Source organism: Choloepus didactylus (genome assembly GCF_015220235.1).
Source record: "Choloepus didactylus isolate mChoDid1 chromosome 25 unlocalized genomic scaffold, mChoDid1.pri SUPER_25_unloc2, whole genome shotgun sequence".
Classification (NCBI taxonomy): domain Eukaryota; kingdom Metazoa; phylum Chordata; class Mammalia; order Pilosa; family Megalonychidae; genus Choloepus; species Choloepus didactylus.
The window spans coordinates 2,468,257-2,540,345 of record NW_023637607.1 but is presented as its reverse complement, the minus strand read 5'-3'; the positions used below and the strand labels follow the sequence as shown (position 1 = coordinate 2,540,345).

The following is a 72,089-nucleotide window of genomic DNA, read 5'->3' as shown; positions in this document are numbered from 1 at the left end:
TTTAACATTCTTTCATCAACAGTAACAAATGTACTATACCAAAACTATGAATCAATAATGGAGGGAGTGTGGTTAGAGGGTATGGAAGGATTGGATTTTCCTTTTTTTGTCTTTATTTCTTTTCTGGAGTAATGAGAATGTTCTAAAAATTGAAAAAAAATTACTTGTGATGGATGCACAGCTGTATGATGGTACCATGGGCAACTGATTGTACACTTTGGATCTGTGGATAGTTGTATGGTATGTGAAAAATCTCAATAAAAAATAAAAGCAAAACTATAAAAACACTTAGAAAAATTGGAATAGAAAGAAACTTCCTTAATTACTTTATAAATGGCATATATGGAAAACCTACAGCTAATATGATACTTAATGGTGAAAGATTTAAAGCTTTCCTTCTAAGATCTTGAACAAGAAAAGGATGCCCACAACCACCACTGTCATTCAACATTGTACTGGAAGTTCTAGCCAGAGCAGTTAGGCAAGAAAGGAAAAAAAAATAAAATAAAACATCAAAATTTGGAAAGGAAAAGTTAAAACTTCCACCAGTTGTAGATGACATCATCCTATATGTATAATGTCCTGAAAAACTTATGTTACCAGAGTTAATAAATGAACTCAGTGAAATAGCAGGGTATAGATCAATTTCCAAAAATCAGTAATGTTTCTGTACACTAGCAATGAGCAATCTCAGGAGGAAATTAAGAAAAATTCCATTTACAATAACAATTAAAGGAATCAAATATCTGAAATGAACTTAGCCAAGGATGTGTAGGATTTATACAGAGATAAGTACACATTTCTAAAAGAAATCAAAGAAGATCTGAACAAATAGGACATTCCATGCTATTGGGTCAGTAGATCACATATCATTAGAATATCAATTCTACACAAAATGATATATGGATTCAATGAAATTCCAAATTCCAATAGTCTATTTTGCAGAAATGGAAAAGCCAATTATCAAATTTATTTGGAAGGTTAAGGTGCTCTGAATATCCAAAACATCTTGAAAAAGAAGAATGTGCTTGGAAGACTCATACTTCCTCACATGAAAGCTTATTATAAAGCTACAGTGGACAAAACAGAATGGCTTTGGCCAGAATAGATACATAGACAAATGGAATTGAATTCAGAATTCAGAAATAGACACTCACACCTATGGCCAATTGATTTTTGACAAGTCTGCAATGTCCATTCAATTGGGAAATAATAGTCTCTTTAACATATGATGCTAGGAGATCTGGATATCCATATGCAAAAGAACCCGTATCTCACACTATATACAACAATTAACTTAAAATTGATCAAAGACCTAAATATAAGAACTAGAATTATCAAACTCAGAAAAACATAGGGAAGCAGCTTTAGGACCCTGTGTTAGACAATGGTTTCTTAGACTTTACACCCAAAGCACAAGCAATAGGGAATAAAAATGGATAAATCAGACCTTACCAAAATTAAAAATTTTTGTGCATTAAGACTTTTCACAAATGTGAAACGACAATCTACTCAACTGGAGAAAAAGTTTGGAAACTATATATCTAATAAAGGTTTGCTATCAGAATATATACACATTCTAAACTCAACAACAAAAAGACCCCATTAAATTACAAATGTTGAAGAGGATGTGAGAAGTAGGAATGCTCATTCATTGCTGTTGGCAATGCAAAATGGTGCAGGCACTATGGAAGGCACTTTGGCAGTTCCTCAGAAAGCTATGTACAGAATTACCTTATGAGCCCACAATCCTGCCACTAGGCATATACCCAAAAGAATTGAAAGCAGGCACTCAGTTATTTGAACACTGATGTTCATAGTAGCATTATATACAATTTCCAAAAGATGGAAGCAATCCCAATGTGCACCAGAGTTGAATGGATAAACACAATGTGGTATACACATACAATGGAATATTACCCAGCTAGAAAAAGGAATGACATCCTGAAATATGCCACAATGTACATGAACCTTGAAGATGTTATGCTGAGTGAAATAAGGCATATACAAAAGGACAAAGAGAGTATGATTTCACTGATTTGAAATAATTAAAATAAGCAAACTCACAGAGATAGGGTCTAGAATATAGATTACCAGGAATGGTTGGGGGTAGGGAAAGGGTAGTTAATGCTTAATTTGTACAGAATTTCTATTCAGATGGTAAAGTTTTGGAAATGGTTGGTGGTGATGGTACCACAATATTGGGAATGATTTTAATAGCACTGAATTATATATGTGAATGTGGTTAAGTCGGGAAATTTTAGGTCATGTATTCTAGAAAAATTAAAAGATAAAACAGGACTCCATAATACAGTGAAACTTACTGTAAATGACAGACTAAAGTTAACAGTACAATTATAAAAATGATCTTTCTTGAATTATAAAAAATGTACCACTAATAACTTAATAATAGTTTGGTATAGGGGGGAAAATACACTATAAGGTAATCTAAGAACTGTAGTTAACAGTACACTTTTAATATTCTTTCAATATTCTTTCATCAATTTTAACAAAGGTATCTTACAAATGCAAAGTGTTAACAATAGTGGTGGGGTTATATGGGAATGCTGTATTTTTTGCATGCATTTTCTGTAAACCTACAACTTCTCTAATAATTTTTTAACAATGTATGTATGTATTTCCTGACACAGCAATTCCAGTCCAGGGAATATAAACTATAGAAATGCATGCACTTGTGCACTAGCAAAAATATTAAAGAATGCTCATGGCAGCTTACTTACAATAATTTCAAACTGAAAATGGTTAAACACAAAATGGTTAAATAAGTTACAGAATATTCAAACAAATGTACTAGCTAGAGACAATCAAAACAGTGTAGATTCCACAAAACATTGAATAAAAGAAGCCAGAAAATGTACACTATATGATTCCATTCGTACACGGCTCAAAAACAAACAAACAAAAAGCAAATTATGTTGTCATTCAGAATATCAGTAAACTCCGGAGAGGAAGGAAAAGTTATTGGAGAAAGCAAGAGGGAGCCATATAGAATGCTGGAAATACATATACATATTTTTATTTGGCAGCTACATGGAAGTGTTGAGAAAATCGTAACTGTTCTATACTTAGGAATTAAGCATTTTCTGTGTGTATGCCACATTTCAATAAAACCCATTTTAAATGGTAAAATACACAAACTGTACAAAAGACACTGACACTATGTTGGGAAGTAGAATATGCACAGCCCCCAAAATAAAGAAAATCCACACTCCTCAAGAAACCCACACCAACACTCCAGAAGGCATGCATCAAAATTCTTCTAACATCATTGCTTATAACTGGATGGAATGGGGAGAAAACACAATGTCGAGTCAACAGTAAAGGATAAATTGTGAGATGATTACAAATGATCACCATGAGGCAGTAAAATGGATACTACAGCTATATGTATCAATGTGACTCTCAAAGTATACATACAGTGTAAGTCAATTATAATACTCAAAAACCAACAAGATTAGAATCTTGTTTGTTTTAGAGATATAAACATACCTCTGGTAAACAAGAAAAGGGACAATAATGAAGATATAAGAATTCAAGTTACTGGTTCTCTTCTCTGAACAAGAAAGGAGATGCAATCAGGAAGAGTTGCAAAGGGTACATTTAAACCATGAAATGAAAATAGATATTGTACAGTACAAAAAATAAAAGTGCAAAATAAGAGTAGAAATAAGCCCAAAACATAACATGTGTGTACATACATGTATAAATATATATCATTCAATATTAAAAGACAAACTTAAAGTTTAAGAGGCAGAAATGTCAGATTGGATATTTTCTTTCAGCTTATTTCAGGATATTTACTAAAGTTGTTTACAGGACCAGGACATAACCGAATTAATAGATACACAGAGATAGCAGAAGTAAAATGGGGAGAAAAAGGAGTAAAATAGAAAGACATGTTAAGGCAACAAAAAATATTTAAGAGAATTTCAGCAAGAAGGAAGAGTGAAAAACTCCGAGTTTTCATCCACCAACAGCAACAAAAGGGGAGGAAAGCATTGTGGCTCCTATGCAGACCCTTTCCCAACCCTCTCCCAGGCTGAGTATGGAACCAGCACACCCTCCATGTGTAGTTCCCTGGTCCCAGGTTCTGAAAGGAGTAGAGTAAGCCTCATGTGCATATTAGGGTACATGTATATCTATAAAATCCCTACAGTGGCAACCTGAAGAAATGATCCAGGATGCCCATATCTGTTTTGCTGGTCCCAGAACTTGCCCTAGATGAATTGGCTAGAAGGACCAATAAAATGCATTAACAAAGCTTCCCAGGACAAAGGATTACTGGTTGAGACAGAATATAGGGCCCTAGAATGTGGAAAAGACAGCAAATTTCCTGGAGGAAACCAGGCTCATTCAGGGTATCCTTGAATAAGAGGAAATTAACAAGGCCACATGCACATACCCAGGAAAAGAAGAATGCTCAGAAAAGACCTGACAGGAACCTATCCTTTTGCCTGAGCTGTTCTTTATGTTTCCTGCAAGGCTAGATACTGGACAGAGCCAAACTGAAAATAACTGGGCTAGGTGTTTTCTTTTGCAATTTTCTTTTCAGCTCTTTGCATTCGAAGAAATCTATATGGTATCATCAGCCAAAAACAACCTTAAGGAAAAGAAACCTCAGTAAATAGACCACTACAGTCACAAACAAAATGGAGAAAAAAACTAACCCTCAGAAAGGGGTAGAATCTCATTTTGAGAATTAACAAATTAAAACATTCAAATGTCTGGATTTCAACAAGAAACACAAGGCATACAAAGAAAAAAGGAAAGATAGCCTATTCAAAGGAACAACAGAAAATATCAGAAAACACAAATGAGGAATACCACTCATTGGATTTAACAGAAATGCTTTTAAAAAGCTGTTTTAAATATGTTGAAAGAGCTAAAGAAAATAAAGGACAATGAACTAAAGGAAATCAGGAAAATGATACATGAACAAAATGAGACTTTCAATAAACAGACAGAAATTATAAAAAGGAATAAAACAAATGCTGGAGTTAAAATGTACACTAACTGAAAGAAGAATTTCCCTAGAGTGCATAAACAACAGATTGGAGCCAGGAGATGAGAGAATCAGTGAATGTGAAGATAGGACAATTCAAATTACCCAATCTGAGGAACAGAGAGAAGAAAAGAATGAGAAAACTTAATATAGCTTAAGAAAACTATAGGACATGAACAAGCATTCCAACATACACATTATGAATAACGAAGAAAGAGGCAGAAAGAATATTTGAAGAAATAAATGGTTGAAAACTTCCCAAATTAAACAAATGACACCACTACACATCTGAGAAGAAGCTCAAAGGACTCCAAATAGGATAAACTCAGAGACCCACACTGAAAAATATTAAAATTAAACTGTTGACTGTCAAAGACAAAGACAAAATCCTAACATCATGTAAAATGAGTACCGATTTCTCAACAGAAATCATGGAGGCAGAGTGATGGCATACTGAAAGTGCTGAAAGAAAAAAAGTCAGCCAAGAATTCTGTATCTGACAAAACAGTCCTTCAAAAGTGATGGGGGTAGGAACTAAGATGGTGGCAGAGAGAGAGGAGTGGAAGCCAGTTACTTCCCCTGGAACAATTCATAAATGACAGAAAAATTAGTAAATAATCTGGAATAATTGTGGGGAGGCAAATATGACTGTCCACTCATCACACACCAACCTGAATTGGGAGGAATGCCTGAGATTGCAGCATAAAATCTGTAAGTTAAACTGTGGACCCACGCCAAGAACTGAGAGCCCCTCCCTCACAGAAGCCTTGTGGTGCTAGAGAATGGAACTCTCTCAATGAGTGAGAGTACCTCAGCCCAGCCCCAAATGGGGTTTTAATGTTTACTCAATACTGACAACAAATCTTCAACAAGCAGAGACTTTTGGTGATGACTGACCTTGGGAGAATCAGGGGATATATCTGTCTCAGAACAGGGAGCCCAGAGGATTGGGTGCCATCACTGGCCAATGGGTGAATCTGGGGGCTTTCTGTCTCTTTCTCTGTCAACCTGGGTGGCTCAGTGGAGAAAGGCTCAGCCATTTTCAGCTCCCAGTACTTTGCAGTAGAGAAAGCCTCGGACATTTTAAAATCACAGCACTCTGACTCAGACAAGTGTGGAGATAGCAGAGTCAGAGAAACAAAGACTCTATTTATATGCAAATGACCTCTCTCTAGAGGGCACAGCTTCCCAAGAAGAGGAGGGGCCCAGCTCTACTACCTGCCTTACATTCAGAACCAGACCCCAGAGCCTGGGGGAAGAGAGTCACAGGCCACACCCCTTTACACCAGCCCATGACAGGCTGACAGGTGCCACCTGCTGGGCAGAAAAGCACAGAGTGTGTCAATCCTCTAAGACACACCATCAGGGAAACCAAATACGGAATATTTCCTTCTTCTGTGACCTGAGCTTGTTCTCATCTGGGAAAACCTGATAGGGGTGCCCTAGGAGGTCAGATGCCTAGACAACAGAAAACTACAACCTACACTAAGAAAAAATGAACTTATGGCCTAGTCAAAGAAACAAACCTACAATTCAACTGAGATACAGGAATTTAAACAACTAATGCTAAATCAATTCAAAAAGTTTAGAGAAGATATGGCAAAAGAGATAAAGGCTATAAAGAAAACACTGGGCATACATAAGGCAGAAATCAAAAGTTCAAAAAAAAAATGGCAGCATCTATGGAAATGAACGGCACAACACAAGAGATCAAAGACACAATGGAAACATGCAACAGCAGATCTAAAGAAGCAGAAGAAAACATTCAGAAACTAGAGAACAAAACACCTGAAAGCCTACATGCAAAGAAGCAGATGGAGAAGAAAATGGAAAAATAAGGGCAACATCTCCAGGAACTTAAGGACGAAACAAAATACAAGAATGTACGTATCATTGGTGTCTCAGGAGTAGAGAAGGGAAAAGGGGCATAAGCAATAATAGAGGAAATAATCAATGAAAATTTCCCATCTCTTATGAAAGACATAAAATTACAAATCCAAGAAGTGCAGCATACTCCTAACAGAATAGATCTGAATAGTCCTATGCCAAGACACTTAATCAGATTATCAAACTTCACAGAGAGAATCCTGAAAGCAGCAAGAGAAAAGTGATCCATCACATACAAAGGAAGCTTAATAAGACTATGTGTGGATTTCTCAGCAGAAACCATGGAGGCAAGAAGGAAGTGGTGTGATATATTTAAGATAATGAAAGAGAAAAATCACCAAGAATCCTATATCCAGCAAAACTGTCCTTCAAATATGAGGGAGAGTTCAAAATATTCTCTGACAGACAATGAGAGACTTTGTGAACAAGACACCTGCCCTACAGGAAATACTAAAGGGAGCACTACAGAGTGATAGGAGAATACAGGAGAGATTTGGAACACAATTTTGGGTGATGGTAGGGCAGCAATGTAAGTACACTGAACAAAGATAATTATGAATATGGTTGAGAGGGGAAGGTTAGGGGTATGTGGGACACCAGAAGAAAGGAGGAAAGATAAAGAATGGGACTGTGTAACTCGGTGAACCCTAGAGTGTTCAACAATTGTGATAAAATGTATAAATACATTCTTTCAAGAGGGAAAACAAGTGAATGTCAACCTTGCAAGGTGTTAAAAATGGGGAGGCATGGGGGGAGGGATGCAATCAATGTAAACTAAAGACTATAATTAACAGACTCATTGTATTATGCTCCCTTTAATGTAACAAATGTAATATACCAAGGTAAATGCAGATAAGAGGGGGGGATAGGAGAGTGGTGTGGGACACTTGACATTGATGGTGTTGTCTGACTCTTTATTCTACCTTGATATAAGGTTATATTTCCTTTTGCTGCTTCCTAGCTGTTATGTGTTTTGTTTTGCTTTTTTTCCCTCTTCCTTTTTCTTTTTCTTTTGCCTAACTTCTTTGACTCTTCTCCTGCTTTGTGGAAGAAATGTAGATGCCCATATTGAGATAGTGATGAGGGTGGTGAACACATAAATATGTGACTACACAGGGAACCATCGATTGTTTACTTAGGATGGAATGCATGGCATGTGAACAAAACCATCTTTAAAAATGGGTTGATGATTAAACATTGAGGGCAAAACACTGAGTGAAATAAGGCAGACACATAAGAATATTGCAGGGTCTCACTGATAGGAACTGTTCTAGTTTGCTAATGCTGCAGAATGCAAAACACCAGAGACGGATCGGCTTTTATAAAAAGGGAGTTTATTTGGCTACACAGTTACAGTCTTAAGGCCATAAAGTGTCCAAGGTAACACATCAGTAATCGGGTACCTTCACTGGAGAATGGCCAATGGCATCTGGAAAACCTCTGTTAGCTGGGAAGGCACGTGTCTGGCATCTGCTCCAAAGTTCTGGTTTCAAAATGGCTTCCTACCAGGACATTCCTCTCTAGCAAGCTTGCTCCTCTACAAAACGTCACTCACAGCTGCACTGAGTTCCTTCTCTTTGAGTCAGCTAATTTATATGGCTCCACTGATCAAGGCCCACCCTGAATGGGTGGGGCCATGCCTCCATGGGAATATCTCATCAGAGTCATCACCCACAGCTGGGTGGGGCACATTCCAAGCAAATCTAATCAGCACCAAAATGTCTGCCCCACAAGACTACATCAAAGATAATGGCGTTTGGGGGACACAATACATTCAAACTGGCACAGGAACTAATTATATGTAAACTCATAGACATGAAATATGAGTTACCAAGATACAGAATAAGGCTAAAGAATGGGAAGCAGTTGCTTAGTATGAGCAGAATGTTCAACTAGGATGAACTTACACGTTTGGAAATGAATAGAGGTGATGGTAGCACATGGTGAGAATAACTAACAGTGCTGAATGGTGTGTGAATGAGGTGGAAAGGGGAAGCTCAGAGTCATATATGTCACCAGAAGGAAAGCTGGAAGTCAAAAGATGGGAATGTATAAAACTGATTCCTATGATGGGCACTGTCTGTGATTAACTGTACAAATATTAGAAATCTCTTCTATGAACCAGAACAAATGTATGACAATACAACTAGAATAATAGAGGGGCATATAGGGAAAAAATATATATCTGTTGCAAACTATATATTACAGTTAGTAGTATTTCAACATTCTTTAGTAAGCAGTAACAAATGTACTATACCAATACTATGAGTCAACAATGGAAGGGGGATGGTTAGGGATATGGCAGGATTTGAGTTTCCATTTTTCCCCCACTTCTCTCTTATCTGGAGTAATGAAAATGTTCTAAAAATTGAACAAAAAATAATTGATGGATGCACACCTATATGAGCGTACCATGGGCAACTGATTGTACACTTTGGATCTTTGGATAGTTGTATGGTATGTGAACAATCTCAATAAAAATTAAAATAAAAAAAAAAAGTGAGGGGATAATGTCATCAACTTGGAGAAGTAAACAGCTACTGAAAACTCTCCAGAGATTCAATGAAAAAAAGTACAATTCTGAATTGTTTGAAATTCTGGAGGAGGATATAGACTAGAGAAAGACCCTACAAATGCAGAACTGAAGAAAGAGAAGAAATATCAGGTAGGAATTTTCCATCCCAGACCTGCTGGTCATCTCCTCCCCACCCCCTACTCAGTCTCCATACGGGAAACACACAGAATCAGCAGATGGGACCCCTCCCACCAGGGACAGAGATTTTAAAATCTCACATCAGTGAAAAATACCCTCACTGTTTGAAGACCGGGTGGACAGGGGAGGACATTTCAAGGCCAGTGACAGACAAAGAAACTGAGAAAACATGGTGAGATGCATTTCCAGCCCTGGGTCTGAAAGCCCTTCCCCAAACCTTGAGGGTAGCAGCACTAGTGGTCATTTCCTTGCCTTGTAGATAGCTGGAGTTCTGGGTCAACTGAGGGAGAACTTTGCCACAAGTAGAGCCCCACGCTGAGCCCGATTTTGGCCAGCAAAGAGGGCATAGGAATCCTGCACAGGATTCTGGGTCATACAAAGCCTGGGCATGGAGACAAAGCAGCCTCTAAGGACAATTAAGTTACCATACAGCGCCATCTGCTGGACAGTCTAGAAAGTAAAAGGGATAACAATTTTAAAAGAGGCCTCAGATCCTTCCTTAGGACCACAGAAGCTGGTCTACATGCCCTGTAGGGAAACTCAGTCCTGTTTTGGCTGAGAAATAGGGAAGACCCAATAGTTAAAGCTGGGCCCCAAAACAAATCAAGGTCTTGCTAGCAGGTGGAAAATAGAGCACCACTGAAAGCCAGCAGACTTGTATTACCACACACAGTGAACTTCCTGGGGTTCCCAGTGCCTACCTCCCATCCCTGTGGCAGGCAATGGTGGATAAATGATTTTGAGGGGAATACTGGGAGGCAGAGCCAATGTGACAACTGGCCACAGAGAGAAAAAAGAAAAGATAGAGATGAGAGTTAACAAATAAGAAAACCTTAGGCGAAAGAAAGAAAATAACTTCCAGAATAAACCAACCAAAAAAATCAGATGCCTAGACACCAGGAAAAAATCATGGGTCACATCAAGAAAGGGGAAAATATGGCCCAGTCAAAGGAAGAAACATTTCAATTGAGATTCAAGTGTTGAAACAACTAATTATAGATGTTCTTAAATTAGTGAGGTGAGAGAGAATATGACAACAGACATGAAAGATATAAAGAAGACACTGGATGACCATAAGGAAGAATTCATAAGCTTGAAAAAACAAATGGCGGAATGAAAGGCACAATAAAAGAGATGAAATACAAAATGAAGACATACAACAGGGGACTTGGAGAGGCAGAAGAAAGGATCAGTGAGATGAAGGACAGGACAACTGAAATCCTGCACATAAAAGAACAGATAGGGAAAAGAATGGAAAAACATGAGCAGGGTCTCAGGGAACTGAATGGCAACATGAAGGAAACATGCATGTTACAGGTGTCCCAGAAGGAGAAGAGAAGGGAAAAGCGGCAGAAAAAATAGAAGAAATAATGAAAATTTCCCAACTCTTATGAAAGACAAAAAATTACAGGTCCAAGAAGCCTAGTGTGCCCCAAACAGAACTGATCCAAATAGTCCTACTCCAAGACACTTACTAATCAGATTTTCAAATGTCAAAGACAAAGAGAGAATTCTGGAAGCAGCAAGAGAAAAGCAATCCATTACATACAAGGGATGCTCAATAAAACTAAGTGTGGCTCTCTCAGCAATACCATGGAGGTGAGAAGGCAGTGGTATGACACATTCAAGGTACTGAAAGAGAAAAACTGCCAACCAAGAATCCTATATCCAGTAAAACTGTACTTTAAATATGAGGGAGAATTCAAAATATTTACAGGTAAACAGACACGGAGAGAGTTCATGAACAGGAGACCTTCTCTACGGAAATACTGAATGGAGTGCTACAGACAGAAAGGAAAAGACAGGAGAGAGGTTTGGAAGAGTGTAGAAGTAAATATATAAGGATATAGAAAGAGGGTAGACATCAGGCATTTGATGTTGAAGGAGCATAGAATGTTCTAGAGGACTGAATGTGTAGACTGAGAAATGGATAGCACAATACTGTGTGATGGTAGCACAATACTGTAAGCAGACTGAAAAAAGATGACTGTGAATACAGTTAAAAGAGCAAGGTTAGGGGTCTGTACAACACCAGAAGATCAAGAGTGGGATGTACAACTTAGTGAAATCTAGAGTGGTCAATGAGTGTGATTTAATGTACAAATATAAAGAATGTTTTTGCATGAGGGAGCAGCGGAAAGGAATGAAGTTGTAAGGTATGCAATGAAATGAAAAGACCATGAGGAGAGCAGGTTTAATGACATTAGCCAGAAATGAAAAGACAAACATTATAATGCCTCACTAATATAGACTAAAATAATGTGTAAACTCTGAGAATCTGGAAGCATGAGTTAAAAGGGTAAGGCTTATGTAAAGTTTCCTAGATTGCAAGCTCTTACAGCAGTCACATTTATTCATCAATCATGACAGTTATTTCTAAATTTTGAGATTCTAAACTGTGTGACGTGGTTGGTTCCTGGAGCTTCAGGTGTCTGTGTGGCACCTGGGATTCAGAGCCAGAGTGTTGGCACTGCCCCATGAATCAACTGTTAAAGAGGTTGAAAAGGAGATCAGACTTCAATTAGAGATGAACAAAATGGACTTGGTTGACATTGGGGTAGGTCACACCAAAGGGCAGAGGATGATATTAACTGTGTTTTAAAACTTTGGCTTCTATGTGGGACCAAAGAGATGGTTATATGGTGTAAAATCTGTCTTTTCCATAGCACACTATATAATTTTAACTTGTACTCTCAGTTTACTCAATGCCATAATTACATGGACACTTGACTAGGGAGTGAGACCTTGTAGGTTTGTACAGGTTAGCAGGAAGTCCCGATACAACCAGAGTGATTTGGGCAGAGAATAAAAAGTATTTGCAAAGTCCCCTTAAAGGACTGGGGGAAAATGTGGATATATTAAACTTCCCCAGCTGGGGAATTCCTGATATTCTCACAAGCATTGTAGATTGCCAGCTTAGTAGTCCGAGCTCTTGATCTTGGGGCTGGCCCTTATGAAGCTTGTTACTGCAAAGGAGAGACTAAGCCTACTCATAATTGTGCCTAAGAGTAACCCCCCGAGGGCCTCTTTTGTTGCACAGATGTGGCCTCTCTCTCTAAACCTACTCAGCAGATAAACTCACTGTCCTCCTCCCTAAATGGGACATGACTCCCAGGGGTTTAACTCTCCCTGGCATTGTGGAACATGATTCCTGGGGATGAGCCTGGACCCTGCATTTTGTGAATGAGAGATTTCTGGACCAAAAGGAGGAAGAGAATTGAAATGAAATAGTTTCCGTGGCTGAGAGATTTGAAATGGAGTTGAGAGGTCATTCTGGAGGTAACTCTGTGTTATATAGATACCCTTTTAGTTTTTAGTTTAGTGGAATAGTTGGAAATATCTGAAATTGTTGAACTACAACCCAGTATCCTTGATTCTCGAAAGCAATCATGTAACTATATAGTTTATATTGTGTGTGACTGTGGAAACCTTATGGCTCACTCCTTTTGCCCAGTGTATGGACAAATAAGTGGAATGATGGGGACAAGAAGTAAATGAATAATATGGAGGAGGAGGGTATGGGGCATTTTGGGTGTTCTTTTTACTTTTATTTTATCCTTTTTATTTTTTGGAGTGATGGTGTTCAAAGGTTGATTGTGGTGATGAATGCACAGCTATGTGATGATACTATGAACCACTTACACTTTGGATGACTATAGTATGTGAATATATTTCAATTTAAAAAATTTTAAAAGTAAATGAAGGGGGAGGTGCATGTAATGTTTTGAGTGTTCTCTTTTACTTTTATTTTTATTCTTATTTTCATTTTTATTTTCTGGGGTAATGAAAATGTTCAAAAATTGATGGTGGTGTTGAATGCACAACTATATGAAACTGGACAATTGTACACTTCGGAAGATTGCATGGTATGTGATTATATTTCAATAAAATTACATTTTTTTAAAAAAAGTTAGGGGGGAGATTAAGACATTCCCAGATAAAACCTAAGGGAGTTTGTCACCCTTAGACCTGCTCTACAAGAAATCATGAAGTGAGTTCTTCAGGTTGAAAAGAAATGACACAGGAAGGTCCCTCAACACCACATAAGGAAATAAAGATCTGTAAAGATAACTACATGGGTAAATATAAATGCCAGTACAATTGTACCTTTTGATTTTAACTCCACTTTTTACTGCTCACTAGAACTAAAATACAAATGAATAAAAAGTAACCATAATACTATGGTGTTGGACACTCAATATATATAGACGTAATTTGTGATGAAATAAGATACAGGGAATAGGGGTATAGGAACATAGGAACATAGTTTGTATCTGCTGTTGAAGCTAAGTTGGCATCAACTCAAATGAGATTGTCATGTAGATTTAGAATGCTAAATTAAAGCCTCACAGAATTCCCTGAGAAAACATCTAAAATATAATACATTATAGGAAATCAGAAGAGATTTTAAATGGTTTATTATAAATGATCAATAGTAGGCAATAATACGAAAAATGAAAGGCAAAATAGGCATAAAGATTACAAAAACCAAACAGCAGAAAGCAGAACCAAGTCCCACATTATCAATAATTATTTTAAATGTACAAGGATTAAATGCTCCAAATAGCAGAAATTGGAAAAATGGATAAAAAACATGAGCCAACTATGTGCTGTTTACAAGAGACTCAATTTAAATTCAAAGACCCAAATACACTGAAACTAAAAGGATGGCAAAATACTCCATGTAAAACAGTAAGCAAAAAAGAGCTGGAGTAGCTATATAAGATAAAGTAGACTTCAAGTCAAAAACTGTAAGGAGAGACATCGATATTGATAAAAGGACTGATTCATCAAGACACAAAATTTATACATACATACACCTAACAACAGACCATGGAAATAAATGAAACATTGACTTCAAATAAAGAAAAGATGGTTCACTATAAATAAGAGACATTGATACATGACTTTCAATAATGTATATAAAAAAAAAATCGACGAGTGATGTCATCAACATGGAAATGTAAGATATCCTCTGAAAAAGCCTCCACAGGGATTTAGTTAACAAAAGGTCAAATCCCACTTGCTTAGAATTCTGAAGGATGGTGGGGAGTGGAGGAGTCCACAAATGCTAAATCAAAGAAACAAACATGTCAGGTAGAATTCCATCTTGGACCACCAGTTGGTTCCCTTTCCCCTCCCCCTCACTCTGCCTGCATATTGGGAGTCACAGAGGCAGCATAGCACAGGTCCCTCCCACTGTGGACAGAGATCTGCACACATATTGAGGCACAGGGCCTAAGTTCACAGAGACCCAGGGCTAGTGACTAAGGACACAAGCAAAGGGGGTAGGGGAGGGCACCATAGAAAGGCTGGTAAGAACTGTTCTGCCCTCACAACCCAATTTCAGATGGCTGAATTTCTTAAAGGCAAAACAGTTTTCTGAAGTGACTCACCTTTCTAGATTTATCCTATCCTGCTTCCCAGGACAGGATACCCTAGCAGGTCAGACACTGGAGGCAGAAAAGCCTCAGAGGAAACACACACACACACACACACACACACACACACACACACACAATAACGGGGTGGGGGCGCTTAACTGAGCTGCTGTCAAGTTCTTAACTGAACTGACTGGGAGGGTGCTAGAACTGAAGAATGTAAGGAAAATAAGGCACTGAGTGAGGGAGAAAAGTAAAATCATAGGAGCTGGGAGAAAATTCTGCACAAAAACAGAACAGATCAAGACTGACAGAGAGTAAATACAGGAAATGATGCTCTCTCCTGGAGATGAAACAACTGCAGAAAAAGTGCAAACTTAAAAACTGCATCACACACTCAGGGCAAGAATCAGTTGAAGAGGTGAGAAAATCTGAATAATTAAACATGGTGTATTCCTAAGGTCTACAGTAAGTTAGACCAAGCATCAAAAAGAGCCTTAACCCAAAACCAATCAAGAACAAAACCCTAGACAACAGGGAGAAGTGGACTTTCAGAGTAAACTCATCAAGATAATTGGATGCCTATATATCAGCAAAATCTTACAAGCCATTCTAAGAAACAAGAAGTTCAGCCAGGGAACATAAAAATTCACAGAAGATCCTGTACAAAAAACTTGATCCTATACATAAAAATTTCAGAAGAATCTAGAAGGCTACTAGACCTAATGAATGCAGCTAATTCTGGTATACAAGATCAATACTAAAAATCCAGTGATGGTTATATACACCAGTAATGAACAATAAGAGAATGAAATCACAAGAACAATTCCATTTCCAAAACCAATTAAAATACTAAAATGTATCTCTGAATAAATTTAACCAAGTGTGCTGATTTGGATGTATTATGTCCCCCCAAAATGCCATTATCTTTGATGCAATCTTGTGTGAGCAGACGTATTACTGTGGATTAGACTGTAATTCTCAGAGTGTTTCCAAGGAGATGTGTCCCACCCAACTGTAGGTGATAACTCCAATTAATTTACATGGAGGAGAAGCCCCGCCCACTTGGCCTGGGCCTTGATTAGTTTCCTGGAGCATTATATAAGCTCAGATGGGAGTGAGCTTGTGACAGCGAAGGCGGACACACTGAAGAATGCACAGGAGCTGAGAGGAGTTTCAGCTTACAGAAACATTTTGGAGATGGCCTTTGAAAGCAGACTTTTGCTCCACAGAAGCTAAGAGAGGACAAACGCCCCAAGAGCAACTAAGAGTGACATTTTTGAAGAGCTGAAGCCTGCGGAGGAACATCCTGGGAGAAAACCATTTTGAAACCAGAAATCTGGAGCAGATGCAAGCCATGTGCCTTCCTAGCTAACAGAGATTTTCCAGATGGCATTGGCCAACCTCCAGTGAAGGTACCCGATTGCTGATGTGCTACCTTGGATGCTTTATGGCCTTAAGACTGTGTAACCAAATAAACCCCCTTTTATAAAAGCCAATGCATCTCTGGTATTTTGCATCCTGGCGGCATTAGCAAACCAGAACAGATTTTGGTACCAGAATTGGGATGCTGGTGCTGCTGAGTTTGCAAATACCAAACACGTTGGAAAAGCTTTCTAAACAGATAAGGGGAAGATTCTGGAAGAACTGACAGCAGCTTGACAGGAAAGGCCTAGACTGCTTTGAAGAGACTGTGGAAATATGGACTCTACACATACTTTTGATGAGGCCTTGAGCAGAAATGATGTGTTGTGAATTGGAAGCAAGGTGATCCTTGTTTTAAAGTGGCAGAGAATTTGGCAAAATTGAGTCCTAGTGTCGGATGGAAGGAAGAATTTAAAGAGCAACGAGCTGGGATACTTGGCTGATGAGATTTCTAAACTAGAAGTTATGAATATAGCACAGCTTCTCCTTGCAGCTTATAGTAAAATCCAAATAGAGAGATAAAACTTAGAAATGAACTCGGGTTCAAAGAAACCAGAAACTGATGGTTCGGGAAATTCTGGGCTTCCAGGGGGTGCAACCCCAGATACTACAACTCAATGTGAGGATTTAACCAAACATGGAACCCAGCTGCCATTTCACTACAAGCCAGGATTGGATATAGAGTTATCCAGAAAGGATTTGTGGCTTTGACCCATGTGCTTCAGGTGAAGACAACAGAATTTTGGTGAAATCTTTATATACAGAGCCACTGCCAGTCTGGACTGGAGGAGACAGACAAGGAACAAATTGAAGGAAAAATTTCTTCAAAGACAGAGCCATGGAGGTTGAGGTCTGGAGTCAAGAGGTCTCAGGCTGGGAGGGCGGAATGGCCCACAGGCATGGAAAGGGTGAGTTTGCCTTGGAGGTCAAGGGTGGGCCTTCCTCCTTGATGCTTAGGAAGAGTTCTGCCACCCCAGGCCCCAAAGAGGGTGAAGCACATTCCCAAGGGAATGGGAAGACCCTGGCTGCCACCCCACTGTTCTGAAGGCGTTGGGCATGTGCCCCAGAGATGGAAGAGAACCCAGGTGCTGCCCCAATGTCTGAGGAGGGTGGGGCTAAGAAGGTGGTCTCCAGTGTGGGTATGTTGGAGCACTCGCCCCAGCATCTGGAGAGAAAATAGCTGCCGCAAGGCCCTTAGGAAGGGTTAGACTCCCACTTCCTCAAACCCCAAGGATAAATGACTTTGACTTTGAAATCTAATGAAGTTTGCCCTGCATGTTTTAAGAACTGTTTTGTTCCTGTTAACCCTGTTTTCCTTTCAGTTTCTCCTTATGCCTATCAGAATGTTTACCCTGACTGTCCCTCCTTTGTATATTGGATGTACATAACTTGTTCTAAGTTTCACAGGTCCACAGCTAGAGGGTAATTTTGCTTTTGGACAGAGCACATTTGTAACTGATTTTGATGGGATCTTGTAATTAATTATTACTGAAATGATTTAAGTTTCTGTGATATTGCAATGGGATTTATTTACATTGTATATAGAAAGATCATGTCATCTGGGGGTCCAGGGGGTAGAATGTGCTGGTTTGGATGTATTATGTCCCCCAAAATGCCATTACCTTTGATGCAATCTTGTGTGAGCAGACATATTAGTGTTCACTAGGTTGTAATTCTTTGATTGTCTCAGTGGAGATGCACCCCACCCAACTGTAGGTGATTAGATAATTTCCATGGAAGAGTAGCCCCACCCACTCAGTGTGGGCCTTGATTAGTTTGCTGGGGCACTACATAAGCTCAGATGGAGTGAGCCTGCGACAGCCAAGCGGGACAGATGAAGAACACATAGGAGCTGAGAGAGGACTTTCAGCTTACAGACATTTTGGAGATGTCCTTTGAAAGCAGACTTTTGCTCTGGAGAAGCTAAGAGAGGACAAATGCCCCAAGAGCAACTAAGAATGACATCTTTGAAGAGCTGAAGCCTGGGGAGGAACATCCTGGGAGAAAGCCATTTTGAAACCAGAACTCCAGAGCAGATGCAAGCCACATGCCTTCTCAGCTAACAGGTTTTCCGGACGCCACTGGCCATCCTCCAGTGAAGGTACCCGATTGTTGATGCATTACCTTGGACACTTCATGAACTTAAGACTGTAACTGTGTAACCAAATAAACCCACTTTTATAAAAGCCAATCCATTTCTGGTATTTTGCATCCCAGCGGCATTAGCAAACTAAAACACCAAGGATGTAAAAGACCTCTATGTAGAAAACTACACATCAATACTGGAAGAAATTAAAGAAAACAAATGGAAAGACATCCAGGTTTACAGACTGGAACACTTAATATTGATATGTCAATACAACCCATAGTGATTCAGATTCCAAGTAATCCCAATCAAAATTCCATAGTTGTGGTGGTTTGAAGAATTTAAGAGTAAGTTTTACAACAGAAAAACTTACTCTTAAATTTTACCAATTCATGTGAGTGTAAATCCATTGTTAAGTAGGACCTTTTGATGTTTACTTCAATTAAGGAGTGTCTCACCTCAATCAGGATGGGTCTTAATTCTATTACTGGAGTATTTTACAAGTGGAATGAATACAGGGAGAAAAAAAAGCCAGAGAAGCAGCTGAAATCAAGAAAACCTGATAGAGAAGCAAGAGACCAGCAGATGCCACCAGGTGTCTTGCCTTGCAAGACATTAAGGACCAAGGATCACCAGTAGCCAGCCTCAGAATGCCACAGTCTTGGAGAGAAAGTATGTCAATGATGCCTTGGTTTGGACGTTTTCCTGGCCTCAAAACTGTAAGCTACTTGTTCTAGTTTGCTAATGCTGCTGGACTGCAAAACACCAGAGATGGATTGGCTTTTACAAAAGGGGGTTTATTTGGTCACACAGTTACAGTCTTAAGGCCATAAAGTGTCCAAGGTAACACATCAGCAATCAGGTACCTTCACTGGAGAATGGCCAGTGGTGTCTGGAAAACCTCTGTTAGCTAGCAAGGCACGTGGCTGGCGTCTGCTCCAAAGTTCTGGTTTCAAAATGGCTTTCTCCCAGAACGTTCCTCTCTAGGCTGCAGTTCCTCAAAAATGTCACTCTTAGTTGCACTTGGGATATTTGTCCTCTCTCAGCTTCTCCGGAGCAAGTCTGCTTTCAACGGCTGTCTTCAAGGTGTCTCTCATCTGCAGCTCCTGTGCTTTCCTCAAAGTGTCCCTCTTGTCTGTAGCTTCTCTTCAAAACATCACTCACAGCTGCACTGAGTTCCTTCTGTCATGTCAGCTCATTTATATGGCTCCATTGATCAACTTAAACCCACCCTGGATGGGTGGAGCAACACCTCCATGGAAATTATCCAATCAGAGTCTTCACCCACAGCTGGGTGGGGCGCATTCCAAAGAAACACTCAAAGAATTACAATCTGATCAACCCTGATAATGTCTGCCCATACAAGATTACATCAAAGATAATGGTGTTTGGGGGACATAATACATTCAAACTGGCACACTAATAAATTCCCATTGTTTAAGCCAACCCATTTCATGGTTTTTGCTTTTAGCAGTCTAGGAAACTGGAACAATGGCCTTCTTTATAGAAATGGAAAACCCATCATCAAATTCATTTGGAAGGTCAAGGGCCCACAAATACCAAAAATTATCTTGAAAAAGAACAAAGTCAGAGGACTCACACTTCCCAATATCAAAAATTACAAACCTAATCAAAACCGTATAGTACTGGCACAAGTACAGATATACAGACCAATGAAATAGAATTGAGAGTGCACAAATAAGCACACACGTTTGAACTGGTTCAAACATGCTTGAACAATTGGGAGTCAAGTCTACTCACTGATGAAATAGCAGTATTTAGAAACTGCTGGGGAAAAAAAATGGATATACATATGCAAAAGAATGGAAGTGGACCCCTACCTAATACAATATACAAAAATTAACTAAAAATAGATTAATTACCTAAATATGAGGTAAAGCTAAACAACTTTTTGAGAAAAACAAAGAAATATCCACAGTACCTCATATTAGTCAATAATGCATAGAATTTACACCAAAAGCACAAACAAAAGAAAAATTAAACTAGACTTCACCAAAATTAGAAATCATGTATCTAGTGACATTTTCAAGAAACCAAAAAGATAGCTGCCAGTTTGGATGTATTATGACCCCCAAAACCCCATGTTCTTTGATACAATCTTGGGGGGGGGGCAGATGCATTAGTGTTAATTAGGTTGAATCCTCTGTTTGCATGGAGATGTGACAATCAACTGTGGGCGAGACCTTTGGATAATTTCCATGGAGGTGTTAAGCCACCCATTCAGGGTGGGACTTAACTGAGTCACTGGAGCCATATGAAAGAGCTGATAAACAGCTGCAGCTGAGACATTTTGAAGACGGCCATTGAAAGTAGACTTTTGCTGACACTTTGCTCTGGAGAAGCTGAGAGGACGAAACACTCCAAGAGCAACATTTTGAACAATGCATAGGAGTTGAGTGGGGAGTTAGAACATAACCCAGCATCAGCAGACTCCAGCCACGTGCATTCCCATCTAACAGAGGTTTTCTGGACACCAAAGGCCTTTCTCTGGTAAAGGTACCCTATTGTTGATGCCTTACCTTGGACACTTTATGACCTTAAGACTGTAACTTTGTAACCAAATAAACCCCCTTTATAAAAGCCAATCCATTTCTGGTATTTCTGTATAACGGCAGCATTAGCAAACAAGAATAATAACCAACAGAATGGGAGAAAATATTTGCAAAACACGTCTGATAAGGGTTTACTACCCAGCATATATAAAGAACTCTCAACAACAAAAAGAAAAACTTTGGTAGTTTGGAGCTTTATGTACCCCCAGAAAAACAAGTTCTTAAACTTAATCCATTCCTGTGGGTGTGAATCCAGTTTAAGTAGGACTTTTTGATGGATTACCTTAGTTAAGGTGTAGCCCACTTCAATGAAGATGGGTTTTAATCCTGTTACTGGAGCCCTTTATAACCAGAATGAAATTCAGAGAGAAAACTAAAGAGGGTGCAGCCAGAAGCTGAACATCAGTGGTGAAGTGGATCCCCTCCCCATAATCTGTAACCTGTGGGTCCCCCTCCCCCTTCAGTCTGTAAAGTAAAAATGTTGTGTAAGCAGCATTGAGCCACAAGGAGGAGGGAGTGAAACTGTACTGTTTAAAGGAAGTGAAACTGCGGTTGCATGCATCAGCCAAGCATAATCGTTATAGCAATCAACAATTGAACCGTTTCCAAGTAAAACTTTTTGTAACCAAGTGAAACTTTTTGTAAGATTTCTAAATGCCAACCTTGCTAAATTGTCTTTTGTAACCAATAGCTAACTGCCAACTCTGCTTCTGTTTAAACAGCTTGCTTGCGTTTCCAGGATGTGGTTTCTGTCTATATAAGGCACCAGCACACACAGGTCGGGGCTGCTCACTGATTTCCCGTGTGGAGTGACTGTGAGCAGTCGCCGGCTGGCTAATAAAGGCTCTTTAAATTCTGTTTAGCTGTCTTGTACTTTAGCTCATGGGCACCGTAACAAATGGGACCTGGAAGAGAAGGGAGAGACCAGAAGACACTGCCATATGCCTTGCCATGTAACAAGCTCAGAACCAAGAACTAAGAGCAGCCAGTCCCAGAACACCACAGTCTTCAAGAAAGTATCTCCTTGATGATGGCTTGATTTGGATTTTTTTTTTAGCCTCACAACCATGAGCTAATAAACTGTCATGTTTAACCCAACCCATTTCACGGTATTTGCTTGAGCAGCCAAGAAAGCTGAAACAACAATCCAAATATAATATGGACAAAGGACTTGAGTAGACATTTCTCCAGAGAAGATTCACTGATAAACATGATCCTATACATAGAAAACCTCAGAGTTCAAATGAAAGCAACTTGCATGGTACAAGATTAACAAAAAATCAGTGGTTTTTCTATAGACCAGTAATGAACAATCTGAAAAAGAAATCAAGAAAGCAATTCCATTTACAATAGCATCTAAAAGAATCATGTATCTAGTAATATATTTAACCAAGGTTACATAAGACTTGTACACTGAAAACTACAAAACACTGCTGAAAGAAATTGAAGACTGAAGAACTAAATAATTGAAAAGACATCCTAAATTAATGGATTGGAAGGATTACTATTAAGATCTCAATACTATCCAACGTGTTTACATATTCAATGTAATACTGATCAAAATTCTAGCAGCATTTTCTGCACACAGGGAAAAGCAACTCATCAAATTCCTGTGGAATGGCCAGTGGCCCCAAATAGCCAAAACTCTCCTGAAAAAGAACCAAGGGGGAGGACTCACCCTTCCCGATATCAAAACTTATTGCAAACCCCTAATCAAAACAGTATGGTCCTGGCATAATGAAAGACAAACAGATAAATGTAACAGAACTGACAGTTCAGAAATAAACCTACACATATATGACCAACTGATTTTTTTTAAGAAAGCATTTTTATAGGTTTAGTGGTCCATCACTTTAAGTTAATTGAGGTAAAGAAACCTTAAATTTACAAACTGGTAAGTTATCAAGCAATACAAATCTTTTTTTTTTTTTTTTTTTGACCAACTGATTTTTGACAAGGGTGTCAAGTATACCCAAAGGGGAAAAAACAGGCTTCAAAAAATGATGCCGGAAAAACTGGGTATCTACATGCAAAAGAATGAAACTGGACTCATACCTCACACCATAAACAAAAGTTAACTCAAAATGCAACACTGAAACAATTTAAGAGCTAAAACCTTACCAAAAAAAAAAAAAAAAAAAAAAACCTCAGAAAAAAACTTACTGGAAAATCTTCAGGGCCTTGTATTAGGCAATGGATTCTTAGATATGACAACAAAATCACGAGCAACACATTAAAAAATAGATAAATTAGCTGTTAGCAAAATTAAAAAGTTTTGTATATAAAAGTACATTTTCCAGAAAGTGAAGACACTATCTACAGAATGGGAGAAAAGAAAATATTTGTAAATCATACACTTTACAAAAGGCTTAATATCCAGAATATATAAAGAACTCCTACAACTCAACAACAAAAATCCAAAAACCAAAATTTTGAAATGGACCAAAGACTTGATTAGATATCTCCAAAGAAGATATATAAAAAATAAATAAATAAAAATTAAATTAAATTAAAACAAAAAAACCATGAAAAGATATTCAACATCATTAGCTATACAGGAAATGCAAATGAAAAACTAGGAGACACCATTTCACAGGCACTAGGATGACTACTATTTTAAAACCAGAAAATAATAATTGTGGGTGGAGATGCAAAGATATAGGAACCCTCAAACATTGTTTGTTACAATGTAAAACAGTACAGCCACTTTGGAAAAAAGTTCGGTGCTTCCTCAGAAAATTAATCAGAGAATTAGCATTATGACCCAACAATTCCACATCTAGGTATATACTCAAAAAAAGTGCAAGTAGAGACTTAGATATTTGTAAACCAATGTTCATAGTTGTATTGTTCACAACAGCTACTAGGTGGAAGCAACCCAGTGCCCATTGACAAAAAATGAACTGATAATCAAAATGAGATATATACATGTCATGGAATGTTATTCAGCCATAAAAAGGAATGAAGTTCTGATAACATGCTTCAACATGGATGAACTTCCAAGGTATCATGTTGAGTGAAATAAGCCAGACAGAAGGAAAAATGTATGACTTCATTTATATGAAATACCTAGAATAAGCAAATTCACAGACAGAAAAGTAGATTACAGGTTACCAAGGGCTGGGAAAGCATGGGAAGGAATGGGTCATTATTGCTTAATGAATATACAGCTTCTGTTTAGAGTAAGGAAAAAGCTCTGGTAATGATGGTAGTGATGTCACACTACTATGTATGTAATTGGTATCTCTTATTTGTACACATAGAAGTGTTTGAAATGGGAAATTTGGGGTTGTATTTGACACCACAATAACAACCTCAAAAATAAACAAATCTGGTTAGATATTTGTATTAATATTGGCTAAAATACAACCTATATCACATAGGAGTATTATTTCCCTTCCTGGCTCCCATTTTTCTCCTGAAGCCACTCCAATCAAGTTTTCACCTCCACACCACAGAATGAGTTTAAACTGATTCCTCACTGCCCTCTGCTACTGAGTCCAAGTATGAGATCAAACCTCATCCTGTTCACCATTTCAAGATTTAATGTAGGTGACCATACATTTCTCCTCAAATCAAATCTTGACTTCCTAGGTACCATTCTCCCTGATTACTAGCCTCCTCATGGCTGCTACTTCGCAGTGTGGTTTTTTTCTCCTTATCTACTCATCCCCATTAGTCTGAAAAACATCAGACTTCTCTTCTTCCCTAGGCACTCACTCTCTCAAGTCTCATGGCTAAGTTATATTTAGATAGCCAATATTCTCAATTTTAAATCTTCAATCAACAATGAATTTCAAGCTCAAAACTGCAAACTCAACATTCTCCATTTGAGTAAATGTATTTACAGGCATTTTAACATTTTAAAAACAATACACGATGGTAGTACAACATTGTGAACATAATGAACAGCACTGAATTATATATTTGAATGTAGTTAAAAGGAGAGATTTTAGGTTGTATATGTTACTAGAATAAAAATTTTTTAAAAAACTAAAACAAGACTATACAACACAGTGAACCATATTGTACATGATGGACTATTAGTAGTGCAATCATAAAAATATGCTTTCATTAATTGTAACAAATGTACCACACTAATGCAAAGTGTTAATAATAGGGTGGTGTATGAGAATCCTGTATTTTATGCATTTTTCTGTACACCTACAACTTCTTTAAAAAAAAAAAAAAAACACCTGATCCTCCAACCTCATTCCAATTATCTTCCCCTAGAGTCATCCTTGATGGTGTTTATCTCCAATATGCCATATTAAACCCTTCAAATTATTGAGTTCTATATTGCAAATATATCCATAACTTGAATATTTGTCACCACCTCTAACACTAATAATTTGGCTGCCAGGATATCTAACAAATTCTGTAACAGCTCTCTGATCTGTTCCTATTTTGTTCCTCTGTACCCTTATCAACCCAGAAGCCAGTGACTCCTTTAAAGGTTGGATCATGTCACTCCTGTGTTCAAAACCCTCTAATGCCTTCCTACTACACCAAGATTAAAAGGCAAAGTCCTTCCAAGAATCTACAAGACAACTCAAAATCTGAACCCTGATAATAGCTCCCATATCATCTTCTACCACCATCATCCAAGCTTGCTCTACTTGTTACACTGGCCCCCTTGCTGTTGCACAACCATGGCAATTCTTTAAGACCTCTTAACTGTCAATGCTGTTCTTCCCCTAGACTCCCATATGCCCCCACTCCCATGCATCTCTGCTCAAAGGCCCTTGTAACCAAGCTTTCCTTATTCACCCAATAGCTCCTCTCAAATACATTATCACCACCACCACCACATGTAATTTTTCTCCATTGCAATTACCATTATCTCATATGCAACATGTATTCATTTAACAGGTACCCCATCCCCCAAAAGAATGTAAACACCATGACAAATCCTTTTTCACTGCTTGAGACCTGGGGCATAGAGAAGAGCCTGGCACAAAGGAGGTTTGGACTTGAACCAGACACCATTTATTAACAGATTGACCTTAGGTAAACAACCTAAACTTTCTTGCTTCAGATCCCTTGTATGTGAATGGAGATACCAATCTATGCTTCCAAGGGCTTTTGTGAGAGGTAATACTCTTTGATCAGAATGCTACAGGTCAAGAAAATAAAAAAATCTTTAAGTATATTAAAATGTGTGATACACAATTTAAAAGTTTGATCTATAGGACTGTTTAAAAACCTGTATACAGTAATGAAAACATAAGCAGTTTATACCCACAAATGGGGCTGTTATAACACTTACCAATGGCTGTTAAACACTCACCAATAACCCAGTATATGTGTTAGTTACATGCATCCAGCTGGCTGTAACAGAAACCCCTCAATAAATAATCAAATAGAAAAATAAAATATCCACAGCAGCTTAAACCAATATTTATTTTTTCTCATTTAACAAGAAGTCCAGGGTTTGAGCAGTCAAAGCCACTGGGGAGACCAGGGTAATTGTGACTTTTCTACAATGTCCACCTTAGACTGTGGCTTTCATCCTCAGTCATGAGATGGATCCTTTAACACAAGGTACTGGATCTCCTTTCAAGGTTGGAAGTAGGGAGGGGAGAGAAAAGAATAAAACATATAGAGAAAAATGCAAATAAGATGCACTCTTTCTCAAGAGCTTTTCCAGAAGCCTACACAGTGACTTCTGCTTAACTATCAATGGCCAGGGCTGTGTGACATGGATACTGTTAGCTGAAATAAAACCTAGAAGATGAGAAATTTAAAAAAATAGCAGATTTTACTAATCTGACAAAACAGATTCTCTAGATATGGAAGAAGCTGAGTGTGACTATTAGAGAAACAACTAGAAGTATAATTCATCCTTGGCCAGACGAGAGGCTCAAACTTACCAAAGAGTCCATTTGATGAAGATAATCATGTTCCAATGCATTTAAATCAGATACCAGAAACAAAAAGGTACTAAAAAATACCCATGTTACACTTCTAAATATCCCATTGGTCAAATAGGTTATTTAAAAGGGAATTAAACATATCAAGAATGAAGTTATAATTAAAATACTATACACAAACCTTTGTAATTAGGCTTAAGAGTTATCTAGAGGAACATAAAATTCATAAAGACTGAAAATTAACAAGCTAGTGTCTGTTTTCAGAATGAAAAAATGATACGACAATCCCACATTCACTGGAAAATCCCAAAGGATTTGTCTCCCATTATCAATTCTCATATGCACAGGAAGTGAGGGGGTGTGGCTAAAAGCATCTCCACACTGACTGCATCCAGAGGGATTATCTGCAGTGCAAGTTTCACATGTTCCTGAAAGAGGGATCACACAGATTATAATTAAAACATTTGAAGTTTTTCCTAGTGTGAATATTCAGATATTTCATAAAAATTACTTATTGTAGACCAGGGTTTCTCAAACTTAGCAATATTAGCATTTGGGGACAGATACTTATTTCTTGTTGGGAGCTCCTGTGCTTTATAGAATGTTTAGAAGCATTCCTGATGTCTCCCCACTTAAATGCCAATAGCACATATCCACCAGCTGCAATAACCAAAAATGTCTCCAGACATTATGAAATATTCCCTGGCCAGCAAAATCACCCCTAGCTGAGAGTCACTGCTTTTAATTAAGGGTTGGCAAAGTTTTTCTATAAAGGGCCAGACCGGAAGTATTTTAGCCTTTGTAAGCCACATATGTTCTCTGTTACACGTTCTTCTTCCAAAATGTAAAAACTATTTTTAACTTGTGGGCCATACTGACATCTCCTGTAAACTTTCCCACATTCCTTACTTCATAGGTTTTTCTCTTCAGAGTCATTTCTTTCATGAAGAATTCAATGTGAGACCAGAAAAGGGTTTCTCTGTCATTTTCTTTAGATATTCTCCTGTTTGCGCTTATATGCAAGAAGTGAAGTGGTAAAAAAGTCATTTCCACATTAAATACAAAACTATAGGATTTCTCTCCATAAGTTCTCACATTGCAAACATATACACATTTGTTAAGAACTGAACATGCACTAACAGCTTCTTCTTCCAAACAGATATGTTTTCTTCTCAGCACAAGTTCTGACAGGTATCCTAGGTGATGAAGAACTCAAATCTTCCCACTGTTATAAAAATTCGGATTCTCCCAAGTTACATGTACTCTTTTGTGCACATAAGGTGAGAACTCATGAGGACTTTCTTGCCTTCCTTATATCTATGAGTCTGAGCTTGTTTCTCTTAAAGAAGGCACATTCACTGGAGCCTTTTCCACATCGATGACACAAAGAGCTTCTCTCCCCGGTGACTTTTCACATGACTCCTAAGAGACGAATGATCACTAAAGGCTTTCCCACAGACAAGACATTCATAGGGTTTCTCCCCAGTGTGTATTCTCCTGTGCACATTAAGGTTAGAGCCTATGCTGAAGGCTTTCCCACAATGATCACACTCATATGGCTTCTCTCCTGTGTGAGTTCTCATATGTGTCTTAAGGGTTGACTGGTTTCTGAAGCCTTTTCCACACTGCCTACATTCAACATATTTCTTTACAAGATGAATGCTCATATGCCTCCTCCGTGATAAATAATCACTGAAGACTTTCCCACACACAGTGCATTCATAGCGTCTCTCTTGAGTATGTATTTTCCTGTGTGCAGTTAGATTTGAGCTTGCGCTGAAAGCTTTCCCACATAGGTCACACCCATATGGTTTCTCTCCAGTGTGAGAATTCATGTGTGTCTTAAGGATTGATTGGTTTCTGAAGGCTTTTCCACACAGTCTACATTCAACAGGTTTCTTTACAACATGAATCCTCATATGTTTCCTCCGTGATACGAGATCACCAAAGATTTTTCCACATTCTTTACATTCATATGTTTTCTCTATCAGGTGGTTTTTCTTGTGCAAATTGAAGTTAGACTTCCATCGGAAGGCTTTTCCACACTGTGTGCATTCATAGGGTTTCTCTCCAGTGTGATTCCTGACATGTTCTTTAAGATGTGAGGGATGCTGGAAAGCTTTTCCACAATCGTGACATTCATAGGGCCTCTCTCCAGTGTGTGTTCTCCTGTGTGCAGTAAGGTGACAGCTCCTGCCATAGGCCTTCCCACATTGATCACACTCATAAGGTCTCTCTCCAGTGTGAATTCTCATGTGTATCTTCAGGGAGGAGAGGGTTCGGAATGCATTTCCACACTGACTGCATTCAAAGGGTTTCTCTTTGGTGTGAGTCCTGACATGACTCCTAAGGGCTGAAGGATCATTGAAGGCTTTACCACAGGCATTGCATTCATAAGGTTTCTCCCCAGTGTGTATTCTCTTGTGACGTGTAAGGGAAGACCTTGTGGTAAAGGCCTTCTGACACTGGTGACATTCATACAGGTTTCTTCCACCATAAATGCTCATATGATGGGTGAAAGGTGAGCTGTCTTTAAAAGCTACCCCATAATCACGGCGGTGATAGGGCCTCTTCCCAGTGCACCTTCCCATTTGCTGAGTAAGACGAGTGCCTATGCTGAAGACTTCAAACAAGTGAGTATATTCAGTGGGTTTCTCTCTAAGATGAGTTCTTTCCTGTTAAAGAGATGAATGCTGACAAAAGCATTTCCACATTCATTATCCTAAGAATCCTCCCCCAAATAAATCGATGTGAACAGGAAGCACATCATTATGACTAAAAATGTCCTTATTTGCAATGCAAATGTACTGTTCCTGCCCCATCTGAGTTCTATCAAATAGAATAGGTGAATGCTATGCCTGAAGGCCCATCATATATTTCTTTTACAAGGCTTTTTACATGCAGAACTGATAACTGTCTAAAACTGAACTGAGGCCAGCACTTATGATTTAAAACATGGTCACTGAAACTCTACGTGAAGAAGTTTGGGTATAAATTTAGGGTTTTACCCAAGTTGACAATATTGAGTGTCTCCGAAACACTCCTTCTTCTTGAGGAATGTCTCTTTCCCCCTCAAATGACCTTCCTGGTTCTTAAATTCTTTTCTAATGTAAGTCAGCCCATCTTTTCCTAATGTGGAATATCTGGAATTACCCCAAGGGAATCTTACCATTTCCGCATGACTGGATGTTTCTTTCCCAAAAATATCATCCATAAGAATTGACCATTTGTTTTTTGATGAAGTCCCCCAATCTGAAAGACATTGGGAAAAAGTTAACTTGTTGGAAAAAGAAAATGGTGGGATGATGGTGGCAAAAATGGGTGGATGTCTTTGCAAATACTAACCCTAAACATGATGTGAAAGGGAAAAACTAATACGTGAGTAAAAATGACTAAAGAACTTGGCTGTGTGAGATATATTTAGCAATGATAGGGGTAGAAATTCAAGTCAGATTTGCTAAAAAATAATCCTTCAAAGATTGGCAGTAATACAAATAGAAAAAGAACATGATCAGGAATGCCAAGTATAAAAGAATGAGACACAGAGCTCACATAAAAATGTCAAATGTAAAGATTAAAGGGCACTGAGACCAAGGGACTTGGGAAAGAATGAATAAGCAGTGAAAAAGAAAAGGGCATTTTCAAACTTCGGGGTTGACATTTCCTATTGTACCTCTCCCAACCCCAATCACTTAGGCTGATACTGAGAAGCATACCTATTGGCCTGGTGCTTACCTGGACAAATATCTTGGTGAATTTCTGTCTCCTCTGTCCTCAGCTCTTCTTGTTCTAAGTGGGAGATGAGGCTGGGTTTGCCATGTTGATACCCTACTCATGAGGAAAGACAGATTGAGGGAGGACTGTGCAGAGGACAAAACCTTCCATTACACTGGGATCAACATTTTGGTCTTTAGTGTTCTGAAGACAGACAAATCTGATTTAAGAGCAGCAAAATGATGGTGCCAAATTTCTACAGAAAACAATAAAGGTCTTTCCTAAAAATAAAAAAAATGTGAAAAGCTTCTTTTCCCAGTGCCCCAGAAGTTTGCAGAAGTCCTCTGCAAAATGTTTTGAATTTACAGCCCCATGCATGGGGATGCACACTAGCCACTGCAAGGAATCCTGCAACCAATACTTTGTTCATTCGATAAAACAAGCATATCAGGATCTGGATCATCACAACAAGAGGTATGCTGGCCAATGGAAACTTACTATCTGCCACTCCACCCTCCATAACTAGAAAATACTAAGGGCAACAGTTATACCTGAAGCCTTTCCACTAAAGAAACCCTTACCTGTAAGGGCCTGCTGAAGGAGGCTTATCATCCCTATCAACCAGGAGATTTTGTCTACAGAAAGCTGTACCAGATGAAAAACAAACAAACCTCAGCTGGATTTGTGAAGCTAGTGCCACAAGAGAACTGGACTGTGGTTCCCACAAAGGATTTTATGCATTCAGATACTCAAGTATTAACTTTAACACAGAAATGTGTTTACTGATTTGACTGGAAGGCACTTTACTTAAAACAAAAAAAAGGAATCACTTACTACAATCAAGAAACAGATGGGGTAACCCCATTAGAAAATTATTCTCTAAAGTGGGGATTTGGTTCAATAAAGCTACTAATAATCACATAAATAAGTGACAGTAAGTTACCCCCAAAGTGTAAATACACGAGAGATCCCCTCATTATATTTAGAATATGGCAATTCCCTGTGCCTATTTTAATAGACCTAGGATTATGTGCAGATGGTTTCTCTTAATATATTTGATGCTAATATCAGTCTTCACAACTAGACTTGTGCCCCTTGGGTGCACCCATTATCGAAACTGTTTACTAATGGGCAAACAGGACTGGCTAAATACAATCCTGAAAGAAATAAGAGCAGGCATTGGTACAGTTAACTCTTGATACTGAGACTAATAAAGTTGATGCTTTGGGACAATTACAAAACCACATAATACAATACAAACTCCATGGGCTCATGATATCATACAAGATACTCCTGTGGGACCTCAACTAGAATGGAGACCAGGAAGAATCTGGAATTTCTCTGCTTGAAATAGTTTAATGCTGGGGGAAAAAAAAATCACCACACAGGTCTCAGAGGCACTCAGTCATGTCGAGTCCAGTAGCAATTAGCTATAAAGCAGATCCAAAATATTATCACTAGATCAGAATTACAGTCCTGTTCATGTTTAAGGAACAATTAGGTGTTTGGGCTATGACTATACTCAAAGAGATGATGGTATAGAAAAGAGAAACTTAACTAATTAGTAGATAAATGGAAACATGGCATTTACAGATAGACTGCAGAAGGCAGGTCTAATATCACTAGATTAATGTTGGGATGGAAGTTCTTTCCAGTCCCAGTGTAGATGGATAAACAAAAGTGGATGCCTGTTTTTCATGGAAATTTAGTTGACTGTTGTAACAATATAAGTATTGACTTGGACAAATACAAAATACAGCCTATAGGATGGGTTGGACCCAAGACTTTAAACAATTAGAGCCATGTACATTAAATACTGGAAGATTCATCTGTATTCTTGAACCAGTTCCTCATAATAATACTTTGATACTAGGTAATTGCAAACAACAAAAAACAAACAACAACAAAAAAAACAAAACCAATAAAAAAAAATCCACACGATTTTGCCCTCCAAAAGAAAGGGGATCCTATCTCAGAAACCCATGCCCAAGCTCACACACACACTTGAGAAGCTCCAAAGTCAATGCAATGGATGAGTCTCAAAAACCATGGGGAGACACCGTGGGGGCAGAGACCCCATCTGCCTGTTCACAATGATATTCTAAATCCCCACACAGTTCTTGGGACACAGAAACTACTTCCAAAAAAAATCAGGAATGAATAAAGGAATAAATGACACCACACTTACCCACTGATGCTAGGTTGCTATAGTTCTCCAGCATTACATCTTTGTATAGTTTTCTCTGAGAAGAATCCAGCAAAGGCCACTCCTTCTCAGTAAAGTCCACAGCAACATCCTGGAAAGTCACTGATTCCTAAAACATCGCACATACTCTGGGTCAGTAAGAAACCAGCTTTATCAATGTTCACAGAAAGATGGTTGAGACTGATGACTGTTATGAGACCCAACACACAAGACTTTTAGATGAGGTTCTTGAGATTCAGCATTTACTCTTCCCTGTGAAGTGATTTTGCTCCACTTCATCACTTCAAATTTACCTGACATGGGATCAGATCTCTCTCTTCATCTGTAGCCTGGCCTGAGAGCTTTGAGTATTATTCCTCCATGCAGGGGAGATATCCAGAATCAAGTACGGGCCTGAGCATTTTAAAAGCATGAGAGAAACAACCTGGCATGTAAGTCATTTCCCTAACTTCCATGATACCAGGACAGCCTCAAACCATTCTGTGGCTCTCTCTCCTGTACTCCGATCAGGCATCAACTAGTCTGGATGAAGATCTGATAGAACATCTCAACATGTAGTAGGGCCATTCTGGGGAAATACATCTGCCACTACCTGCCACTACCACTACCATCTGCCACTGAGATCTTGGTGTACCTGGGAACCAGCCCTGGTTGATGTATGAGGTTCCAAGCCATCGCAAGGAAACAGGTTCACACTCTGAAAACAGGAAAAGCCTTTTGAAGAAAGTGGAATTTCTGATTCCTGGAGACAGACAGCATCCTCAGACACAGCTAGAGAAGAGGAGAGGAGGATCCATGGCAGTCAAAGCTAGCTCAACATTGCCACACACACAAATCAGAAACAGGATTCAGGAAATTGCCCCACACTATGCGTGTCTATATGCACAAAGAGAAGTGTCTACAAACATGCAAATAGCACATACTAAGAAACCAGAGCAGTCCTGATCAACACAAGGACAAAATATAGGTCAGAAGGCCTAGACACTCATGGGGAAGAGACATGTATTCCCAATTTCTTGGAAAAGAAACTGAAGTTCTGAGAAGCAGAGCTGTTACTTCATTCAAGTTTATCAACGTAAGTTAGATAATGTAGAGTAACCCACAACCTACTGCTTTTTCTCACACACCATCCATAGCCTTTCTCTTTCCCAAATCCATAAATACCGTGAATCAGATGCAAGTCACCTGGGGAGGGTGGATCCTGAGGCTTTCTCCTACCTTTTTTCAATTCATCCATCCTCCCCTGGAGACCCTATTATAGTGCATCCCCTTTACCCCAGAGACTACACTGTAGGGCACAGGCCACTTAACCTTGATTTCTGAGGACATGCATTGACCAAAGAACTTACCAAAACTGGGAGACAGATTGAGACCTGCCATTCTGTGAGAATGACAGAAAATATGCCTGAACAAGAGGGTAGTGGGACAGCCAGGGAATTACTCTTCTTACTTTTGCAGTACTCTCAAAGGCATCTACAATAAATAAAAGAGTAATAGTAGTAGTCAAAGGTTTTCTGCTGTTCCTGCTCACTGTAAACAACTCATAGTTTTGTTTTTCAGCATTTTCTCTTTATAGTAGCCGAGCTGTTTGATCCTGGGCCTTTATCCTACCTAGATAAAAACTTCTGTCAGGGTACTTAAGATTAAGAATTTAGTTTTCACAAGTAATCTGCCACTAAGCACAACTCTGTTAAAACACCCTCACTCATTAAATACTTTGGCCTCAGACTTCAGTGCTTCCTTTCAATTTCAAGCCCTGCTATCATTTAAGAGGGCTCCAGAATTTATGAAGATGGTCTACCTACAACCATGAGTCCCAATTTCCAACTGTTGTACCCCACACTCAATACCATCCATACACAGCATTGGCCACAACCTACATATTGTCATCATTGGAATCTGCTTCACTTCCCAAACAAGATTCAGAAATTTGCTCTTTGAAAAAAACCTCCTACACAATCTTTTCCTCACAATAACCCTCCCACATTGGAGAGAATTCCACACCATCCTTGGAGAAATTAGTCCCAACAACAACCAACCAGTCACACTGGTAATTTTAGAAGACCGAAGTTATTAACCCCAAGAAGCACCTACACTAAGGAAAAGTATACTAAGCAATCCAATATCCCAAACAACTTGTCCAAATTTCATCAGTATTTCCAAATATCATTTTTACCTTTGTGCTTACTTTCAGCAAGTAATCTTGTATTTCACTTCAAAATAATCACACTTTAAAAACATCAACAACAAATACACTAGAGCTAATGAACAAATTCAGCAAATTAGTGGGTTACAAGATCAAACATGCAAAAATTATTAGTTTCTAAATTATCAGTGAACAATCTGAAGAAAACATAAAAATAGAATTCCATTTTCAATAGCAACTAAAAGAATCAAATACTTAGGAATAAAACTAACCAAAGATGTAAAGGACTTGTATGCAGAAACCTGTTAACACTGCTAAAAGAAATCAAAGACCTAAATAAATGGAAGGACATTCCATGTTCACAAATTGGAAGAGTAAATACTGTTGAGATGTCAATTCTAACCAAAGCAATTTACAGAATCAACAAAAACCCAATCAAAATTCCATCTGCCTTCTTTAACAAAATGGAAAATCAAATCATCAAATTTTTGTTGAAGGATAAAGGGCCTCAAATAGAAGGAGCCATCTTGAAAAGGAAGAAAGTTGGAGGACTCACAATTCACAATTTTAAATAGTGTGGTATTGGCACAATGACAGACATATACACAAATGGAATTCAGACTACAAAAATAAACCCTCACATGTATGACCAATTGATTTTCAACAAGGGCACCAAGTCCACTCAATCAGGAAAGTATGCACTCTTAAACTAATAGTGTTAGGAAAACTGGATATCCATATGCACAAGAATGAAGGCTACCCAAAACTCAGCATAGAAAAAATCAAGCCAAAGTGGATCAAAGACCAAAACTATAAACTCCTAGAAGGAAATACAGGGAAGCATCTTCAGCATCTTGTGTCAGACAATGGCTCCTTAGACTTTATACTCAATGCACCAGCAGGAAAAGAAAAAATAGATAAATGGGACCCCAACAAAATTAAAAATTGTGTGCATCTAAAGTTTTCATCTTTGAAGTAAAAGCAAGATCTACAGAATAGGAGAAAATATTTGGAAACCACATATCTGATAAGTTTAATATCCCAAATATATAAAGAAATCCTACAACTCAACAACTAAAACCAAACATGCCAATGAAAAGATGCTCAACATCATTAGCCTCTAGAGAAATGCAAATCAAACTATGGGATACCATTTCACACAAACTATTAAGACTACTATTAAAAATAAAGGAAAATGGCAATCATTGGAGAGGATATGAAGAAATAGGAACACACATTCACCGTTGGTTGGAATGTAAAATGGTGCAGCCACTGTGGAAGACAATTTTGCAGTTCCTCAGAAAGTTAAACACAGAATTACCATATGAACTGGAAATTTCCCTTCTAGCTATATACCTGAAGGGACTTGAATGGGTATTTGCACACTGAAATTCACAGCAGCATTATTCGCAATTGCCAAAAGATTGAAGCAACCTAGGCATCCATCAACTACTGAATGAATAAACAAATTGTGGTATATAAATATCATGGAGCGAGGCAGGGCAAGATAGCGGACTGATGAGCTGTATGTTTTAGTTACTCCTCCAGGAAAGTAGGTAGAAAGCCAGGAACTGCGTGGACTGGAAACCACAGAGCAATCTGACTTTGGGCATACTTCATACAACACTCATGAAAACGTGGAACTGCTGAGATCAGCGAAATCTGTGAGTTTTTGCGGCCAGGGGACCCGCACCCCTCCCTGCCAGGCTCAGTCCCGTGGGAGGAGGGGCTGTCAGCTCCGGGAAGGAGAAGGGACAACTGCAGTGGCAGCCCGTATCGGAAACTCATTCTACTGATCCAAACTCCAACCATAGATAGACTGAGACCAGACACCAGAGAATCTGAGAGCAGCCAGCCCAGCAGAGAGGAGACAGGCATAGAAAAAAAACAACACGAAAAACTCCAAAATAAAAGCAGAGGATTTTTGGAGTTCTGATGAACATAGAAAGGGGAAGGACAGAGCTCAGGCCCTGAGGCGCATATGCAAATCCCAAAGAAAAGCTGATCTCTCTGCCCTGTGGACCTTTCCTTAATGGCCCTGCTGCTTTGTCTCTTAGCATTTCAATAACCCATTAGATCTCTGAGGAGGGCCCTTTCTTTTTTTTAATCCTTTTTTCTTTTTCTAAAACAATTACTCTAAGCCCAATACAGAAAGCTTCAAAGACTTGCAATTTGGGCACGTCAAGTCAAGAGCAGAACTAAGAGAGCTCTGAGACAAAAGGCAATAATCCAGTGGCTGAGAAAATTCACTAAACACCACAACTTCCCAAGAAAAGGGGGGTGTCCACTCACAGCCATCATCCTGGTGGACAGGAAACACTCCTGCCCATCGCCAGCCCCATAGCCCAGAGCTGCCCCAGACAACCCAGTGTGAGGGAAGTGCTTCAAATAACAGGCACACACCACAAAACTGGGCGTGGACATTAGCCTTCCCTGCAACCTCAGCTGATTGTCCCAGAGTTGGGAAGGTGGAGCAGTGTGAATTAACAAAGCCACATTCAGCCATCATTTCAGCAGACTGGGAGCCTCCCTACACAGCCCTGCAGCCCAGAACTGCCCTGGGGGGACGGCACTCACCTGTGACATAGCACAGTCATCCCTCAACAGAGGACCCGGGGTGCACGGCCTGGAAGAGGGGCTCACTTGCAAGTCTCAGGAGCCATACGCCAATACCAAGGACTTGTGGGTCAGTGGCAGAGACAAACTGTGGCAGCACTGAACTGAAGAATTAGACTATTGCAGCAGCTTTAAAACTCTAGGATCACCAGGGAGACTTGATTGTTAGGGCCACCCCCCCCTCCCTGACTGCCCAGAAACACGCCCCATATACAGGGCAGGCAACACCAACTACACACGCAAGCTTGGTACACCAATTGGACCCCACAAGACTCACTCCCCCACTCACCAAAAAGGCTAAGCAGGGGAGAACTGGCTTGTGGAGAACAGGTGGCTCGTGGACGCCACCTGATGGTTAGTTAGAGAAAGTGTACTCCACAAAGCTGTAGATCTCATAAATTAGAGATAAGGTCTTCAATTGGTCTACAAATCCTAAAAGAACCCTATCAAGTTCAGCAAATGCCAAGAGGCCAAAAACAACAGAAAATTATAAAGCATATGAAAAAACCAGACGATATGGATAACCCAAGCCCAAGCACCCAAATCAAAAGATCAGAAGAGACACAGCACCTAGAGCAGCTACTCAAAGAACTAAAGATGAACAATGAGACCATAGTATGGGATACAAAGGATATCAAGAAGACCCTAGAAGAGCATAAAGAAGACATTGCAAGACTAAATAAAAAAATAGATGATCTTATAGAAATTAAAGAAACTGTTGACCAAATTAAAAAGATTCTGGACACTCATAGTACAAGACTAGAAGAAGTTGAACAACGAATCAGTGACCTGGAAGATGACAGAATGGAAAATGAAAGCATAAAAGAAAGAATGGGGAAAAAAATTGAAAAAATCGAAACAGACCTCAGGGATATGATAGATAATATAAAACGTCCTAATATAAGACTCATTGGTGTTCCAGAAGGGGAAGAAAAGGGTAAAGGTCTAGGAAGAGTATTCAAAGAAATTGTTGGGGAAAACTTCCCAAATCTTCTAAACAACATAAATACACAAATCATAAATGCTCAGCGAACTCCAAATAGAATAAATCCAAATAAACCCACCCCGAGACATATTCTGATCACACTGTCAAACACGGAAGAGAAGGAGCAAGTTCTGAAAGCAGCAAGGGAAAAGCAGCTCACCACATACAAAGGAAACAGCATAAGACTAAGTAGTGACTACTGAGCAGCCACCATGGAGGCAAGAAGGCAGTGGCACGATATATTTAAAATTCTGAGTGAGAAAAATTTCCAACCAAGAATACTTTATCCAGCAAAGCTCTCCTTCAAATTTGAGGGACAGCTTAAATTCTTCACAGACAAATGCTGAGAGAATTTTCTAACAACAGACCTGCCCTACTGGAGATACTCAAGGGAGCCCTACAGACAGAGAAACAAAGAAAGGACAGAGAGACTTGGAGAAAGGTTCAGTACTAAAGAGATTCGGTAGGGGTACAATGAAGGATATTAATAGAGAGAGGGGAAAAATATATATATGACAAACATAAACCAAAGGATAAGATGGCTGATTCAAGAAATGCCTTCACGGTTATAACGTTGAATGTAAATGGATTAAACTCCCCAATTAAAAGATATAGATTCGCAGAATGGATCAAAAAAAATGAACCATCAATATGTTGCATACAAGAGACTCATCTTAGACACAGGGACACAAACAAATTGAAAGTGAAACAATGTAAAAAACTATTTCATGCAAGCTACAGCCAAAAGAAAGCAGGTGTAGCAATATTAATCTCAGACAAAATAGACTTTAAATGCAGGGATGTTTTGAGAGACAAAGAAGGCCACTACATACTAATAAAAGGGGCAATTCAACAAGAAGAAATAACAGTCATAAATGTCTATGCACCCAATCAAGGTGCCACAAAATACATGAGAGAAACAATGGCAAAACTAAAGGAAGCAATGGATGATTCCACAATAACTGTAGGAGACTTCAACACATCACTCTCTCTTATAGATAGATCAACCAGACAGAAGACCAATAAGGAAATTGAAAACCTAAACAATCTGATAAATGAATTAGATTTAACAGACATATATAGAACATCACATCCCAAATCAACAGGATACACATACTTTTCTAGTGCTCACGGAACTTTCTCCAGAACAGATCATATGCTGGGACATAAAACAAGCCTCAATAAATTTAAAAAGATTGACATTATTCAAAGCACATTCTCTGACCACAATGGAATACAATTAGAAGACAATAACCATCAGAGACTTAGAAAATTCACAAATACCTGGAGGTTAAACAACACACTCCTAAACAATCAATGGGTTAAAGAAGAAATAGCAAGAGAAACTGCTAAATATACAGAGACTAATGAAAATGAGAACACAACATACCAAAACCTATGGGATGCAGCAAAAGCAGTACTGAGGGGGAAATTTATAGCACTAAATGCAAAAATAAACAGGAAGAAAGAGCCAAAATCAAAGAACTAAAGGATCAACTGAAGAAGCTAGAAAATGAACAGCAAACCAATCCTAAACCAAGTAGAAGAAAAGAAATAACAAGGATTAAAGCAGAAATAAATGACATAGAGAACAAAAAAACAATAGAGAGGATAAATATCACCAAAAGTTGGTTCTTTGAGAAGATCAACAAGATTGACAAGCCCCTAGCTAGACTCACAAAATCAAAAAGAGAGAAGACCCATATAAACAAAATAATGAATGAAAAAGGTGACATAACTGCAGATCCTGAAGAAATTAAAAAAATTATAAGAGGATACTATAAACAACTGTATGGCAACAAACTGGATAATGTAGAGGAAATGGACAATTTCCTGGAAACATATGAACAACCTAGACTGACCAGAGAAGAAACAGAAGACCTCAATCAACCCATCACAAGCAAAGAGATCCTATCAGTCATCAAAAATCTTCCCACAAATAAACGCCCAGGGCCAGACTGCTTCACAGGGGAATTCTACCAAACTTTCCAGAAAGAACTGACACCAATCTTACTCAAACTCTTTCAAAACATTGAAGAAAATGGAACACTACCTAACTCATTTTATGAAGCTAACATCAATCTAATACCAAAACCAGGCAAAGATGCTACAAGAAAAGAAAACTACAGGCCAGTCTCCCTAATGAATACAGATGCAAAAATTCTCAATACTTGCAAACTGAATCAAAAGATACATTAAAAAACTCGCATACCATGAACAAGTGGGATTCATTCCAGGCATGCAAGGATAGTTCAACATAAGAAAATCAATCAAGGTATTACAACACTAACAAATCAAAAGGGAAAAATCAAATAATCATCTCAATAGATGCTAAAAAAGCATTCGACAAAATCCAACATCCTTTCTTGATCAAAACACTTCAAAATGTAAGAATTGAAGGAAACTCCCTCCATATTATAAAGAGCATATATAAAAAAACCCACAGCCAGCATAGTACTCAATGACAAAAGACTGAAAGCCTTTCCCCTAACATCAGAAACAAGACAAGGATGACCGCTGTCACTACTGTTATTCGACATTGTCCTAGAGGTACTAGACAGGGCAATCAGGCAAGACAAAGAAAAAAAGGCATCCAAATTGGAAAGAAAGAAATTATTTGCAGATGATATGATCTTATATCTGGAAAACCATGAGAAATCGACAATACAGCTACTAGAACAAATAAATAAATTTAGCAAAGTAGCGGGATACAAGATTAATGCACATAAGTCATAATGTTCCTATACACTAGAAATGACCTAACTGAAGAAACGCTCAAGAAAAAGATACCATTTTCAATAGCAAATAAAAAAATCAAGTACCTTGGAATAAACTTAACCAAAGATGTAAAAGACCTATACAAAGAAAACTACATAACTCAACTAAAAGAAATAGAAAGGGACCTTAAAAGATGGAAAAACATTCCATGTTCATGGATAGGAAGGCTAAATGTCATTAAGATCTCAATTCTACCCAAACTCATCTACAAATTCAATGCAATCCCTATCAAAATCCCAACAACCTACTTTGCAGACTTCGAAAAGCTAGTTATCAAATTTATCTGGAGAGTGAAGATGCCGCAAATTGCAGAAAACATTCTAAAAAAGAAAAAGCGGGAGGACTTATACTCCCTGGCTTTGAAACTTATTATAAAGCCACAGTAGTCAAAACGGCATAGTAGTGGCACAAAGATAGGCATATTGACCAATGGAACTGAATTCAGAATTCGGAGATAAACCCCCAGATCTATGGCCAAATGATCTTTGATAAGGCCCCCAAAACTACTGAACTGGGACATAACAGTCTTTTCAACAAATGGAGCTGGGAGAATCAGATATCCAAATCCAAAAAAAAGAGGATCCCTACCTCACACCCTACACAAAGATTAACTCAAAATGGATTAAAGACCTCAACATAAGAGATAGTACCATAAAACTGCTAGAAGATAATGTAGGGAAACATTTTCAGGACCTTCTTTTATGTGATCACTTCCTAGACCTCACACCCAAAGCACAAACAAAAGAAAAAATAGATAAATGGGAACTCCTCAAACTTAAAACCTTCTGTACCTCAAAGGAGTTTGTCAAAAAAGTCAGGAGGCAGCCAACTCAATGAGAAAAAGTATTTGGAAACCATGTATCTGACAAAAGACTGACATCTTCCATAAATAAAGAAATCCTACAACTCAACAACAATAGCATAGACAGCCCAATTATCAAATGGGGAAAAGATATGAAAAGACAGTTCTCTGAAGAGGAAATCCAAATGGCCAAAAAACACATGAAAAATGTTCAGCTTCACTAGCTATTAGGGAGATGCAAATTAAGACCACAATGAGATACCATCTCACACCAATGCTAGAGAGGATGTGGAGAAATTGGATCTCTTATTCATTGTTGGCACTGTATAATGGTTCTGCCAGTCTGGAAGACAGTCTGACAGTTTCTTAAAAAACTAGATACAGAGTTACCCTTCAATCCAGCAATTGTACTTCTTGGTATATACCCGGAAGATCTCAAAGCGGTGACACGAACAGTTATCTGCTTGCCAATGCTCAGAGCATCAACATTCACAACTGCCAAGAGAGGGAAACAATCCAAATGTCCTTCAACAGATGAGTGGATAAATAAAATGTGGTATATACACATGATGGAATACTACGCAGCAATAAGAAGGAACGAGGTCATGAAACATATGACAACATGGATGAACCCTGAAGACATAATGCTGAGTGAAATAAGCCAGCCTCAAAAAGATAAATACTATATATTACCACTAATGTGAAAACTGAAAAATGTAAAATAAATGGTTTATAATGTAGAATGTAGGGGACCTAGTGACAGATAGCAATTAGTGAAGGGTGAATGATAATTTAATAAGAGACAGGTTATCATGGGTAAATTTAATGTTCTGGGAACGCTCAGGAACGACTATGGGTTGTTAATTTCTAGTGAGTATGGTAGGAACAAGTTCACAGAAATGTATTTATCTTAGGTTATCTGTTTTTCTTATGCCTTTCCTGGGTTACAGTCGGTATATTTTCTTGGGGTAGAAAAGGAATATGGTGGAAGTAATGTAGTTATTCTAGGATATTTGTTTTTTCTTCTTCCTTTGTTTTGGTTTTGTTTGAAATGTTTTTTTATTGTCTGCTTTTTAATTTTTTGATAAATTAAAAATAAATGAAAAAATAAATACGTACAGCCACCCGCCCCCTCCAAGGAGCTGGGGGGAAATGCAGAGGTCTTGGGCTTTGTTCTAGTTTGCTAACGCTGCCGGAATGCAAAACACTGGAAATGGATTGGCTTTTATAAAAGGGTGTTTATTTGGTTACACAGTTACAGTCTTAAGGCCATAAAGTGTCCAAGGTAATGCACCAACAATCGGGTACCTTCACTGGAGGATGGCCATTGGTGGTGTCTGAAAAACCTCTGTTAGCTGGGAAGGTATGTGGCTGGCGTCTCCTCCAGAGTTCTGGGTTTGAAATGGCTTTCTCCCAGGATGTTCCTCTCTAGGTTTCAGCTTCTCTCCATAATGTCACTCTCAGCTCCTCTTGGGGCTTTTGGACTCCTCCGGAGCAAAAGTCTGCTTTCAACAGCTGTCTTCAAACTGTCTCATCTGCAGCTACTCTCTCAGCTTCTTTGCATTCTTCAAAGTATCCCTCTTGGCTGTACCAAGCTCTGGGCCTGTGTGGCTCTTTTTAAAGTACTCCAGTGAATCAATCAAGACCCACCCTGAATGGGCGGGGCCACACCTCCATGGAAACTATCCAGAGTTATCATCTATAGTCGGGTGGGTCACATTAGCATGGAAACACTGGGGGACATAATACATTAAAACCAGCACAGGCTTCCTCACCTGGATTGCTGCCGATGTTCTCACAAGCATTGAGAACTGGCGGATTGATGTGCCGAGCTCTCTACTATGGGACTTGCCCTTATGAAGCTTGTTACTGCAAAGGAGAGGCTAAACATGCTTAGAATTGTGCCTAAGAGTCTCCCCCTGAGTACCTTTTGCTGAGATGTAGCCCTCTCTCTCTAACTAAACCACCCCGGCAGGTGATCTCACTGCCCTCCCCCCTATGTGGGACCTAACTCCCAGGAGTGTAAATCTCCCTGGCAATGCACGATATGAATCCCAGGGATGAATCTGGACTTGGCATTGTGGGATTGTGAACATCTTCTTGACCAAAAGGGGGATGCTAAACGAAACAAAGCTTCAGTGGCTGAGAGAATTCAAATGGAGTCGAGAGGTCACTCTGGTGGACATTCTTATGCACTACATAGATAACACTTTTTAGGTTTTAATGTATTGGAATAGCTAGAAGTAAATACTTGAAACTACGAAACTTCAACCCAGTAGCCTTGATTCTTGACGACAATTGTATAACAATGTAGCATACAAGGAGTGACAGAGTGATTTTGAAAACCTGTGGATCGCTCTCCCTTTATTCAGTATCTGGATGGATGAGTAGAAAACTGGGAGGCAAAAAACTAAAGGAAAAAGAGGGCGGGGGAGGGCCATTTTGGGTGTTTTTTTTTTTCACTATTCTTTTATTCTTATTATCACTTTTTCTGTGTGCAAGGAAAATGTTAAAAAAATAGATCAGGGTGATCAGTGAACAACTACCAATGGTAATGTGATCAACTGACTGTGTATTTTGGATGACTATATGGTGTATGAATAAACCTTAATTTAAAAAAAAAGATTATCATCACTAAATATTATTGAGGATGTGGAATAACCACAACTCTCATATACTGATTTTGGGATTGTGAAATCCTTCAACCACCGTGGAAAACAATTTGGCAGGTTTCTTTTTTAACTACAGTTACCATTTGACCTCGCAACTCCACACCTAGATAGGTTCCCAAGAGAAATAAAATACACACACACACAAATTCATAGGCAAATGTTCATAGCAATCTTATTCATAATAGCCAAGAAGTATAAACAAACTATCCATAATAGAATAGATAAATAAATTGTGTTATGTTTATATAAAGTAACTACTGAGACACATGACTTCATGGAAAAATCTCCATGTTGACCAAAAGAAGCCAGATGCAAAAAAAAAAAAAAAAAAAAAAATGATGTATAAACTCAAAGAAGAAGAAAAAGGTGGACAATCTAATATAAAAAAAATGGGAAATGGATATGGATAGGCACATCACAAAAAACTAAAACCCTGTTAGCCAAAAACATAGGAAAAAGTGCTCAACTTTACCAGTCATTGGGAAATGTAAAATGAAACCACAATGTCATACCACTATATACTCACCAGAAAAGGTAAAATGAAAATGATACCAGTTCCTTGAGGATGCTGAGTTACAGCATAACTCTCATATACCATTGATTGTAGCTGAGCCAGGCCAACCACTTTAGCAAACTGGTAACATCTAATACATATTTATGAAATCTTGGCCTATGGCCTAGCAATTTCACTTCTAGATCTATACACAACAGAGATGTTCATACACATAAACTAAAAGACATAAAATAGAATTATGACAGCACTACTTATAACTCAAATGTCCATTTAAGAGTAGAATGGATAAATCAGTTGTTACCTATCCACACAAGAGAATACTATACCACAATGAGAATTAACGTTCTACTACACACAATATTGTCGAATATCACAAACACATGTTAAATGAAAGAAGCCAGACACAAAAGAGCATAATGTAAAAATTCACTCATATAAAGTGCAAAAACCGGCAAACCTAATCTATGTTGATAAATCAGGTTAGTGGCTTCCATAGACAGGATGAAGTGGGGAGTAATGACTGAAAGAGAACTCAAGGGTGATTTTGATGGAGGGTTGGTTGTGTTCAGTTTATAAAAATTCATTAAGTCATACACATTATATACTTACTTTCCTGTATGTATATTATCTTTCAAAACATTTTTGAAAGACATTTAATCACCATTCCAAACTTTTCTATGGTAACCTATTCTTGTATGAATTTTGATCATTTATATTTAATCAGGAAATCTTCTATTTCTTTTAGTTTGAAATTTGTTGCCCATACATTTGTGTATAGTACTGTCCAAAAATTCTCGTAATCTTCTCATTCCTAATTTCATGTTTGCAACTAACAAAAAATCTGAATCCAAGTCCTGAGTTCTTATATTTTACTCTTTAAAAAGACTTTCATTTATCATTTCAACTATTATTTTTGGTTTTAACTTTTTTCTTTGTCATTAATCATACGTTTTCATTTTATTAATTCATTTTTCTAACTAAGTACTGCAGGGGCACAATGTTAAATACATATTTTTTTTCATGACACATCATTCATCAATATGAAGATCTTTTATATTTATCTTATATATATCAACATAAGGAGCTGCATGCAATTACTATCCAACTCCAAACTCTGAGCATATCTGGTAACTTCATCTATCTCTGCAGCTTTAATATACAGGAATAAATGTTAACAAGCAAAGTCTAAGATCTATCTAAAGATATCTTACCAAAATAGATAAACAGATACATTATATTCTTAGTTGGGAAAGGAAGACAACACTTAAAAATTTAAGTCCCCCCAGGACTAACTTAGGTATATTCAATAACTGGATATATTAATTTTCAAGTCATGATTCACCTGTGTGCCTCTCCCCTCCATTTTCCTTTTATCACTCCTCAAAGGTAATCACTTTTAAAACTTTTAATTCCCTTGCTTTTTAAATTTTCTATCATGTACCTATGCCTTGACAATACAGTATTTAGTACTATTTGTGTTTGAAATTTATGAAGAATATATATTTGTAATTCTTGGCTTTGTCCAGGTTTTGATATGATACGTTCCCCTCTGATAATGAGATATGTTCGTTTTAGTTTTGCTATCGTCTTAACATGAATTATTTAGCAGTGCTTAATAAATTTTAAAACGTAAAGATTTTGCATCTTTATTTTAGTGAATCATAATTCACTAAAATAAATGAATGATAAAATCAATCAAAATAATTAGGAAACCAAGAATAATGTATTAAATTAAATTAAATTATTACTCAAGTAATGCAAATCTACTGCTAGGAAAAAATACATTAAACAAAAGAATCTCTTTAATATCACCCTTCCAATTCCATACTCCATTCCCTGGCTCAGGAGTAAGCAATCTGGTACATATTACCTTTTAAACTTTAATAGAAAACTTCCAAATTTCCCTCTAAAATGGCTGTACCTATTTGTACTTCAACCAACATTAAAATACACTTCCTTAACAACCAAGGATTTTATCAAACTTTTCTATTTATGCCAATCTGTCAGGCAAATACCGGCATCCCATTTTCATCCACATTTCCCTGAGGTTAAATTTCTGAGGTTTTTCCCTGAGGTTAAATTTCTGAGGTGAAGCATCTTTTGGATTTATTGATATTTTGTCTTACCTTTTTGGGGAACTAGCTGCCTGTTCCTAATTCACTTTACAAAAGTGCTCCTCTTTTTCTTACTGATTTCTAGGAATTCTTTACATAATTTGGATTTATTCCTTTGTTTCTATATAGTTTTCTCCCAGTCTGTTACCAATCTTCTAACTTTGTTTATACTTTTTTGTTATACAAAAATGACACAGGCAAATATTTCCATATTTCAGCTATTTTCTCTTTCTTAAAAAGGGTTCTAACATCACTGAACTACTACTAAGGAAAGGCTTGACAGGGTGACAGAGGCTCAGTCACCAAAGCAGAATATGTCCACCCTCACCTTTCACTCATTCCTCAATTCAAAAAACAGGCTTCTGCCCAACCTCCTCATTCCCCAAGTTTTTCTAGCCAATACTACAAATAATAATCTGAAGTGCTTACTATTTACAAGGCATGCTCTCAAGTGATTTAGAGGGGAGCTCTCATTTAATCCTCACAACTGCCCAAGAAGGTACACTCTGTGAAAAGTGAGGCACTGAGAGATTAGGTAGGTCATCTGGCAAGTCACTGACAGGGACTGTGAACCATAGCTTTAAAGGTAACTTGTCTTTTTTTTGTCTGGGCTGCTAAGATACTCTCTTCCATTGGCGTTCTCTTGTTTCTCTGTTACACTGCCTAAGTGTGGATTTCTTTTCATTTATCTTCAATCTGTGTAATTAAATTTTCCCTCTGAAATGAATAATTTGCAGTCACTAAGACATTTTGCAGGAATTGCCTGTGCACCTTCCCTTTCTCAAACTATAACTTGGATCAGAATCACCTGGAGGGTTTGTTAAAAGACATTACAAATAACTCTTAAAATGTAAACAAACAAAACAACTCACATTGCTGGGCCATTCTCAAAGTTTCTGATTCAGTAGACTAGGCAGAGGGGTGGGGTGGGGGGGTGGGAAGGGTTGTCCAAGAATATGCAATTCTAAAAGTTCTCATACTGCTGGTCTGGAGACCACACTTTAATAACCATTTATTTAAAGAAATGAAAATTAGACCCACGTCTGACTTTGCAGGACACTGATTACGTGCTTCAACTTGGCGGGCCTGGGCTGGGGGACCTGATCAGCCCCTGGGGAGGGTGGTGGGCACGGGCGACAGCGCCCTCCGCAGCCCCCCAGGCCTGGGAAAGTGAGGCCGGAGGCAGGCCCCATTTCCTCACCCAAAATACCACTGTTAGGGGAGGCTTGCCGGAGGGAACCGCCTTTTCCCCACCCCCTTATCTTGCCCGGACACTCCCCGTTGCCAGTGCAACTCCCATCACCACCAGTGCGCATACATTGTTGCCAGACACCGTTACCGGAGCAACTCTCGCCCCTTTTCAATCAACCTCCGCACCCTCTCAGAACCAATCCAAGCCTTTAACCTCTACAGCTACCCCGCCCTCTAAACGCCCGATATAAGCTTGTACTCTCCCCTAATAAACTCTCTTGGCTTCTTCACCCTAAAAGAATCGTGTCCCGCCTGTTCCTTTCTCGCCGCCCTCCATACTTTGCACGCCTACGCCGGGGACCGGGCCCAGTCCCCCGCCTCGCCCTCGCCTCCGGGAAAGAGCCCCCGCCGCCGGTACCCTCCAAGCAATCCTGAGAGCCTAGAATTTGGCAACCGGCTGCCACCTCCCCCCCCCCAGACGAATCAACTGCGACCGCATGACTTCTCACCAGCAACAATGGAATTAACAATGGATAGCGGGATTGTTCATTCCATGGTTCTGGAATAAAATATGTAATCCTATAATCACCAACACAGCCACTGAGAAAGAGGAAAAAAAAGAATGGTGTTTCTGGCCTGCCACCCACAGACAAGAGAAATTCTAAAAAGATGTATTTCAGGGAAAAAGAAGTAAACCCAGAAGAAAATTCAGAGTAAAAGCCAGAGTAAAACAAAGTGGCAAGTGTGTAGGTATAATGAAATCATAAATCACTGTATAAAATAATCTCTTCTGAGGTTTAAAAAAGAATTAAAACACAATAACAAAATCACATAAATTTATAGAGAACATATGTTAGAACCTAAATGTAATGAACAAGCATGGATAAAAATTGTCCAGGACAATGAATAAAATAATAGTTTCAGAATCAGAAAAATACTCAAATTAAAAGAAGCTAGAGGAAAGAAAACTGAAATAGAAAAAGAACGTTTTAAATTCAAATATATAAATACAATAATATGTTAATGTACTAAATGTTTCAGTTAAACACAAATCTTGTCAAAATGGGTTAAACTATTCTAGTTATATACTGTTTTTAAGAGACATCTAAAATATAAGGATACAATAAGCTTGGAAATAAAAAGAAATATAAGGTAAATGCAACCAAAGGAAAAAAAAGGAAAGAAAGAAAGAAAGCCAACAAATATATTAATCAGACAGAATGGCTCAAGGCAAAAAGGCTTACAAGAGAAATGAGGTATTACAGAATGAAGAGAGGTATAATTCAAGAAAAAAACTATATATTATATCATAGCCTCAAAAATGTGTACAACTACCACCAGACCTCTGAAAAAAGTCAAGTAGACAATTCAGTGACTCAACAGAAGACTGAACAGCATGAATACCAAGCTATTCACTGAATCACAGCAGCATTTCCTATCTTTATAAAATTCAAACTTCCATGGGGCCATAGATTGTCTTAGAACATAACATCAATCTCTGACCACAGAGCAACGAAGTCAGCAAACAATGAACAAAAGATAACCAGAAAAATAGCACAAGAATTGAAATTAAGAGAAAGACATTCTAAATAACTCACATGTCAAAAAAGCCATTATAGTAATCAATAATATTTAGAACTGAAATACAATGAAAATATTACCTTGCAATTCTGTGGGATGTGAAGGGCATCCAACATAAGAAACTGAAAAGAAACATCTCAAAAAAGTAAAAGAAAAAAGAGAAAACATACATATCATAAAGTGGTTTAACCAAGCCGAAGTTCTTTGAAAAAAAAAAACAAAATTGACAAAACCATGGCAAGATTTATTAAAAAATAAAATCAACATAAAAACACCAGGAATAAAAAAACAGATAAACTTACAGCATCAAAAATATAATAAAAGCATATTATGAACTTTGATTTACACATTTTAAAACTTAGATGGAATGAATAAATTCATTAAAAAGTATTATTTACAACAATGAAACACAAAACCTCAATGTCCTGTGGCCTTTAAAGGATGAAACAACAGCTTTAAAACTTTCCACAAAGGAAACTTCATGCCCAAATAATTTTTCAAGGAACAAATGATTCTCATCTTACAAGGAACTATGACTGTTCTTATGCAAACTACTTGTGAGTTTAGAAAAAAGAGGGAATATTCTTTCTAGTATTAACCTGAAACATAAAACTACAGGACAAATTCACTAAAACAAAAACAACAAAAAAAGGGTAGGTGGTGGCAGCAAACTGATCAAAAAAGAGTATGCATCCTGAGTGACATCATTAACATGACAACTTAAGACATCCCCTGGAAAGAACCTACCCAAAGATTCAGCAAACAAAAAGGACAAATTCCACTTGGCTTAGAATTCTGGATGATGGTAGACACTGGAGAACTCCACAAATGCTGAATCATAAACATAGATAAATCTCAGGTAGGAGAATTCTGTCCCAAACTGGCCGGTCCACTTCCCTCCCTCTCACATAGTCCCACACGGTTGTTCTCCAGAGGCAGCTGTCCAGGTCCCTGCCACCAGGGACACAAACAATAAAAGAACTCTCAGCAGCAGGAACCCCAGTCCTCAGGCACAAGGACCCAAGCTCACAAAGACCCAGGGAGGAACACAGGTCTCTCAGGAGTGCTGTATACAAAAGGACCCCAAAGGCAGAGTGGAGAACCCATGGCAGAACAGCGGTAACTCACTCAATCCAGTACTACCAGAGTCAGGACTCCCTAAACACAAAATGGACATTTCAAGAGTGACTGACTTTTCAGATTAAACCCTTCTGGCTCCATTGAGTGGGACACACCAAAGGAAAAGAAACCAGGGGCAGAAAAGCCTCACAGAGAAAAAAAAGCACGGGGGGGGGGTGGAGTGGTGGGGGGACAGGGTAACTGAACATCTCTAAGACTGGTGGGTGCCAGAACTGAAAAGTGTAAGGAAAATGGAGCACTGAGTGAGGGAAGAGCATTTAAACAAATCACAGGAGCTGGTGAGAAAATTTTGCACATGCACATCAGAAAGCAAGATTCCCAAACAAGGGACAGAGGAAAGGAAGCCTTCTCCTGGAAGTGAAACAATTACCCAGAAAGTGTGATCCAAAAACTGTACTGCACATCCAGGGCAAGAATAACATGAAGAAGAGCTGGGAAAATCTGAGCAGTTAAACTAGGGCTGTGCTAAAGGTCCAGAATAAGTTGGTCTAAAGTATCAAAGAAGAGCTTTAACACAAAGCCAATCAACAATAAAACCCTACACAAGAGGGAAAAACTGACCGTCAGAGTTAACTCATCGAGATAATCAGATATCTAGACATCAGCAAAAAATTACAAGCCATACTAACAGGAAGGTATGGCTCAGTTAATGGAACAAATTAAAAATTCAAAGAAGACAAAGAATTTGGAACTAATGAAAGAAGTTCAAACAAATCTCTTAAATCAACTCAAGGAGACAAAGGGAAATATGCATAAAGAGATAATGGATATTAAGAAGATAGTGTATGAACATAAAGAATTTGAAAGTATAAAAAGAAACATAGACTTCAAGTAAAATGGAAGAATACAGAGGGAGCTGCAGGGCCCACTCCTTTCCCAAAAGCAGAGAATAGCTAGGCAGAAACTGTTCAAATCAAATATTCTAGGGCTCCAGAGACCAGGGGACTTCTGTGCAGGATCCAGGAAAGTGCAGAACAAAAGGATTGAGAAACTGTGGTCAGAGACTAAGTAATTCCATCCAGGGTCCTGGAACCCATTCCTCATGCTCAAGACAAGCAGTAAAATCCTTACCTGGCAGACGGCTGTGGACTGGGATGGCCATGGAAGTCCTCTGTCCCAAACAGAGGGGGACACAGCCCACTACTGATCCAGTTATTGGCCAGCAAATTTACAATATTGGATCCTGCTGTTCTAGCCCATCCCGCTCAGAAGCAGCTGAGCTAATGTTTGCACCACATTACAGGCAAAACTTGCAAAGGGCCAAAAATAGCCTACCTTCTGAGGGCAGGGGGGAATAGGTTGATGAAAAGTGCCATCCACTGGGAAGGTGAGGAAAGTGCACTTTCAGAGAAACATCAAAAAAGGTGGTTTGGCAAACAGGCCCATCTGCTGGGCAAGCCAAAAAAAGTGCAACCTTGGGTGGTTGAGGAAAAAAAGGCTTTTTGGAGATTTCCTGACCCACTCCCCAGGGCCCTTTGCATATGGTCTGTGCCCCAGGGATGGATACCTGGCCCTGTTTTGGTTGGGAAATACTGATGAACCAAGTGACAAAGAAAAGCCTAACACAAACCCTATCAACAACACAATCCTAGAAAAGAGAAATGGACCTTCAAAATAAACCCATCAAGATAATCAGATGCTCAGATATCAGCAAACAGTACCAGCCATACAAAGAAACATGAAGATATGGCCCAAAGGAGCAAATCAAAAAGTCAGAGGAGATATGGAATCTGGAACAACTAATCAAAGACATTCAAACAAATCTCCTAAATAAATTCAACTAGATAGATAAAAGAGATCAAGGATATTAAGACACTGGGAGAGCATAAAGAATTTGAAAGCATACAAAGAAAAATAACATCTTATGGGAATGAAAGGCACGAGATGAAATAAAATATACTAGAAGCAAAGAATAGCAGATTTGAAGAGGCAGAAGGATCAGAGAGCTAGAAGACAAAGCATCCAAATTCAAACAGAAAAAAGAACAGAGAGAAATGAAAGGGAAAATTTGAAGAGTCTCTGGCAACTGACAACATGAAAAATGCGAACCACAAACATTTGTTATAGGTGTGCCAGAAAGAGAAGGGAAGGAAAAATGGCAGAAGGAATACTTGAGGAAATAATGGTTGTGAACTTCCCAAACTCATGAAAGGCCCAAGAAGTGCAACATTGGCTTTGATGGTTAGGTTCAAGTGTCAACTCCACCAGGTAATCATGCCCGGTTGTCTGGTCAAGCAAGCACTGGCCTGCTACTGTGAGGACATTTCATGGGACTTAAATCCTCCATAAATTGATTGCATCTATGGCTGATAACATCTGCAATCAACTAAGGGGAGTGTCTTCAGCAATGACAGACAATTAATCCAATCAGCTAAAGGCTTTAAAAAGAGAAGTGATGACTTCAGCAGTCAGAAGACAGAATTTTCATCCCTACTTCAGCCAGCCAGCCTCTCCTCCAGTATTCATTGAAAACGTCCACTGGAGTTGCCAGCTTGAAGCCTGCCCTATGAAATTTGACCCATGCATCCCCACATTGCTTGAGACATTTCTATAAAATCTCATATTTACAGATATCTCCTATTGGTTCTGTTTCCCTAGAGAACCCTGACTAAACATAAGCCAAACCAAATAAATCCAAATAGACCCACTCCAAGACACATACTAATCAAAATGTCAAATGCCAACGATAAACAGAGAATTCTAAAAGCAGTCAGAGAAAGCAATTCATAACATACAAGGAATGCCCAATAAGACTACACGCCAAATTCTCATCAGAAACCATGAAGGTGAGAATGCAGTGGGGTATGATATATTCAAGATACTGAAAGAGGAAAATTGCCAACCAAGAATTCTCTATCCAGCAAAAATGTCCTTCCAAAATGAGGGAAAGTGTAAGATACTCACAGATAAGCAGAAGCTGAGAGAGTTTGTTAACAAGAGACCTAACCCACAAGAAATACTAAAGGGAGGCCATCAGGCTGAAAGGAAAGAACAGAAGAGAGAGGCTTAGAGAAGAGTATAGAAATGAAGTTTATCAGTAAGGGTAACTAAAAGGATAAAAAAAGAGAGAAAAAAATAAGATGTACATTCTTCTCCAGTGCTCATGGATCATTCTCCAGGACAGACCACATACTGGGGCATTAAACAGGTCTCAATAAATTTTAAAAGATCAAAATTATACAAAGCACTTTCCCTGATCATAAAGGAATGAAGTTGGAAGTCAACCAGGTGGAGAACTGGAAAATGCACAAATTTATGGGGTTAAACAACAACTATTAAACAATCAGGAGGTGGAAGAAAATACTGCAAAGGAAACCAGTAAGTATCTCAAGATGAATGAAAATGAGAACAAAATATATCTAAACTTTTGGGATTTGGTGAAGGCAGTACTGAGAGGGAAATTTATAGCCCTAAATGCCTACATTAAAAAGAAAGAAAGAGCTGAAGTCAGAGACCTAACTACATACCTGGAGAAACTAGAAAAGGAATAGCAAACCAACAACAAAGAAAGCAGAAAGAAATAAACACAAAGATCAGAGCAGAAATAAATGAAATAGAGAACAAAAAGAGAGAGAGAGAGACAATCAACAAAACCAAAAGTTGGTTCTTTGAGAAGATCACCAAAACCAACAAGCCTCAGCTAGAAAAAGACAAAGGAGAGAAGTTGCAATAAAATAAAATCAGAAATGAGGGGAGATATTACTAATGACCCCAGAGAAGTAAAAAAAAGAAGATACTATGAATAACTAGACACCAACAAGCAAGGGAAACTACATGAAATGGACAAATTCCTAGAAAAACACTAACAACCCACAGTGACTCAAGAAGACATAGAAGACCTCAACAAACCAATCACAAGTAGAGAGATTTAATCAATCATCAGAAAACTCCAAACAAACAAAAGCCCAGGACCAGATGGCCTCATAGGTGAATTATACCAATCATTCCAAGAATTAAATATCAATCCTGTTCAAACTCTCCCAGAAAACTGAAGAGGAGAAAATGCTACCTAACTCATTCTATGAAGCCAATATCACCCTAATACCAAAACCAGACAAAGACACAACAAGAAGGAAAACTACAAACCAATCTCTCTAATGAATATAGAGATAAAAATCCTCAAAAAAATACTTGCAAATCAAATCCAACAGCATATTAAAAGAATTATACATCATGAGAAGTGGGCTTTATTCCAGATATCCAAAGGTATTCAAAACAAGAAAACCGATTAATCTAATAGCACCAAATTAACAAATTTGAGAGGAAAAACCACATGATCATCTCCATCAAGGCAGAAAAGCATTTGAAAAAATCCAATATCCTTTCACTTAGATAGGAATCAAAGGAAATTAAGTTAACACGATAAACAGCATATACAAAAAACCCACAGCTAACATCACATTCAATGGTAAGAGACTGAAAGCTTTCCCAACAAAGACTGGGAAAAAGACAGGATGCCCACTGTCACCACTCTTATTCAACATTGTGCTAGAAGTTCTACCTAGAGCTATTAGGCAAGAAAAAGAAATAAAAGGCATACAAATTGGAAAGGAAGAAGGACAACTTTCACAGATGACATGATACTGTATCTAGAAAGTCCTGAAAAATCCTCAACAAAGCTACTAGAGCTAATAAACGAGTTTAGCAAAGTGACGGGGTACAAGAGTAACATGTAAAAATCAGTAGTGTTTTATTCACTAGTAATGAACTATGAGGAGGAATCAAGAAAAAAATTCCATTTACAAGAGCAACTAAAAGAATCAAATATCTAGGAATAAACAATCACAGATAAAATGACCTATAATCAGAAAAATACAAAACATTGTAAAAGACATCAAAGAAAACCTTCCATGATCATGGATTGGAAAGCTAAATGCTGTTAAGATATCAATTCTACCCAAATTGATTTACAGAGTCAATACAACCCTAATCAAAATCCCAACAGCCAACTTTGCAAAAATAGAAAAAGCCAATTATCAAATTTATTTGTAAGAGTAAGGGGCCCCAAATAGGCAAAAATATCTTGAAAAAGAAGAATGAAATTGGAGGACTTATATTAACTGACTGTAAAGCACACAGTGGGCAAAACAACATGGTACTGGCATAAAGGTTGATCAAAGGAATTGATGGTTCAGAAACAGAATCTCACATCTGTGGTCAATTGATATAAGAACCAGGACAATAAAACTGCTAGAAGAAAATGTAGGAAAGCATCTTCAGGATCTTGTGTTATGCAATGGTTTCTTATACTTTACCCCCAAAGCAAAAGCAATAAAGAAAAAATAGATAACTGAGACCTCAACAAAATAAAAAACATTTGTGCCTCAACCAACTTTGCATGCAAGTGAGAAGACAACTTATCATATAACCAAAAAGGATTTAATATCCAGAATGAATGCATAAATTCTACAACTCAACAATAAAAAGACAAAAAAAAAAAAATTTAAATGGCAAAAGACTTGAATAGACATCTCTCCATAGAGGATATACAAATGGCTAAAAAACACATGAAAAGATGCTCAACATCACTTGCTATTAGGGAAATGCAAATCAAAACCACAATGAGGTATCATTCCACACACATTAGAATGGCTACTATTAAAAACAAAAAATTACAAATGTTGACAAGGATGTGGAGAAATAAGAACACTCATTCTTTGCTGGTGTAGCCATTGTAGAAGACAGTTTGGCAGTTCCTGAGAAAGCTGTGTATAGTTACCATATGATCCAACAATCCCATTACTAATCGAACATATATTTATCTGCACACATGTTCATAGTGGCATTATTCACAATTACCAAAAGATGGAAGCAACCCAAGTGTCCATCAGCAGAGGAAAGGATAAATAAAATGCGTATATACCTACAATGGAATATTATTCAGCAGTGAACAGGAACAAAGTTCTGGCGCATGTGACAACATGGATGAACCTTGAGAATACCATGCTGAGTAAAATAAGCCAGATGCAAAAGGACACATATTTTATGATCTCACTGATATGAACTAATTATAATAAACAAATTCATAGGAACCTAGAACATAGTTTACTAGAGGATAGATTGCATTTAGAGAATGGGGAGTTGACAATTTGTACAGAATTTCTATTTAGGTTTATTGTAAACAGATGGTGTTGGAGGGAAATGGATGGTGTTGATGGCAGCACAAAATTATGACTGTAATTAACAGCACTGAATTATAAAGGTGAATATGGCTAAAAGGAGAAACTTTAGGTTGTAGATGTTACTAAAATAAAAAATTAAATGTAAAACATTGGAGTGTACACCACAGTTAACTCTATTGTAGGCAATGGACTACAGTTAATAATACAAGCATAAGAATGTTCCTTCATGAATTAAAAGGAATGTATGACACTAATACAAGGTGTTACTAACAGGTTGGTATATAGGAAAAAAGTTCACCTAATGTAAACTATGCATGGTAGTTAATAGCACCATTTTAATAATCATCAATTTTAACAAGGGAAATTAAAGTTAAAAATAAAGTAAAAAAAAGTACAATTATTAAGAACTGCTATCAATTGTAACAATTGTTCCACACCAATGCAAGGTGTTGGTGACGAAGGGAAATCTGTATTTTATGCATAATCCTTCTGTAAACCCACAATTTCTTTAAAAAATGGGGAAAAAAAAGAGTATGCACCTTTTCAAAGTTAGCTGCTCACCAATGCAAATTTAAAATAAGAAAAATTGGTTTAATTCATCACTAGCACATAAATAAGATAATCATATTATTCATTTATTTGTTCATTTATTTGGTCACAGACCAAGCACCATTTAAGGTGCCAGAAATTAGAAATATACTAATAAATACATATGAAAAGATATGCTGATATTTTATGTATCCAATGCTTTTATTTAAAAAAAAAAAAAAAAAACTGTTTTGCCCCTTTTACTAAAGTGTTGAGGGAAAGACTTAAATAGACGCATTTTAAAATTTTGTATGACATTCTTTAGAACTGGAAGAGAGACTAACCTTATTTTCACAAAGTGGAAAGAAGTCTAAAATTTGTATGAAAATTTATTTTTATCTAAGTCATTAAACTTCTTACTCCTTAAGTGATGGTTCATAGTATATTCTGGCAAGGGTTGCCAGTTAAAATACTAGACACCATGTAATAAGGGACATACTTAACAAAAAAATTCATTCATCCTTTATCTGAAACTGAAATTTAACTAGATGTCATGTTTTATTTGCTAAATCTGGCAACCCTAATTATGGCAGAATTATAATGAAATACAAACAGTAATCTCTCCCCAGTCTAGAGCCCTCCTTTCACACAATTCAAATGAATCCAAAATTGGAGTACAAGCCTAATCCAGTGTGTTTGGAATCAGAAGTTAATCAGTTAACTGCTGAAAAGGCCAATTAAAGTAGGGACTCAAAAATGATACATGCGTATATACACATACTATGAATGTATATCAAAAAGATTTTAAGATAAAACAGATATGTACATTTATTTGCCAATCTTTGATATAAGGCCAGAAATTCTTCTGTGAGTGTTAAGTCCACTGATTGAAGTTCACACCCACTACTCAACCTTTAATAATTACCAGTTTTGGCTTCTTAAAGTGAACCAAAAACTTAAAGAAACTTGCAAAGCAATATGAGTACAAAATGCAACTCTGTTTCTCCATTACACACCATCCTCCCACCCCCAGTCTTATTATGTTGTCTTAACCATGCCTCATTTGACAGCTTTATTTTAAAGCTAGTTATCAAGTATTCCCAAAGCACTGACTTGGTTTTCACAGCAATGATAACTTTTCTTTATTGTGCTCATATTTCATCAATAAAGTAACAAGTACAACTGACACACAGGTCTGGGAGCAAAACATCTAATTCTTGGCAAGGCAGAAATCAACTGTTAGGACAGTCATAGGCTTCAGTATGATTTTTAATGAAGATGTAAAGCCCCAATTTAATCCAGTAAGTTGGTTAAGTGGGGGATTGGTTAAAAGAGCTTTTATTGTAAATGGAAATATATGTCTTTTCCACAATTGTGAGAATTTTCCATTAAGCTGTCACCAAGTTGTTTCACTCCCTGAATGAAATGCTGAGCACTCACTTTGACCTTTGCTCTTCTTCCAGTTAATTCCCAAGTGACTGGGCAAATTCAAACCTAGTATTAAAAAAATAATTATCTTTTATCTTTGTTCCATGCATTATCATGGGGTGCTTATGAAGACCATGTAATACCAGAGATGATGTGTGCAAATAAGTTTCTACTGCTGGGGTGGTGCTTTACTGGTTGCATACGAAGTGCTGTGCCCTGGTGCTGCACAGGGAAGAAAGAGGGAAAACAGGGTTTTCAGTCTGAACCCTAATTTAAAAATAACACAAACATCACCAGAACATATGGAACTTATCACAAAGAACATGGAAAATGACAGAAAATGCAACCAACATATGAGCAAAACTGGATACTCAGGCTAAAGACAGGAACAGCTGAAGTGACAAGCAGCCAACATTACATGCAGACATCTGAAAGACAGCAGTGCAGAGATTTTTCAAAGACTGCTTGCATATTTATTGAAAACATAGTCTAAAACAGGCCTTTATACAAAGTTCAGTTTGCTAAAATGCTAGAGAGGTACACAGTAAATATTTAACACATACTTTGCAAAATGATCCATCTCTTTTGAAAGAAAGCAATGCTAAAATCTTCGTCCATAGGTAAGTTTGCTGAAGTCATTAGTACACAGCTGAACTTTCACAATTAAATTTGATGACCCAATTTTCCGAGGATCTGATGAACAGGAGGAAGAGTCCTTATATAGAAATTTTTTCCCCCAATCGCTCATCTTTTGGCAGTTAGCTTGTATCACTGGAGTGAGATAAATGACTGATAACAGATTACACATGTATCATCATTTTATTTGATTTGAATCAGGAATAAATGTTACATCCTGTGATAGCACCACTATCCATCCCCAAGTAACATCTCTAAAAAGAGAAGACCCACTCCCAGGCATACTTAAATTTGCCAGTTAGAAAATCATTCAGAGCAATTTCAAATCCATAGTCAGTCACATGGGATGCAAACATTAAATAAGCATTCCATTATATAAGGATATACACTCATTTTCCTAGTCATCCCATTTATAAGACAATCTGGGCCTAGAGTAAAATTTCAACACAAGCCACCCCTTACATAATTACTAGCCTCAATATCACTGCCAATATCAGCAGTACACCACTGTATGAGCTATCTGAGAACCAGACATGTGACAATCATACAGTACCAATTTATTCAAGATACATAAAATGTAATGAATACTGGAATTTTAAAAATACACAACTTTTTAATGAGAAGAAAAAAGGAGTCTTCATTCATGAGCTCTCTCCTGAAACACTATTTTTTCCCATTATTTTTCAAAGTTCTTCAGCCAAAGCTCTTAACATGCAGTTTGATAAGATTTAACCTATTTTTAATTTTCTGCCCAAAGATTATTAAATTTTATAATTTGAATTAATATTAGCATTACACAAACTTAATGTAAAATAAGTCTATTGTTAATGACATTATATACATAATTTATTCCCAATATCTGACGTTACAAATATTAGGGTCTTTGAGATAAGCAGGATCCTTGTACATAACTGGCATAAAACCTACACAGAGATAACAAAGTTCTTCACAAACAAAAAAAAAGATATGCTGAAAAATATCGCTTGTTAAAAACCTACATCTAGTCATAAGAAAAACTCTTAAACTACGAAAAGGGAGCTTCCTTGAACTGATGAAGATTATCTTTACCTGTTTGGGGATATGGTGGAGTTCCCTATACGGGTTTCGTATTAATTTTGCAACTGTCCTGCAAGTTTGAAATTATTCCTAAATTTAAAAAGTTGTTTAATGCAAGGAGTGTAGTAGTAATGTCACCCTGGAAGATTACAAAATCAATATAGAGGTCATCTCTGAGCTGGGATGTTAAGGTTGAGTAAGAATTTATCAGGTGAAAAAGTACAGAGAAGGACATCCCCATAAGGAGAACATCAAGATCAAAGTCATGGAGGCATGCATGTTCAGGGAACATGGCACTTTTTTAGAGAAAAAGGAATGATTTGATTTATAGTTTTTATGGTGGTGGGAGGAATAAAGTGACCACCAGTTTGGAAAGCAAAATTTCTCTACCTCTTCTCACTCCTAACAAGTACATTAACATTCCACCCTTCTTTTCTAAGTTTAGGTAAGCCCCCCCTGGTGAGCCATATGCCCAAAAGAACAAAAAAAAAAAAAAAAAGTTGTTTAAAAAGACTATCTTGCCCCTGAAAAAAAACTCCCCAGCAAATACAAAATTTAATTCTGAACTCTATTCAATAATAATGGAACTCTCAGCCAGGGAGTAAAGAAAGAAAATAACAAAAAAAAGTGTATGATGCAAGAGGTGGGGTATGTATGTATATAGCTACAGATTTTTGTTTTAACACAGATGATAAAAATCTCTATGAACAAAATAACTACACATAAATTAAGATATCATGGACTTTAGCAAGCTTGCTGGACCCAAATTCAATATACAAAACAAGAAAATATATAATTTCTGAAATGATACCATTTACATTAATATCAAAAAGACAGAGATCCTAGAAATACATTTAACAAAAAAAAACCTTAAATCCTTTGTACAGGTATAAAACTTTGTTGAAAAGCATTATAGAAGATGGAAGTAAATGGAGCTATAACTTAGGAATTCTAAGACTCAGGGGTATAACAATGCCAATATTCCCATAATTCATATAAAGATTCAACACAATTTGAAAGCAAAATCACAAATGTAACTAAATGTAACAAAGGCAATATACCAAAGCTAACTGTGTACGAGAGGGGGATATAAGGGAGGGATATGGGATTCTTGGTAGCGGTGTTGTTTCCTGTCCTTACTAATATATTGTATTGTATGACACTTAATTTTTCTTTTTATTGTTATCTTTTTTATTATTCACCAAAAAAAAAAAAAACCTTTTTCATGATAATCAATGTGTTCAAGTGCTGACTGTGGTGATAAATGTACAATCACATGATGATACTGTGAACAACTGATTGCACACTGTGGATAACTGTATGTTATGTGAATATATCTCTATAAAATTGTAGGAAAAAATATACATGGGGTAAAAGTGCTGGAGAAAACATGGAGAGAGGGATGTACCTTTTTACTGTTGATGAGGAGGCAGAATGGTGTAGCGTTTCTGGAGGTCACTGTGGTGGTTCCACAAGAAGCTTAGTATGTGGGGGCCATAAGGTCCTGCAACCTCATTATGGGGTATGTACTTGGAAGATCTGAGCAGAGACATGAATGGACATTTGCACATTGGTGTTTATGGAGGCAGTATTCATTATTTGCAGTGGGTGGAGGTGGCCTAAGGGCACATGACTGAGGAACAGAATGGTGAACTGTGGTGTATACATGCAATGGAAGACTGAGCAACTACAAGGAGTGAAGTTGTGAGACACTCAAGGAGGTGAATGGATTCATAGTCAGCATTTTGAATGAAGTATGCCAGAAACAAAGGCAAACACTATAATGCCTTACAGATATGAACTACAATGTGTAAACTCAGAATTGAATCTTAGAGCACAGCCTAACAGGGAAATGATTATTGTAATGGTCCCTAGATTGTAAGCTTTTCCATCAGTCAAATCTATTCCTGAATTGTAATGGCTATCTCCCAACTCTGAGATGTTGATCCCTTGGTGTATAACCTGACTGGTCTCCAGAACACTGGGTATCTGTGCGACATCTGAAACTCAGTGCTAGAGTTAGGCAGATATGAATGTCAATATTAATGCATACAGCAACTGTTAAAAAACAAAAAACAAACAAAAAAAAAAACCTGAAAAAGAGCCCAGACTACAATTAGAGATATGAATGAAGCAGAATTGGTTAAGACTAGGGCAAATTGGGCCAAAGGGTAAAGGTTGAATCCTTTTGTTTTAAAACTTCAACTTCCATGTGAGACCAAGGGAAGAAATGTTTATTTGGTATAGGATCTATATTTTCTAAACAATATAACTTCTACAGTCAGTTTGTTCAAACACCACAATTGCATGGAACTTTGAATAGGAAGCCAGATATGGTAGGTCTGTATAGGTTAGAGTGAAATAGCAACACATCCCAAAATAATTTGGGTGGTGAATAAAAATATATATTTGGGGCCTGCCTGTGGAGCTGGGGAGGCGTTGGACGTCCTCACCTGGATTGTTGCTGATGTTCTCACAAATACTGGGGACTGAGAGCTTGACATGCTGTCTTGGGGCTTGCCCCTATGAAGATTGTTACTGCAGAGGAGAGGCTAAATCTGCTTATAATTGTGCCTAAGAGTCTACCCCTGAGTGTCTCTTTGTTGCTCAGATGTGGCCTTCTCTCTGTAACTAAGCCAACTTGGCGGGTGATCTCACTTCCTTCCCCCCTACATAGGACCTGACTCCCAGGGGTGTAAATCTCCCTGGCAATGAGGGATATGACTCCCGGGGATGAATCTGGACCCAGCATCGTGGGACTGAGAACATCTTCTTGACTAAAAGGGGGATGTGAAATGAAACGAAATAAAGCTTCAGTGGCTGAGAGATTTCAAATGGAGTCGAGAGGTCACTCTGGTGGACATTCTTACACACTATATAGATAACACTTTTTAGGTTTTAATATATTGGAATAGCTAGAAGTAAATACCTGACACTACCAAACTTCAACACAGTAGCCTTGACTCCTGAAGATGACTGTATAACAATGTAGATTACAAAGGGTGACAGTGTGACTGAAAACCTTGTGGATCGCATTCCCTTTATCCAGTGCATGGATGGATGAGTAGATAAATGGGGACAAAAACTAAATAAATTAAAAGAAAATCACAGATGTAGAGCTTGATAAGTTGACTCTAAAATATATATGGAGGCATAAAAGGTAAGAACAGCTATTACATTCCTGAAAATGATTGGAAAGAGGCATGAAAATCTGCAAGACATTTAGAAATCTCTAAATTATAAAACTGTTGAAATTATTAAGTTATAGTACCCCATACTGTCACAGGGACAGGCAATTTGACCAAGGGAAAAGAAAAAAAGCAATTCCAGAGGGATTAAGCAATTAAATGTGAAGACCAAAACTAAAAGTAAAAAAGAAACAGTGTAGAGCAGTTTTAACCTTACATAAAATATCCACCTACTCAAACACTGAGGAGACTACACTGACACAAGAATTTGCTGATCAAAACAACATAATGAAAGGTACAAATTGGAAGATACCAGCATAATGAGTGCAACAAAAGATAAGGATGGCAGTTCTTACAAAACAAAACTCCTAAAAGCAATAGAAAAAAAAAAACAACTCAAAAAATAGGTAAAAGGCACAAACAGGTGTTTCACAAATGGCCAATAACCAAGAAAAATACTCACCCTCAAAACCAATCAAAAGAAAAAAATAAAACTGCAATACTATCTCACAACCACAGTGGAAAACATTTTGGCATTACATAAAGACCACACATAAACCTGATGACACAGAAATCTAATGCTATATCAACTCTTAACACATGCACCTTGACATGTACAAAATGTTTAAGGCAAGAATTGGAAACAACAAATTTCATCCGTAGAATGCACAAATAAGTTATAGTATATGTGTTTTCACTGTGTTCAACACTGATAAATTAAAAGGTATATGAACAAAAAAGGATGCCCCCAAAAGTATTTAAGAGCATAAATGCATTAACAAATTAGGAAATGCATTTTTGGAGAAACATGTATAAGCAGTAAGACCCATGAACAAACTAACAAGGAGAAAAGAATGCAATTTGGAAGGAGTACACAAATTTAAATTTTAGGGGGTTAATAATCTCCTTCTTGGTCTGGTTTATGGATTCACAGCGTTGTTGCAACCTTTCAATTGTACATACAACGTAACTGTACAAGTTCATACTTTATTTGGCTTATATGTTCTGTTTCCCAATAAAAACTTCGAAAGGAAAAGGATAAATGGAAAGCACGAACTAGGAAAACAAAAATCAATGCGAAATGTCAGTAATAATAAATATTAATGGATTAACTCTCAAATTAAGTAACAGAATGTTGAAATGAAGTCTTTAAAATCAGTTATAGGGTATTTAAACGACAGCCAACTAAAATACATATCTAAAAAATAAGTGCGGGAATAAAAAATAAGTTCGGGATTAAAAATTATTCCAGGAAAATGCTAACAAAAAGAAAATCAGTGTGCCTATATTAACATTAGACAAAAATGACAACAGGGCAGAACCAAAGTGGTTTATCCTCGCGGTCTTCAGTTCCGCTCTTCCGTTAGCTGTGAACTCACTTCGTCTAGGTTTCTCCGCCCCCATCCCATGCACTCAGCTTTCTGAAAAGCCCATGTTCCTAAATACACTGCAACTCGCTTCTCGAGTTCCAAAGCGCTTGTCGGGCGTCTAAAACACTCCTAGTCTGTCTGCCTAGCTTTCCGAACACACCCGGCCTCGTGGGCCTCTCGCGTACTCAGGAACGCCGGGAGTGATGGGGTTAAGTGAAGAAAACGCGGCTTACAGGTGTTGAGGCAGAGTCGGGTGAGCGGAAGTCACGGAAGCCGCCGCCGAAGGGCCAAGAATGTCCCAGTCTGCCGCGGGGAAGAGGGGCGGAGAGGGGGTCGAGGAGGGGCGGAGGGTTGGGGCGACTAACGGCAAGAAACAAAGTACAACCTACCATTCCTCAGCCCATGTGCCTTGCAGCCACCGCCTCCTGAGAGTAATGGCTTCCGCTTCACTTCCGACTTCCAATCTCGCGGAATTTCATTGGCAGCTATCACCCGGAATCAGGCGCCGAAGAGGCTTCAGGGAAACGTAGTTGTCAAGTTCCGAGGGCTATGGCGGCGGTGCGCTGGTCAAGTTTGACGGTCAAACGTATTTCCCTAAACTTCTAATTGCTTCAGTGCCCGAGCCCTGGGGCTTTTACTCGTCTGATAATCACACTCTGTAGTAGAAACGAAACTCAACGCTTTAAGTACTATTTATATACTCAAGATTCTCGAATTTCCCTCCACAGCCCACATATCTACCCCTGACACAGCCTCATAGGCAACTGCACTTTAGACATTCTCCTCTTGGATATTTTATAGACGTTTTTATATGCCACAAATAAAACTCTTAGCTCCACCTTCTCAACCTCAATAGCGATCCCATCTTTCAACTTGTCCAGTTTAAACCTCGGCAACATACTTGCCCCACACCCCCACCCCCATATTTGTTCCATCAACAAACGCTGTCACTTCTACCATGAAAGCCAACCCAGAACCTGACCACTTTTCCAGAAATGTTTTCCTTGCTCCTGAGACAAGAACGGTCGTGGCAGAAACCACGGGAGGTCACCCCTGGCAGTCATGTCCCACAGTGTCAGGGAAACTTAGACCTGGAAGTCGTTTCCCACATAGAGGGAAGGCAGTGAGTTTGTTTGCAGAGTTTGACTTAGAGAAAGAGGCCTCATTTGAGCAACACAGATTTTCAGGGGGTGCCTCTTAGGTGCTACATCATTGCAGAAACAGGTTTTATAAGTGCAAGCTTCATATGTGTTTCAGTGCTTCTTTTCATAGGTTTCACTGCTATAAATTTAAATGGGGGGAATCTATGTTTTCAAAAAAAAAGGAGTGAATCTTAGATTTATACTTTGGAAAGTTCTTTGATTACAGTTTTGATAAATTAGGAGTCCTTAATGCTTGAGAGAAAAGCAGGAAATTCCACAGGTAGGGAAGTTTAATAATTTCATGCTTTCTTTCACCAGTCCCTCAAGGGATCTTGCAAAATTTTTTTTTTTTTCATTTTATGCCTCAAACACTCTGAAATGCATCAGGGTATTACATTAACCTGTACAGAATACTAAGATCTCATTTCCTATTCTAGGTTCCATGACAAATAAAGCTGAATTATGTTGTCCAAATAAACTGACCAGACAGGTTAAGTCAGATAGTGTGCTATAGAACATTTAAATTTTTGGACAAAATTAAATCTCTCCTTCTTAGATCTCTCTTAGAAATTAAAGTATTAAAATACTGTTAATACATTTACCTTGTATTCTAATTCACTTTAGTTCTAGATAGATTAGCCTCCTTTACATTCTTAATTGAAATCTAATCACTCCCCTTCAGTTTCTTCAACAGTTGCTATATGGAATCGTCTTCTTAGAATTAATGCTGCTCCTGCAGTACTTCCAAAGATGGAGAACTCCAACTTTGAGTCTCCGGTGTCACACAGATACCCAAAGTTCCAAGCAGTTACCAAGACATGTACCTTAGGGGCAAAACCCAGCAAAGTTTACAAATAACTAAGGCCCAGGAACAAATGTGCAAGAGCTTGTAATCGAGACTTTAGTTTCCCAATGATCATTCCCCAAAAGAAAACATTTGACAATTAACTTTTATTGGGGTCTTCAATCACAGACCATATCAGAAGTTTTGTCTTGTCTCACCTTTATAATTTTACTATGGTTATGTTAATTAACAGGTAGAACATAATTCACATATTTGCCTTGCTTCTCTTTTGTTGAAGATGAAGTTCTGACCTATAGCTGATCACGTGCTTTCAGAGAAGCATCAAAGTAAAACAATGTAACTAACAAGAATATTTGGTTGTTTCTGTGAAATATACCATTTATGAAAAATAACTAAAATCATGACTAACATCACTATACTGTCATCTAATAACATGCAGATCGGTGTTAAGATATGACATGGACAGTGAGAACATTGTTAAGCCTCTAAAAATTTTATACAATTTCTAAATATTTATATAAATAACATTTCACCTTTAAAATTCAACCAAAAATTTAGAAAATCCGGTTTAATTTTTTTTATTGTGATTGTTTACATACCATACAATTATCCAAAGATCCAAGGTGTACAATCAGTTGCCCCCGGTACCCTTGTACGGCTGTGCATCCATCACCACAATTAATTTTGGTTCAATTTTTAGAACACTTTCATTACTCCAGACAAGAAATAAAGACAAAGAAGAGAAAAAAAAAAAAAAAAAGAAACTCAAATCCTCCCATATCCCTAACCAGCCCCCCTCCATTGTTGACTCATAGTATTGGTATGGTTCATATCTTACTGTTTATGAAAGAACTTGAAATACTACTAACTGTAGTATATAGTTTGCAATATTTTCTTCCTATATGCCCCTCTATTATTATCTTCTAGTTGTATTGTCATACATTTGCTCTGGTTCATGAAAGAGATTACCAGTATTTGTATAGTTAATCATGGACATTGCCAATCACAGGATTCAGTTTTATACATTCCCATCTTTTGACCTCCAACTTTCCTTCTGGTGACATATGTGACTCTGAACTTCCCCTTTCTACCTCATTCACACACCATTCAGCACTGTTAGTTATTCTCACCATGTGCTACCATCACCTCTGTTCATTTCCAAATGTTTAAGTTCATCCTAGTTAAACATTCTGCTCATACTAAGCAACCACTCCCCATTCCTTAGCCTTTTTCTATATTTTGGTAACTTATATTTCATGTCTGTGAGTTTACAAATTATAGTTAGTTCCTTTCAGTGAGACCCTGCAATATTTGTCCTTATGTGTCTGGCTTATTTCACTCAGGATATTACCCTCAAGGTTTTGTCATCAGCCAATTTTTTTTTAAGATGGTTTGCCATACATTCCAACCTAAGTAAACAACTGATGGTTCCCTGTATAGTCACATATTTATGTGTACACCACCCTCACCACTATCTATATAAGGACATCTACATTTCTTCCACAAAGCAGGAGGAAGAGTCAAAGAAGGTAGACAGACAAAAGAAAAAGAAAAAAGAAAGAGGAAGAAAAAAACATGACAACTAGGAAGCAGCAAAAGGAAAGATAACCTTAAATCAAATAGAATAAAGAGTAAGACAACACCACCAATGCCAAGTGTCTCACAACTCTTCCCTATGCCCCTTTCTTATCTGCATTTACCTTGGTATATCACCTTTGTTACTTTAAAGGAAGCACAATACAATGATTCTGTCAAATATAGTCTCTAGTTTACTTTGTATTTTTCCCCCATTGCCTCCCTATTTTTAACACCTTGCAAGGTTGACATTCATTTGTTCCTCCTCTTGAAAAAACATATTTGTACATTTTATCACAATTGTTGAACACTTTAGGTTTCACTGAGTTATTCAGTCCCAGTCTTTCTCTTTCCTCTTTTCTTCTGCTGTCCCACATGTTCCTAACTTTCCTCTTTCAACCATATTCATAGTTATCTTTGTTCAGTGTACTTACATTGCTGTGCTATCATCACCCAAAATTGTGTTCCAAACATCTCCCTCCTGTCTTCTCCTATCACTCTGCAGTGCTCCTTTTAGTATTTCCTGTATGGCAGGTGTCTTGTTCACAAAATCTCTCATTGTCTGTTTGTCAGAGAATATTTTGAACTCTCCCTCATATTTGAAGGACAGTTTTGTTGGATATAGGATTCTTAGTTGGTGGTTTTTCTCTTTCATTATCTTAAATATATCACACCACTTCCTTCTTGCCTCCATGGTTTCTGCTGAGAAATCCACACATAGTCTTATCAAGCTTCCTTTGTATGTAATGGATAACTTTTCCCTTGCTGCTTTCAAGGTTCTCTCTTTGTCCTGATGTTTGATAATCTGATTATCAAGTGTCTTGGTGTAGGCCTATTCAGATCTATTTTGTCTGGAGTATGCTGCACTTCTCAGATCTGTAATTTTGTGTCTTTCATAAGAGATGGGAAATTTTCATTGATTATTTCATCTATTATTGCTTCTGCCCCTTTTTCCCTTCTCTTCTCCTTCTGGGACACCAATGATATGTACATTCTTGTATTTTATTTTGTCCTTAAGTTCCTGGAGACATTGCTCATATTTGTCCATTCTTTTCTTTATCTGTTCTTTTGTGTGTAGGCTTTCAGGTGTTTTGTTCTCCAGTTCCTAAGTGTTTTCTTCTGCCTCTTCAGATCTGCTGTTGTATGTTTCCATTGTGTCTTTCATCTCTTGTGTTGTGCCTTTCATTTCCATAGATTCTGCCAGTTGTCTTCTTGAACTTTCAATTTCTGCCTTATGTATGCCCAGTGCTTTCTTTATAGCCTTTATCTCTTTTGCCATATCTTCTCTAAACCTTTTGAATTGATTTAGCATTAGTTTAAATTCCTGTATCTCAGGTGAAGTGTAAGTTTGTTCCTTTGACTGGGCCATAACTTCATTTTTATTAGTGTAAGTTGTAGTTTTCTGTTGTCTAGGCATCTGATCTCCTAGGCCACCCAATCAGGTTTTCCCAGATGAGAACAAGCTCAGGTCCCAGAAGGAGGAAATATTCAGTATCAGATTTCCCTGATGGTGTGTTTTAGAGAATTGACACACCCTGTGCCCTTCTACCCAGCAGGTGGTGCCTGTCAGCCTATCACTCCAGGCTGGTGTAAAGAGGTGTGGCCCACAGCTCTCCTCCCCCAGGCTCTTGGGTCTGGTTCTGAATGGAAGGCAGGCAGTAGAGCTGGTCCCCTCCTCTTTCCTCTTGGGAAGCTATGCCCCCTACAGAGAGGTCATTTGCATATAAATAGATTCTTTATTTCTCTGACTCTGCTGTCTCCACCCTTGTCTGGGTCAGAGTGCTGCAAGTTTAAAATGACTGAGGCTTACTCAACAGCAGAGCACTGTGAGCTGAAAATGGCTGAGGCTTTCTCCACTGAGCCACCCAGGTTGACAGAGAGAGAAAGGGGCAGAAACCCCCATCCATGGCCCCCAGATTGACCCATTGGCCAGAGATAGCACCTGATCCTTTGGGCTCCCCATCCTGAGACAGATCCTTTGGGCTCCCCATCCTGAGACAGATATGTCCCCTGACTCTCCTAAGGTCAGTCATCACCAAAAGCCTCTGTCTGCTTGTTGGGGATTCGCTGTCTGTATTGAGCAGTTAACATTAAAACCCCAGTTGGAGCTGGGCTGAGGTATATTCACTTGTTCAGAGTGCTGCTCTCTAGTACCAGGAGGATTCCGTGAGGGAGGGGCTCTCTGCTTGGATCTGCAGTTTTTACTTACAGATTTTATGCTACACTCTTGGGCATTCCTCCCAATTCAGGTTGGTGTACGATGAGTGGACAGTCACATTTGTCTCCCCGCAGTTATTCCAGGTTATTTACTAATTTTTCAGTTGTTTATTAGTTGTTCCAGGGGGACTCACTAGCTTCCACTCCTCTCTATGCCACCATCTTAGCTCCTCCTCTCCCCATTTAATTTTTATAACACTTCTCAAACCCTTCCCATGTAATATATGAAACAAACTATTTTTAGTACCTCACTTTTACAAGGTGAAAGAATAAATCCTTTGCAATGTTTTAAATGAAAAGACAAATAGTTACAAGGAAATACCTGAATCTGTTGAACTGCAATTCAGTAGCTTTGATTCTTGAAGATGATTGTTTAACTATACAGCTTGTATGGTGTGACCATGTGATTGTGAAATCTTGTGGCTCACACTCCCCTTATCCAATGTATGTTGAGTAGAAAAATGGGGACAAAAAACTTAATGAATAATGGGGGCATGGGGGATGGGATGTTTTGGGTGTCCTTTTATAATTTTGTTTTTATTTTGATTTTTATTATTTTTGGAGTAATGAAAGCGTTCAAAAATTGATTGTGATGATGAATA

The 72,089-nt window shown here is 38.1% G+C and overlaps 1 protein-coding gene across 5 annotated transcripts; it reads right to left on the bottom strand.

The window, feature by feature from the left end:
• Positions 1-25,900: 25,900 nt before the first annotated feature.
• Positions 25,901-66,192, bottom strand: LOC119525577 (zinc finger protein 317). 5 transcript variants are annotated; one of them, XM_037824338.1, is made up of 7 exons: positions 65,982-66,068; positions 34,231-34,354; positions 33,516-33,652; positions 32,864-32,990; positions 30,697-30,789; positions 30,131-30,213; positions 25,901-29,636 (listed from the first exon to the last, which is right to left on the bottom strand). In XM_037824338.1, the coding sequence occupies exons 2-7, from the start codon at positions 34,259-34,261 to the stop codon at positions 28,317-28,319; spliced, it is 1,791 nt and encodes a 596-aa protein (XP_037680266.1). In that variant the 5' UTR covers positions 34,262-34,354; positions 65,982-66,068; the 3' UTR covers positions 25,901-28,316. The 5 variants fall into 5 exon arrangements, with proteins under 5 accessions (XP_037680266.1, XP_037680267.1, XP_037680265.1 ...); XM_037824339.1 differs by lacking the exon at positions 65,982-66,068 and having other exon boundaries at positions 30,697-30,750; positions 34,231-35,254; XM_037824337.1 differs by lacking the exon at positions 65,982-66,068 and having other exon boundaries at positions 34,231-35,253.
• Positions 66,193-72,089: the final 5,897 nt, after the last annotated feature.

Coding starts and splice junctions, on each gene's coding strand:
- LOC119525577 (XM_037824338.1), bottom strand. CDS start 34,261: ATGGCAGGTCTCAATCTGTCTCCCAGTTTTG. Junction 33,653..34,230: donor CAATCTGTCTCCCAGTTTTG/GTAAGTTCTTTG, acceptor CCTCTTCTCTAG/CTGTGTCTGAGGATGCTGTC. Junction 30,214..30,696: donor TCACCAAGATATTTGTCCAG/GTAAGCACCAGG, acceptor AATGTCTTTCAG/ATTGGGGGACTTCATCAAAA.